Raw genomic sequence first — 68,059 nt, forward strand, 5'->3', positions numbered from 1 at the left:
TCCCTGAATATGAAAAATAAGCACTCCAAATCTTAGTCCCCTGTTTGGTTCTTCCTCAGCTAAACCAGCAGGAGAGACCATAAGCCATTTTCCAGAAGGTCACTTATGGGGCTTTGATTTTGAGCTAAGGTTGCCACTAAGTAATTTAACTGCCAATTACAGTGCGAAAAATAGCTGTAACTGCTGACTTTTTGTAACGTATTGTAAAAAAGCTAAGTACGGAATATGTATGGCATCCTGACAGCATTGACACAGGACAAAGGACGTGTGCTGTATACACAGCCACAGGCAATTCTATCCCTTTTGTGTGCCACACACTATTGTACCTGCAACCCTTTATGTGCTCCTTGAACGTTTGCAGATCAGTAAATACACAACAGCACAACTTCCCCATTCCTTTTTACCTTTATGGCAACTCTTTTTCAATATTGTGTTTTCCTCTCCCTACAGGCTGTAAATGCACAATATTTTCAAATATTAAAGATCGGGGCACCTGGGAAGTTCATTTGGTTAAGTATCCAACCTGGGCTCAGGTCATGATTGTGGGGAATACACTTAGGAATCCCCTGAGCCTGCACTGATGGGTTAACAAGGCATAAAGAATTACAAAGCCAAAGGATGCTCACACCCAAGTTTGGGTAAACAAGATTAAGTAAATAGGTATAGAGGGGGCAGGGCAAAGGCTCCAGTATAGAACAAAGGTATAGGAGGTAAACAAGATCAGGTATTCAGGGTGAAAACACCCCCCCCCCCCCCCATTTAGTACTATAGCAGAAAGCTTCTTTCACAGGAAGGAAGTAGCAAATTAGGTGAACAGGTAAATAGGGCTATAGACCACTGCAGGGCAAAGTTGTCCAGAGCGGAGCTAATTAATAAAAGAAAGGTGCCTTGTTAACCCGGAGGTTACACATTCTATCTGTCTTATCCCCTAGGCTACCTAAGATAGACACAGCGTCTCATGTCTGCGGTTAACAACCATCTGCCCGTTGCGAGGATTTTGTTTTATATTGACCCAAACCCCTAACACCGTATATCTTCAAACCCCCCTTTCCCTCATGCCCATATGTAAATGTTCACAGATTTATTGTCTCTTTGCGCACGTCCATCACCATATTTGTAAGCCTTCTGATCCTAATAAAAATGAAGCAAGGACCCTTAATCAGGGCTCTTGTCTTCTCCTGGACATTAGCCATCTCTCACATTTTAATCCTGCATCCCGCTTTCTTGCTGGCCAAGAAAGAACTCTAGACCCAGAGTCTAAGACACATGATCTCACGGTTCATGAGTTCAAGTCGTATGTCAGGCTGGGTGCTGACAGTCTGGAGCCTGCTTGGGATTCTCCATCCATCCTTTATCTCCCCCCCCCCCCCCCACTCGTGCTTTCTCTCTCACAATAAATAAATAAACTTAAAAAAAAAATCACATTTTGGAACCAAACCATGAATGTAGCCAAGGTTTCAGCAAGCTACAGTCTCAGCTTCATTCTCTGACCTCTCAACTCAGTGTCTCCTGCTCAAACTTCACTGAGATCTTAACTTTCTCCCCCACTTGTCACAGATACATTTCTCTAGAATGATTTTTGCCACTCTCCTTGAAAAATTACAAAATCATTTTTAATAGCATTCAGTAATATCCATTTCACAAGTGTTTTTCCAGAGATAATATCAACCCCCTGTGCATTCACTACTGCTGCAATTACAGATGAAATGATACTCACTTCCCAGCAAATAGATGAGATTGTGGATACTCAAATCTTCATCTCAGGGATAAGATGCCCCTTTGCACACACGATCAATTTGTCAAGAAGGCACACACTGTTCAGGCAGAAGTTGGCACGTGCTAAGTCTTTCTCTTTTCAGATAGGTTTCAGATCTTAAAAGAAATGTAACGTATCTCAGAAATACAATAATAAATATCTGAATGAAAGTACTGGAATACCATCACTGACTATACAGGCAGGACAAATGCCTTCTGTGGGAATTAGAGGCACATCGTCCTCCTTTCTTTAATTTTTTTTTTAATGCTTATTTATTTTTGACAGAGAGAGACAGAGCATGAGTGGGGGGAGGGGAGAGAGAGAGGGAGACAGAATCTGAAGCAGGCTCCAGGTTCTGAGCTGTCAGCACAGAACCCCACGTGGGGCTCAAACCCACAAACAGTGAGATCATGACCTGAGCCAAGGTCGGACGCTCAACCGACTGAGCCACCCAGGCGCCCCCATCGTCACTCTAACTACCTCAGTGCCTCCTGACATCCCTCCTCCAACTTCCCCATCACAGTCCTGTCTGAAAGCTTTCTTATCGAAACTATTAAAGGAACTCCAAAGAGTCAGTGTACACGTCCCTTGCAAGCAACAAGATAACTGAGAGCTACGAGGGGACGCCGAGGAACTTTACGGCATGCTGTGTCCCTTCCTATGTGCAGCCTTTTGGGAATGTGCTATGATTCACGGAGTCTGAAACAACAGGCCCCTGGACATTTCTGAGTCGCCCTACGCTGCACTCCGAGGACAGCTGGGTATCGCCCTTTAAGAAGCAGCAAGCCCCATCCCCTGAAGAACACGGAACTCCATTTCCCAGAGCTCCTCATACTCTTTCAGGGCCTTTAATCTGTCAGGAACGACCTACGTCCTGAATCCGCGCAATAACGGCGTTGAAACTACACTACCCGGAAGCCTGTGCGGCGTAGCCAAGGGCCGTTTTCGAGAGTGCGCGTCTCGTGGGGGCGGGACTTCCGGGGGCGCCTTTGTGGTGTCTGAGTTCTCTGTCGTTCCCGGGACTGTTCCGTGGCTTAGTGCGTCCGGAATCCTCAGTCCCGACCGACGTGAATGGAAAGCGCGAAAAGAGGGCCTGTTCCCGCCGCAGTGGCGGCTGCGAGGCGCCCTCGCCCCCGCCCGGTCGTCCGCCGCGTCCCGCCCCGCTCTTCCCACTGGTCGGAGGCCGAGGCCGCGCCGGTGAAGCCGGCGCAGGTGGGTGCTGCGACCCCCGCGCCCTCGGCCGCCCGCCCCGCCCCTCCTCTCCCCGCCCGCTCGGCTCCCAGCAGTCAGGCCCCCGGGGCGGGAGCAGAGCGCGTCCTGGTTCGGGGTCCCGGTCCCCCCCCTGCGATGGGGCGTAGGAGGGCCCGCCGGGGGCCCAGGGGCCGGGGCGGAGTGTCGCCTGCAGGCGCGGCATGCGCGGCTGGGATCTTCCGGGGTCAGGGGTCCAGGGCGGGGGTGGGAGGTGCGCGCCCAGAGATAGGTTAGGATAGGGGAGAGCGGGACGGGGAGGCTGCTGAGGAACCACCCCGGGCAGTCATGGTGGAGGTTGGGCCAGGGCGGTGGCCGTGGAGGGAGATGCGAGGAGATTCTGCAGAGTCGGGCAACAGAGCCGACGGGGTTTCCTGCTGCGTCGCCTGTAGCTGTGAGCACAAGTGGGGAGTGAAGGACCAGGTCAGGGCTTCCTTGCCTGAACGTCTGAGAGAACGGAGGTGGGGAAGCGAGCCCAGCGGGCAGGTTTCGGGGAGATGATGAGTTCGGTTTGGACATGTTGATGCTGAGATATCTGAGGGTGGAGACATGACGTGGGTCTGTAGAAGTGAGGGTCTGGAGGACGGGGAAGGGAGCTGGGCTGGAGCTGTCCGAGGTGTGGAGGGTGTGCACTGCTCCAGAGCCTGGCCTGAGGACCCGACCAAGGAGGGGGTCTTAAGGTCGTTATTACTGGTGGGCTCTGCAGTGAGCGTCAGGAGGGCTGAGACGTGGAGTGCCCCGGGGGATTCAGCATCCCTGATGCTCCCTCCCTAAAGGAGCGTACCTGATGTAGAAGGTATTCTGACCTGGGTCTAGAAAAGAATGCCTGGATGTGGTAAGTTTGTTGGCCTGGGTGGAGACGGAGGTAGAGACTCTCAGTCCTGCAGGTCAGATGATCTTGGGAGACAGTCCCTGTGGGACAAAGAAATAGCCAGACTTGTGGAGCAGTTGGGTCCCAGATGAGGACACTGCTCTCTCACCACCTCCACCCTTGGGGGCAAGAGGAAGGCAGGAGTGCTCCAGTCAAGGGGTCCTGCCAGCGCCCTGCAGGGGGCCACGCAGCAGGTAGGCTTGTTTGCTGAAAGGAAGAGTAGCTGAGCTGCCCGCTCAGACTCTCCCTACAACTCATTAAATTCGGAACGTATGAAACATTTATTGAGACATCAGCTAACCAACATTTATGTAAATATGTATACATGGAAACTAGAAACGAATGCATTCGATAAATGAAGAGCAACAACACTTTATGAAAATTGCAAAGTTAATTTATCTGTGGTATTTGCTAACAACAGAACGATGTATAACACATCTTTTGAAAATCGCAAGCAGAGATAACACTAATCCAAATTTTATGAACCCTGTCCTTTATTTGCAATGGAAACATACAGGCTTGTTAACTCTGTGGGTAGTTAGTGTGCATCAGTTCTGTTTAATACTGTTATCAGCTCTGTGAGGTGGGGGCCAGGAATTGAGGCTCGGGACGTTCATTCCTCCTACAGAACCACATCGCTGGTAAGAGCGGCACTGACGTCAGAGGGGCTGAGAGCTTAGGTTATCAGGCTGGGAGCACTTTGCTCCAGGGCAGGGCAGGGGTAGTGGGGGTCCAGTTCAGTCTGTTGGTTGCCTACCATGGTTGCCCCTTTCTCATGGCCTCCCTCTTCCCACAGGTTCCCATGGCATTTGCAGAAATGCTTATGGATCCTGTACAGGTGCATGGAGGATGTGACAGTTGGAGGACACCCCAGTTGTCCCCCTGATGGTTTTGCCACTCCCATATAAAGAATGATGGTGTCCTGAGATTGCTCACCTTTTCTCCCTCCCTTGGGTCTAAAGTCCCTGTGGTCTCATCAAAGCCCAGGGTCTTGAACTCATCCCTGGATTCTATGGAGCATTGCCCATGTGTGACAACCAATGGGGTAAGATGTGGAAGGGTGTCCTGGGCACAGGATCCAGAACGTTCAAGTGATGGGGGTGAGAGTGAGTTGGAATGATCAGGGAACTGCGAGGCTCTTACCTACAGTGGGAATATGGGGTTGGGGGGCATATAGTTACCAGGTCCACAGTTATAGCCTGAGGTGGTGAGCCTTTAATCTGAAGGAAGTAGGAGAAGGTTCTGAGCTGAGGAGCCAGGTGACCTGATCTTCACAGGCTGTGTGCAGCTGCAGTGTGCATGAGCCCCTTGACGAAGGTGGGGATAGTGGGGGGCCTCCTGGGACTGCGCAGGTGACCTCTGCTGATGGCTGCACAGGGCTGGTGGCTGTGGAGGTGGAGGACCAGCTGCCTTCCGGATGTGTTCCAGATGGAGTAGCCCATGTTCAGTGATGTGGCGAGCAAGGGTGTGGGGGGACGAGATGGAAGGGGGCGTCAGGGGCAACCCCAAGGATTTTGGCTTTCTCTGGAAGAATGGATGTCCTGTCAGTTGAGACGGGGAAGTCAGTAGTCAGTTGGAATAGGAAGTCAGGTTTTGCCACTGATGTCACATGGTCCAGAGACTCCCGACTAGAGGCACCCACTTAGCAGTCGGACGCACAGGTCTGGAGTTCAGGGGAGGCTTCTAGGTTGCAGACAGCCAGAGACAGTGGCCGGCATGTGCACTGCCGTATAGCCGGGCATTAGTTTCCAGAGGGGCCATCATTAGGGTGTGGAAGCAGGAAGGGGAAGAAGGAGATTTGAATCTCTTCTGGGAGCCTGGTTGGTGGTGGTGGACGTCACAAAGGCAGATGAAAAAGCAGAGTAGCTGTGGGGGGCGTGCCCGTGTGGGATACAGGTGAGGAGTCTGAAGGCTTCCGAGGGGTCAGGGGTGTGCAGTAGGTGTTGAAGCATCTCCACGAAGGAGGTCAGGTGTTAGTTAGATCAGGCCAGGGCGCATGATCTTTCCATGGAGTCCTCAGTGTTTGGTGGTGACTTTGGGTCAGGCCTGTGTTGCTTCGTTGAGGCTGATAGACCTGGTAGGTTAGTTGAGGTTAAAATGAAGCAGCCAGGAGCATTGCTGGGCCTTGGGTGCGGAGTTCAGTGTCGCTGGACTTCACATGCAGGTCAGGTAAAGGCAGGCTGTGACTGCTTGTAGGACAGCAGGGTAGTGATGATGCAGCAGAGGGCTGGGAGTCTGTGAGGTGCTCACGTTAGGTTTGGGAGGGGGAGTACACACGGGTGGCACGTGGGGAGAACCACAAAAGGACCCTGGCACCGGGGAACTTGGGTTTCTGGGGCAGGACGGGGCAAAATAGGATGCTGATTCCACTTGCACACTCCTGTCTGGATTCTATGTGCAACAGCGGTGTGTTGGGAAGGCACAGAAATTACCCGCAGAGTGGGCTGCGGTCTCAGTAACCAAGTTGCAGAAGTGGAGGGACCAGATATGGAGAGAGGTTCAGACCAAGAATGATGGGCAGGTGAGGAGGAGGAGGAGGGGCGCTTATGTGGGAGAGGTAAGTTCAAGTTGTGTTGGCCGGGATGTAGGATCTGGGGGACCTCAGCATAATTTACTGCTCAAAGAGACAGAGAGCCCCCACTGCGGGCCCAGAGCCTGGGCGGGGCTTTCCTGCACCCTCCTCGCTTGTGTTTTTCTGGACACAGCAATCAGTGGCAGTGAGGACAAGGGAAGTGCCAGTGCCACCAGACCCTGTATCTCCTCCACACTGGGAAGTCGGGGTGGAGGGCAAGGGCAAGGAGGGGATGGAAGGAGGTGGCAGTATGAACATTCCGGAAAGAGAAGCTGCACATCGATTGAAGAAGCCTCCCTGTTTTGGCAGGGGGTTGTGGTTTTTACAGACGTGGCCGTGTGCTTCTCCCAGGAGGAGTGGGGGCTCCTTGATGAGGCTCAGAGACGCCTGTACCACAGTGTGATGCTGGAGACCTTTGCACTTTTGTCATCACTAGGTAAGGCCCTCGCACCCACTCCAGCGTCCAGGGCTTAGCTCCGGCTTTCCCCTTCCCTCGGGGTCAGGAGCTCTGGCTTTCCCACAATCACAGGTTTAAGGGGGCCAGGTCCGGGCTGCGTGCACCTCTGCTCCAAGCTTGTCTGAGAAATCCCAGTGGCCTTGCTTGTCCCTGGTCAGGTTATTCTGTTCAGAAGCACGGAGCCTCTGTGCTCAAGGCCTTCCCCTCCTTGCTGACGTTTCTTAGGGGCACCCCTGTGTTGGAACTTCCAGCCACCAACGTGCTCTCTACTCGTAGAGACCACTGGTTCTGTGAGACCCTCCTCTGAGTTTTTTTGGTTTTAGAATGTGGGATGTCATGTGTTGGATCACTGACTCTGGGGGCCGTGCAGTCTACTCTGTCTTCCTGTGTTTCATCTAGGGTGGCCCGTTCCAGGTCCCATGTAAGTGCTCATCTTGAAGAGGTGGAGGGGCCTTGGTGCCTGACAGCCTGGACCTTACTCCATCACCAGCTACAGGAAATGGCCCTGGGGCTGCAGAGTTGGGAATGGGTGTGTTGTCACAGCTGGCTTTACCATCGTGTGATGCCAGGGAGCGTGGTCATACCTTATTTCTACCTGTTCTTTCCTGTCATCATTTCTAACCTTGCACTTCCCAGCTCCCCCACTTTTGTGGCTTCCCTCCATTATCCTTTCACTTCTGCTCACTTTGCAGTACACTTGACATATGACCTACCCTTGAGGTATTGTGATGGCTGCACCTATCTTTAAATAGTCTCTAAACACCAGCTGCCGTGTTGCAAGCACACATTTCTAGGTGTGAACTCAGTCTTCTACCCAGTGCTCACCAGTCACTGGCAGCCGTGGCCTTGTTGAAAGTCATTTGCAGAGGAGAGAGTTGGGGAACCCCCCTGTCCTCCCTGAACTCACCCCGCCCTGGTATCCTTCCCCAGAGGCAGGGCTGTCCCATCATGGGCGCTGGCCAGGGTGAGCTCTGCACAGAAGGCCTTCCTTTCACCGTCTCAAGTTCCCCTGGCCCGTGAGCAGTCCCCTGGCCTCATCCGTGGGCGTGTCCGACACACATTCCCGAGGAGGCTGCCTCGTCCCAACAAGGTCAGCGTGCGCTTGACCAGCATTTCTCTGTTTACAGGTTGCTGGCATGGAGCCCGGGACAAGGAGGCCCCTTCAGGGCACAGTGTTTCTGTAGGAGCATCACAGGTCAGGACTCCAAAGCCAGGCCCGTCCTTCCAGGAGGCCCAGCCCTGTGAGACGTGTAGCTCACTCTTGAAAGACCTTTTGCACTTGGCTGAACAGGACGGTATACACCCCGAGCAAGGCCTGTACGCCTGTGGGGGAGAGTGTTGCCAGCACCAAAAGCCTCAGATTAGAGCGGAACTTTCCAGGAGTGATGAGGGGAGGTCTTCATTTGTGAAGAACTGCAGAGGTCACATGGCAGAGACGACCTTTATGTGCAGTGAAGATGGGAAGGACTTCCCAGCCAGCTCAGGCCTTCTCCAACAGCAGGTTCCTCAGCTTGTAGGACGGTCACACTGGGGCACACCTGGTGGAGAGGACTTTCAAAATGAACAGAATTATTATAAATGTACTCAGTGTGGGAAAATCTTCAGTCATAAACATATACTTGTTGACCATGAGAAAATCCACACTGGAGAAAAGCGTCATGAGTACAGAGAGTGTGGGAAGGCCTTCCTTAGAAAGTCCCACCTCCATCAGCACCAGAAAGGCCACAATGAAGGTCAGTTTTATGAGAACGCAAAATGTGGAGGATGTCTTACACGGATACCTGGCCTTGGTGACCACCAGGGTATTCACACCAGGCCGAGGCCTTTTGAGTGCAGCCAGTGTGGGAAGGCTTTCCTTAGACTGTCCCAACTTGTTGGTCACCAGAAAATCCACACAGGAGAAAGGCCTTATGGTTGCAGTGAATGTGGAAAATTTTTTAGGAATCGCTCTACGCTCATTAGACATCAGAGAGTTCACACTGGAGAGAGGCCATATGAGTGCCTTGAATGTGGGAAAGCCTTTACCCGCAAACATAAACTTGTTGAGCATCAGAAAATCCACAGCGGTGAAAAGCCTTATGAATGCAGAGAATGTGGGAAAGCCTTCAGCCGCAAAGACAAAGTTGTTGAACACCAGAAAATCCACACCGGAGAGCGGCCTTATAAGTGCAGTGAATGTGGGAAAGCTTTCAGCCGCAAACATAAACTTGTTGAGCACCAGAAAATCCACACTGGAATAAGGGCTTATGAGTGCAGAGAATGTGGCAAATTCTTTATGGACAGCTCCTCGCTCATTATTCATCAGAGAGTCCACACTGGAGAGAGGCCTTATGAGTGTGGCAAATGTGGGAAGTTCTTTAGGTACCGCTTCACACTCATTAGACACCAGAGAACTCACACTAGAGAAAGGCCTGATGAGTGCAGCAACATAGGAAATCCTTTAGTTGCAACTCCAAACTCATTAGACATCAGACAAATCACAGCAGAGAAAGGCCTTATTAGTGCAGCTAATGTGGGAAATTTTTGTGTTACAACTCCAGTCTCATTACACAACAGAGAGTTCACACTGATGTGAGTCCTTATGAGAACTGCGAATGTGGGGACATCTCTACCTACATCTCTGGCCTTGTTAAACATTGGCAGATTTCCAACAATGGAGAAATGCCTTATGAGTGCAATGAATGTGGGAGAATCTGTTAATTTGATTTATGTCATTATAAACTAATTTGCATTTCTTTAATTTTTATGTTCTTGGAATCCTGCAGTATACTGTTATGTGACTGCTTTTCCTTACATTTTTACATAAAAGGAATCCCAAAGTATATCCTTGTGTGGCTGTTTAGAGATTTATCCCTATTGCATTCATTCCTCTTTATTGCTGAGTCATATTCCATTGGGCATATGTGCCACAGTGTGTTTATCTATTAATGGACATGTAGGTTGCTTCCAGTGTTTCCAATTACCAAAAGAACTGTGAACATTCATATATAAGTAAATACCTGAGAGTGGAGTGTTGATCATTGATGAATGTTTAACTTTTTACGAATTGGCCAAACTGATTTCCAAGATGAGAGAGATTGCAAGCGGGGGAGGGGCAGAGAGAGAGAGGGAGAGAGAATCCCAAGCAGGCTCCACACTGTCAGTGCAGAGCCAGACATGGGACCCAATCTCACAAAATGTGAGATCATGACCTGAGTCAAACGAAATCAAGAGTTGGACACTTAACAGACTAAGTCACCCAGGTGCCCCTATAGTTATTTCGAGTTGAAATCCTCATTAACTTCTATGACTCTACTGTTGTCCTTTTTATTTTTGAATAAAATTTATATGCATACCTTATAACTTTTAATCAATTCTAAAAAATACTTTTAAGTGGTTTATATCGTAAATTTTATAATGGATTTACTTTTTTGGTTCCTAAAATCCTTCCTCTATGATCCACTGGGGGAATATCTGTCCAGTCATATGCTGAGGATAAGATTGAGTTCAGGCCTTAATTTTTGCCCCTTGAGTACGGTTGAAGCTGGCAAGAATAAATCCCTCACAAACCAACACTTTTGGTAACAACACTCACTTCCATCTTCTACTTCCAGGCAGAACTTTCTCTGTTCAATTAAAAATTTTTTAATGTTTATTTTTGAGAGACAGAGTATGAGCAGCAGAGGGTCAGAGAGAGAAGGAAACACAGAATCTGAAGCAGGCTCCAGGCTCTGAACTGTCAGCACAAAGCCCAATGCGGGGTTCAAACTCAAGAACCATGAGATCATAACCTGAGTCGAAGTTGGACACTTAACTGACTGAGCCACCCAGGTGCCCCTCTCTGTTCAATTAAAACATTTTTTTAAAATTCCAGTGTAGTTAACATACAGTGTTAGTTTCAGGGGTACAATATAGCAATTCAACAACTCAGGCAGAAGTTTCTCTTAACTTTAAATATTTGGAGACTAATGAATATAAATGCAGAACTCAACAAAATGCTAGCAAACCAAATTCAGCAGCACCTTAAAAGAATTATACATTATGATTAAATTGGATTTATCCCTGGGGTACAAGGATGCCTCAACTTATATAAAGCAGTAAATGTAATACTCCACATTAACAAAGGATAAAAATCATAGGCTCATCTCAATGCAGAAAGAGCTTTTGACAAACTTCATCCTTTCATGATAAAAATTTGTGACAAATTAAGTAGATAAGAAATTTACCTTAATATTAAAAAAAAGACATATACTAAAAACACATAGGTAACATCATACTCCATGTTGAAAAGCCAAAAGCTTTTCCTTTAAGATTACAAACAAGACACTCTCTACTTGTATTTAGCATTGTACTGTAAGTCCTAACCAGAGCAATTAGGCAAGAAAAATAATTGAAAGGCATCCAAAATGGAAAGGAAGGAATAATGTCTCTGTTTGCAGATGAAATGTGATCTTAAATGTAGAAAATTTGAAAGGCTGTACCAAAACAAACTGTAAAATCTAATAAATGAATTCAGTAAAGTTTAGGAATACAAAATCAACATACAAAATCTGCATTTTTAACTCTAACAATAAATTATCTAGAAAAGTTATTAAAACAATCCCCTTCACAATAGCAACACAAAGAATAAAATATTTCAGAATAAATTTAACAAGAGAGGTGAAAGATCTGAACACTGAAAACTATAAAATATTGATGAAAGAAGCCACAGGCACAAATATATGGAAAGATATCCCATGTTTGTTGATTGGAAGAATCAATTTGTTAAAATGTCCATTCTACCCAGAGTAATCTACAGATTGAATGCAATCCCTATCAAAATTCCAATGACACTCTTCACGGAAATTTTTTTAAAAATCCTAAAATTTTTATGGAACCACAAAAGACACTTACCTCAATTTGAGAAAGGAGAACAAAGCTGCAGGCTATAAACTTCCTGCCTTCTACTACACTACAAAGTTACACTAATCAAACCAATAAAGCACTGGCATAAAAACAGACGCATAGAGCAGTGAAACAGGAGAGAGTCCAGAAGTAAACCCACACAAATGAAGTCAACTAATTTTTGACAGGCACCAAGAATATCCAGTGGGGGAAAGGATAGACTCTTTATTAAATGATGTTGGAAAAATTGGATATCCACATGAAAAAATTAAATTGGACCCATGTCTTATACCATATCCAGAATCAATTCGAAATAAAGACTTAAACAGAAGATCTGAAACAGTAAGCTATAAGAAAACAAAGAGAAAGCTCCATGACATTGGTATTAGAAATATATATATATATATATATATATATATATATATATATATATATATCAAAAACACAGGAAACAAAAGCAAAAATAAGTGGGACTACATTAAACTAAAAAGTTTCTGCACAACAAAGGAAACAAAAAGGCAACCTATGGACTGAGAGAAAATGTTTGCCATACACACACACACATACACACACACACACACACACACGAATTAATATCCAAAATATATAAAGAACCATAAGACTGGTGTCCTTTATTTGTGGGGGGTTGATTTTCAACAAGTGCTGTCATTTTGTGTTTTCATTGCTAAGTAGAGTAGGAGAGACATAGCTCTAAATGCCACTTCTTGTATTAACAAAAAAAAAAAAACCCAAATATAGGATTTATGATCTCTTTACAAGATAAATACAGGACCCAGAACAAAGTCATTTAATACAGGACATGCACAGTATACACAGAGCAACCCTATTCCCCACGTCCTATGTATCTGCTCTTGTGTCTAAAACCCAAATGGTGATTATTGAATATTTGTTAGAGCAGCACATGACAATACAGCTTCCCTATTCATTTATATATTTCCAGAAACCGTAATTATTTCTACTACCAAATATTTCTACTAGCTGTTCATGTTTTCAAATTTCAAAAAGAGCCGCATTTTGGAGATCAAACCCTGAGTGTGGTCCAGGTTTCAGCACAGTTGTAGGTTCAGCTTCATTCTCTGACTTCTCCAACTTCACTGCCTCTGGCTCAATCTTCACTGAGATCCTAACATTTTTTCACCTGTCACAGATCATTTTCTCTATAACTATTTATATTAGATTTCTTTGAAAAGTAATCATTATTAATAGCTTTCAGTAACTACTATATCACAGGTGTTTTGCAGAGATCATCTCAACTCCCATTGCTGGTACTGGGGCAGCAATTCCATCGGAAATGATAAATCTCTTACCAACAGGGATAAAGGATCATGGATTCCTAAACCTTTACAACGGTAATAAGTTGCTCCCTTTGCCATATGGTTGGACTATTAGAATAGAACACCCTGTCCTGGCAAGAAATGTAGTATGATAAGTCGCTTTTCTCTTCAGATAAGTTTTGGACTTTATTATTATTTTTTAATGTTTATTCTTGGGACAGAGACAGAGCATGAGCAGGGGAAGGGCAGAGAGAGACAGACAGACAGACAGACAGACAGAATCTGAAGCAGGCTCCAGGGTCGGAGGCTGCCGCGGGGCTGGAACTCAAAGAATGCGAGATCATGACCTGAACCGAAGTCAGACACAACCGGACTGAGCCACCCAGGCGCCCCTAGCTTTAGACTTTAAAAGGAGAGAAACATATTCCACATACGGAGTAATAAGTATTATATGAATAATAATGTTTCTTACTATCTTGGAACACAATCACTGATATACAGGTAGGAAAGATGTTTTCAGTGGAAAGAAGGTACAGCGTCACCCTTTCTAACCAGTGCCTCTCCTGATATCTCTCTTCTCACTTTCCTGTCATGACCATGTCTGGGGTCTTTTCTTATTGTCCCTGACCAAACCTACTGAAGGCCATAAACATGACTGCAAAGTTTCAGTCTACGTGTATTGACAAGAGAACTGACCAGGATGAGCGGACGCCAAGTGACACGATGGTATACGGTGTCCACTGTATGTATACACCCTTTGGAAATTTGCTCCGATTCACACAATTGGAAAGAATGGGTTTGTAAACATATCTGTGACGTCCTAGACTGCATCCCAAGGACATCCGGTAGAGCTCCTTACAGCCCCATTGCCGCCGTTCCCAGTTTACAGCCCCGGAGCTCCATTTCCCGGCGCCGCTCACGTTCTGGCTCTTCATCCCCAAAGTCTGGGAGGACCTTCATTCTGAGGCCGTGCGCTCCACAGGCTCCCAAACTACACTACCCAGAAGGCGCCGCGCGGTGGCGACCAAGTGAGCCAATGAATGCGGACACGCTTGTGCGCGTGCGCACTGCCTGGGGCGGGACTTCCGGCGGCGTCCTCGTGGTGCTGGGTATCCGGATGAGGAGGGTGAGTGTTAGGGTTCCGAAGGGCTCTGGGGAGGGAGGGAGGGGCTGACACTGGATGAGACGAAGGAGTTGGGCCTCCATGCGTTCTTCACGAGGGTGCGGATTTGCCCTAGGAGAAATTCTGGACTGTGTCTGTAGTAGGTGGGGTGGTTCAGAAGTTGTGTGTGTAGACACAAAAGTGTGAGCTTGTGTAGACTCTGCCCTGCAAGTCACCATACCCTCCGGGTCACTTCCTGTGGAATGAAAGCTAGGTTAGCGGAGCTGGGGCCTGGGGCGGGCCCTGCCCCTGCCGGGCCGCCCTCGCCTGTCCAGGCGAGAGGAATGGTCCACTGCTACAGTAGAGGACCCCCCGTCAAGTTCATCCCTGAGAGGATTAGGGAGCAGGCAGGTGGCTTACGTGCCTGCTTAGCTCCTCCAGACAACTCATTCAAGTAAGTAGGTATGAAATAGCTATTGATTTAGACACCAGGTAACCAGTATGCCCCTGTAAGATGTCCATAGAGGGCCGCTTAGAAACGTATTCATATCCATATTTGGATGTGCAAACCGTTTATGATTGGCTGAAATGTTCGTTTATGTGTATTTGCTTACAGTGGAAAACTATATGTGGTGTCCTTTTGAAACCTTTAAAAGTAGGAACATTTACAGTTTCAAGCCCGGGGCACCTGGGTGGCTCAATCCATTAAGCGTCTGACTCTTGATATCTGCTCAGGTCACGAGCTCCTGGTTCATGAGTTTGAGCCCCGTGTCAGGCTCTGCGCTAACACTGAGGAGCCTGCTTGGGATTCATTCTCTCTCTCTCTCTCTCTCTCTCTCTCTCTCTCTCTCAAAAAATAAATAAACATTTAAAATACATTTAAAGTTAAAAAAAATTTTTTTTTAATGTTTATTTTTAAGAGAGAGAGAGTGTGAGTAGGGGAGGGGCAGAGAGAGCAGGAGATACAGAATCTGAAGCAGGCTTCAGGCTCTGATCTGTCAGCATGGAGCCCGACGTGGGACTGGAACCCACAAACCGTGAGATCATGACCTGAGCTGAAGTCCAATGCTTAACCGACTGAGCCACCCAGGTGTCCCTAAAAAATATTTTTAAACACGTTTCAAACCCTGCTTCCTCATTTGTATTAGACATGTGTCCGAAACTTTATCATGTGGCCCATACAGTTCATACATAGCATGTATTACTTATATTTGATACCAACATCAGCCCTTTTCTTATCCACGTCTTACAGATAAAGCGTTGAGATTTAAGGAGGTTCAGTTCTTCCTCAGATTCACAGAGCAGGTAAGAGACAGCTTTTAGCTACCGGGAGCTGCACTTAGACCCTCTGGCTCAGGTCAGCTTGCTCCAGCGCAGGGCAGAGGCTGCAGTGTAACCCAGGCTGTAGAATCCTGTCCTGTTTACCTCTTACTCTTGGCCTCCCTCTCCTAGGGCCCCGTGGCATCGGCAGGAATGCTTCTGGCACCTGCAGAGGTATGTGAGGGGTGTCCCAGCCTTCATGGTCCCTAGTTGGCACCATGATGTATGATTGGTGTGTCCTTTAGAAATTTGCTGTGATTCACACATTTTGAAAGAATGGGTTTGTAAACATTTCTTTAATTTTTTTTTAATGTTTATTTATTTTGAAGAGAGACACACACACACACAGAGCATGAGCAGGGGTGGGGCAAAGAGAGAGGGAGACACAGAATCTGAAGCAGGCTCCAGGCTCTGAGCTGTCAGCACAGGAGCTCGAACTCACCACAAGATCATGACCTGAGCTGAAGTCGGACTCTTAACTGACTGAGTCCCCCAGGCGCCCCTGTGAACGTTTCTGTGACATCCTAGACTGCTCCTCAAGGAAGTCTGGTAGGGCTCCTTTTGGACCCATCACAGCCCCTCCTAGTTTGGAGCCCAGGAACCCCACTTCCCAGCGCCACTCCCGTTCTCCTGAGACTCTGCCCCTACTGTTCTGCTTCCCTGGGTCTGGAAAGCCTGTGGTTTCACCAGACTCAGGGTCTAAATTCGGTGCTGGAGTATATGGATCACTTCCTGTCTGAGAACAGACGGGGTAGGATTCGGAGGGGTGTCCTGGCACAGAATCCAGAATGTTGAAACGATCGGGGTGAAGGTCTCCGCATAGCTGGGCTCCGAGTGGAGAGAATGGACAGCATTTGCGGCACAGAAGGATGAGAGGCCGAGGGTCTGTGAGGTCCTCATGTAGACTTTGGAGGGTGAGGGTGAAGCAAGGAGCAGGGCCAGGTGCTTTCTGGTCCTAGGAGACTGGTGATCTGGGGAAGAAAACTGCCGAGTGCGTTTGTCGTGCACTGTCTGGATGTCACGTGCCCAGTGGCCTCTTAACCATAGCATGGAAATGCATGGAGCGCGAGCCACAGCGGGTGGGAATAGGTACATCAGGGGAGGGATGGGAGACGTGCGGGAGGTACAGTCCATACAGTGACGAGCAGCCTAGGAGGAGTGTGAGTGGTTGGCTCTAGGTCCCGTGCTGGTCATTTATGGCAGACAGATGACTCGGACTTTGGCTGTCTGCGAGGCCAGATCTGCGAGACCCCCAAGGGGTGGGGCTCCCCCGTGCTTGGCCCAGAGCTTAGCACTTGCTTTCCTGTTCCCTTTCCACCTGTTTACTTTGTGCTAGACACAGTGAGAGGGAGTGAGCGGGCCCAGTGCCAGCTGGCCCGGCACCTCTTCCGCTTTGGGACAGTGCGGGGAGGGTGCGGTGGGGGGAGGACTGAAGACCCTAGACGCAGAGGTTGCATGGACTGAACTGGCGCGATTGCCAAGGGCTGTGTGGTCTCTGCCGGATGTTTCTCCCAGGGGGAGTGGGGCCTCCTCGATGAGACTCTGATGCCTGTACTGCCGTGTGATGCTGGAGAGCTCTGCACTTCGTGCATGACTAGGTAAGGCCCTCAGATGTGCTCCTGAGCTGGGCGTTGCTCTGTCCCCCTCTCCCTCCAGGGCTCATCGGGGCTTATCTTGTCAAGGCTGTGGGTACTGTTTCCTTTCCTGGCACGTTTGTTGTGGGTGCAGGGCTGGGCTGTGAGCCCTGTACCACCTTTCCCCACGTGCCCCGTTCTCCGCTGCCCTGAAGCCTCAAAAAGTATGGCTTAGGAGTCAGAAATCATAAAGTCTGTCAGGGACACTGCCGTGGCCTCTCCTGTCCCTTGTCTCGTTACTCTCTCGAGATGAGTGCAACTTCTGTGCCCGAGGTCATCCCCTCTCTTTATGATTCTGGGGGCCTCCACGTGCCAGTAATCTCAGCCACAAATACGGTCATTACTTGTGCAGACCCCTGGCTTGATTCTGCAGGACCCTCTTCTGAAGCTCTTGTAATTCTGGAATGTAGGAAGGCATGGGTTGGGTTGTTGTGGGCATGCGTCGTCTTTCCCCGAGCTCTGATCTCTGCCGGGTCGCACGTAGCTGGTCACCTTCAGTAAGAGGGATGGCCCTGTGTGCCTGAGGGCTGGATGGGACATGCTCAGCCAGACGTGGGCCTAGTACATCAGAGCTGTGAGGGTGTATGTTGAAGCTGGATTCAAATCACATTGGGAAACTGGTGTCCCCCACTTTTGATCCAGGGTCAGTGTCCACACCTCATGTACACCCTTTCTTCCGCATTGTTATTTCTACTCTGACTTCCAGCTCTCGGTGTCCCCCGTGTGCTCCTTTCTGTGTCCTCCACCTGTCACGCATTCCCTTCTGTTGCCTCCTTGAAGGGCTCTCCAAGACTTCAACTATGCTTAAGATGGCCTGCAAGTCTGCACATACCCTTAAATGGTCCTTGAACATTTCTGGGTGTGGACACAGTCTTCTACCCAGGGCTCACCAGTCACCGGCAGCCATGGCCTTGTTGAAAGTCATTTGCAGAGGGAGAGTTAGGGAGTCCGCCTCTCCTCCCTGCACTCACCTCTCCCTGGTGTCCTTGCCCAGAGTCAGGGCTGTCCTGTCATGGACGCTGGCCAGGGTGAGCTCTGCACAGAAGGCCTCACTGTCTCGAGTCCCCCTGGCCCATGAGCAGTACTCTGGCCTCATCCGTGGGCGTGTCCAACACACATTCCCGATGAGGCTGCCTCGTCCCAACAAGGTCAGCGTGCGCTTGACCAGCATTTCTCTGTTTACAGGTTGCTGGCATGGAGCCCGGGACGAGGAGGCCCCTTCAGGGCACAGTGTTTCTGTAGGAGCATCACAGGTCAGGACTCCAAAGCCAGGCCCGTCCGTCCAGGAGGCCCAGCCCTGTGAGACGTGTAGCTCACTCTTTAAAGACCTTTTGCGCTTGGCTGAACAGGACGGTATACACCCCGAGCAAGGCCTGTACGCCTGTGGGGGAGAGTGTTGCCAGCACCAAAAGCATCAGATTAGAGCGGAACTTTCCAGGAGTGATGAGGGGAGGCCTTCATTTGTGAAGAACTGTAGAGGTTACGTGACAGAATCTGTATCTGCATTGAAAATGTGAAGGGATTTATAGGCAGCCCAGGTGGGCTCCAAGAGCAGGCCCTTCATAGTGAGTGGGAACAGCACAGGGACTCGGTGGGTGCAGAGAACTTTAGAAGTGAACAAAATTGGGGCACCTGGCTGGCTCAGTCAGTAAGGCATGCAACTCTTTTTTTTTATTTTTTTTTTTTTAAGTTTATTTTGAGAGAGAGCGTGTGCTCAGGAGCATGTGTGCGATTGAGCCTGGGAAGGGCAGAGAGAGAGAGGGAGCGAGGGAGGGAGGGAGGGAGAATCCCAAGCAGGCTCCACACTGTTAGCACAGGGCCTGACACGGGGCTTGATCCCATGAACTATGAGGGAAATCAATAGTCAAATACCGACTGAGCCACCCAGGCGCCCCAGAGCATGTAACTCTTTTTTTTTTTTTTTTTTTTAAGTTTATGTATTTATTTTGAGAGAGAGAGAGAGCATGGGAGGGGCAGAGAGAGAGGGAGAGAGAAAACCCAAAGCAGGCTCTGAGCTGTCAGTGCAGAGTCTGAAGTGAAGTGCAGAGCTGAAATCAAGACTCAGACGCTTAAGTGACTGAGCCACCCAGGTGCCCTGAGCATACAAGTATAAAAAAAAAAAAATTTTTTTTTAAATGTTTATTTATTCTTGAGAGAGAGAGAGAGGGAGACACAGAATCCGAAGCAGGATCCAGGCTCCGAGCTGTCAGCACAGAGCCCAACGGTGGGCTTGAACCCATGAACCATGAGATCGTGACCTGAGCTGAAATCAGACACTTAACTGATTGAACCACCCAGGCGCCCCACCCAAGCGTGCAGCTCTTGATCTCAGGGTTGGGACTTCAATCCCCACCTTAGGCATGGAGCTTATTTAAAAAAAAAAAAAAGTGGACAAAATTGTTAGAAATGTGAATGTGGGAAAAGCTTCAGCTACAAATGTATATTTGTTGATTGTGAGAAAACCCACACTGGGGAATGGCTGTATGAGTGCAGTGACTATAGGAACGCCTTCTTCCTCAAACATAAATTTGTTTGAGGGAATCAAACTGGATAAAGGCCTTAGGTGGAAAATTCCAGGGGTGTATGCCAATCTCATTAAACAGGAGAGTTTCCCTGGAAAAAGGCCTTCTGAGTGCCCCAAATGTGGGAATGCTTTTAAGTATAGCTCTAACCTCAGTTGCGTGAGTTCACACAGGAGAACGGCCTTAGGCGTGTTGGAGATTCCTTAGGTGTTCACATTCACTAGACCCTGGGGAATTCACACTGAACAAAGAAAGTCCTTTGGAGTTTAGCCATCCTGGGAAGTTCTTGAGATGCAGCTCCACGCTCCTGGGCATCGAAGAGTTCACACTGGAAAAGGACTTAGCGCAGTGATTGTTACGTATAATATTATGAGCGTGAGTGTACCAAGGTCCCTTTGAGACCGTTTGAGACCCTTCTGTTCTTTATAGGTAAATACTCAGAAGTGAAAGTGCTGGTTTAGTGTAAATATTTGCAGAACTGTTTACATATTTCTGTACCCATTTCATATGCCCACCAAGAGTGCGCAGGATTCCAGTTTCTCCAAGTCCTCGGATTTATTACTTTTATTATTGTTATTAGTATTATTATTATGACTTTGATATCCACTATGGTAACTCTGTTTTTAGTTTTTCTGAGGAACATCCATCATGTGCTCCACAGCAGCTGGACCACTTTGCAGTCCCACCGACAGTGTACAAGGGTTCCGCTTTCCCACGTCATTGGCAAGACTGTGTTTTGCTTTGTTGCTGATAGTTGTCCTGTCACATGTGAGGCGATAGCTCATTGCGGTTTTGATTTGCATTTACTCGATGATCAGTGGTGACGAGCATTTTCTCATATACCTGTTGACCATTTGTATGTCTTTGGAGAAATGTGTGTTCAAATCCTTTGCCCATTGAAAAAATCCAGTTATTAGAGGCGCCTGGGTGGCTCAGTCGGTTAAGCCTCCGACTTAGGCTCAGGTCATGATCTTCTTCATGGGTTCGAGCCCTGCGTGGAGCTCTGTGCTGACAGTTCAGAGCCTGGAGCCTGCTTCGGATTCTGTGTCTCCCTCTCTCTCTGCCCCTCCCCTGCTTGCACTCTGTCTGTCTCTCTCAAAAATAAATGAATATTAAAAAAAAAATTTTTTTTAATCCAGTTGTTAGCTTTTTATCATTGAGTTGTAGGAGTTTTACAGATTTTGGAGACTAACCCTGCAGCAGATGGATATATAGGTTGCAAATATTTGTTCCCATCCTGGGTTGTCTGTTCCCTCTGTAACCACTGATCTGATCTTTTTTATTATCCACAGTTTTGTCTTTTCTGGAATGTCCTACAGTTGGAATCATCTGCTCCACGTAGCCTTTCCAGTTGGCTTCTTTCATTTAGTATTATGCATTTAAGTTTCCTCTGTGTATTTTCTTTTTTTTTTTTTTTTTTTTTTTTTTTAATTTTTTTTTTTCAACGTTTATTTATCTTTGGGACAGAGAGAGACAGAGCATGAATGGGGGAGGGGCAGAGAGAGAGGGAGACACAGAATCGGAAACAGGCTCCAGGCTCTGAGCCATCAGCCCAGAGCCCGACGTGGGGCTCGAACTCACGGACCGCAAGATCGTGACCTGGCTGAAGTCGGACGCTTAACCGACTGCGCCACCCAGGCGCCCCATGTATTTTCAAATTGATAGCATATTTTCTTTAATCACTGAGTAATCTTGCTTGTATGAATGTACCAAAATTTGTTTATTCATTTTCCTTTGTAAAGACATCTTGATTACAGGTTTGGGCATTTATGCATAAACATGCTGTACATCCAAGTGGCGTTATTGTGTGAACGTATTTTCTCAGCTCGTTTGTGTATATGCCAAGAAGCATGATTCCCGCATTCCATGGTCACAGTATATTAGGTTTATGAGAAACTGCCAAGCTGCACTCCGGAAGTGCTGTGCTATTACTATTTTCCACAAGCAAGAATAAGAGTTTTTGTTTCCAGGCATTGATGATGTCATTATTTTCGATTTTAGCCATTCAAGTAGATACATAATGGAATGTAATTTTTAAAATTTTGTTGTTTTTTATCTCATTTTTCTTTTTTTTTAATGTGTTTCTTTTATTTTAAGATAGAGATAGAGCATAAGTGGGGATGAGGCAGAGAGAGAGGGATACACAGACTCAGAAGCAGGCACCAGGCTCTGAGCTGTCAGCACAGAGCCCGATGCGGGGCTGATACTCATGAACTGTGAGATCACGACCTGAGCCGAAGTTGGACACTCAACTGACTGAGCCACCCAGGCGCCCCATCTCATTTTTCTAATGACAAATGTTGAGCTTTTTTTCATATTTCCCTAACTTTGTCTTTTATGGAGAAGACTTTTTTTTTTTTTTTTTTTTGAGAGGGAGGGAGAGAGAGGGAGCGCACTAGCAGGGTAGGGTGGAGGGAGAGAGAATCTTAAACCGGCTCCACACACAGTACGGAGCCTGAAGCCAGGCTCCATTGAGGTCCATCTGATGACCCTGGGATCGCCACCTCAGCCGAAATCAAGAGTTGGATGTTCAACCAATTGAGCCACCCAGGCGCCCCATGAAGACATTTTTTTTAATCAACTGCAGCTTATCCCATTTTTCTTAATAAATTGTGATTTTGATGTCGTATCTCAAAATTTACCACCAAGCATAAGGTCACGTGTTTTCTCCTATGGTATCTTCTAGTGGTCAGAAAGTTTTGTATTTTAAACTTAGATCTATAACCCATTTTGAGTGAAATTTTGTGAAAAGTGAAAGTTCTGTATATGGATTCATTGTTTTTACTTGTGGCTTTTCACTTCTAGCACCACACTTTGAAAAGATTATCCTTTCTCCATGGAGTTGTCCTTGCTTCTTTGTCAGAGATAGGTGGATGGTATTTGTGTTGACCTATTTCTGGGCTCTGAGTTTCAATTTTTGCATCTGTTGAGATGATCATGTATGTGGTGTTTTTTTTTTGTGTGTGTGTGTGTGTCTCTTATTCTCTTCATATGGTGTATTCCATTAATTTTAATTTTCAGATGTTAAATCAACCCATCTTGCATTCCCCAGACAAATCCCACTTGCTCATGATGTAATATTCTCAAGATATGCAGCAAAATCAGATTTTCTGATAATTTTCATACATTTTTTTAATGTTTATTTATTTTGAGAGAGAAAGAGAATGTATGAGCAGGGAAGGATTAGAGAGAGAGGGAGAGAATCCCAAGCAGTCTCCAAGCCCAGCATGGAGCCTAGTGCAGGGCCTAATCTCATGACTGTGAGAGCATGACCTGAGCCGAAATGAAGAGTCAGATGCTTAACCTACTGAGCCACCCAGATGCCCTTTTCTGATAATTTTCATGTATCTGATATCTTTATAGATAAGGGTTAATTGGTCTGTAGTTTTCTTGTGTTGTCTCTATCTCACTTTGAGATCAAAAGAATCTTAACCTCATAGAATGAGTTGGGAAATGTTTCTTCTTTATTTTCTGGAAGGATTTGTGAAGACTAGTGGCATTTCTTGTTTTAAATGGTAGAATTCCCTACTGAAGGCATCTGGGCTTGGGATTTCCTTGTGGGAAGATTTTCAGTTACTATTACCCGTAGTTCTCTTTAGATTTTCCTCTTATGTCATATTTAATCATCTTTTAAGGAATTTGTACATTTCCTGTAAATTGTTTAAATTTGATGGGTAAAGTTGCCCATGATATTTCCTTATGATGTTCTTAATCTCTGCAGGGTCAGTAACCATATTTCCCCTTCATACCTGGTTTCCTTAGTTGCTCTTATGTTCTTGACCTACCTAAAGTTATCAATTTCAATAATTTTTTGAAAGAACCAGCTTTTTATTTTCATCAATTTTTATAGTGTTTTTTTCTTTTTTTTTTTTTAATTAAAAAAGCTTTTTTTTAAGTGTTTATTTTTGAGAGAGAGAGACAGAGTGGGAGTAGGAGACGGGTAGAGAGAGAGGGAGACACAGAATCCGAAGCAGGCTCCAGGCTCTGAGCCGTCAGCACAGAGCCCAACCCGGGGCTCCAACTCACAAACCATGAGATCATGACCTGAGCCGAAGTCGGACGCTTAACTGACTGAGCCACCCAGGTGCCCCTCTAGTGTTTTTCTTTTTTCTATTCCAGTGAGTTTTGTTCTAATCTTTATAAATAATATCTGTGTGTTTACCATCTCCTGCTTTTGGGAGAAAGTTAGAGGCACACAGAAGAGGGGGAATGCTCTGTAATGGAAAAAAGGTAAGGTTTCAGGAGTGCCCTGGTTGTAGGATGCTGGTGTGAGGGTGCAGTGGCAGGGTGGGGGTGGGTAAGTAGAAGTGGGGATCCTGTGTGATTTGTTAAGTGTACATATTTGACTTTCTCTGGTTGCTCTTAAGTGGGAAGTTTGAGCAAAAATTACAGAAGGTGCTAGTAACTAATCAAGTTCCTAACTACTGACTTTTTTAGTAACGTATTATAAAAACCTGAATACAGATATTTAGGGTGTCCTGACAAAATCAGTATAGGAATCAAGACCAAATCATTAAACACAGGACATGTCTTTGAATTGCGCCAGGGTCTTTATTTATAAAGGTGACTGAGTGCAACGTGGAGAGGTCGATGCCATTGGAAGGCAAGTTGTGCTACTCAACAGTCTCCTGTGTTGTGACTGGTAGATTAACATTTATTAAGTACCGCACAGGGTGCTGAATGGTGGGGTCATTACAAGGGCCTTTAGGAAGTCCTGTCAGGAACTTACATTTGCTTGTGACTCTTCAGGCTGTAATCTAGGGCATGTACTTCCATGAGGAAGTGGATGTCAGTGTAAAGTCCCCTGCAGGCCGCTTGGCCGAACAAAATGGATGCTGAGACAATGACACCAGGAAGTAGCTTAGCTACACTCTACATACCCAGAAATAAGAGGCCTGGCACACCTCGGAGGTCTGCACAAAACCATGTCACCTGCAGGAAGGATAGGGCGGGAGGGAGCACTGAGATTATGCCTTTATGACTGATGTCAGGTGGGGACATGCTTTGTGGGGCAGGAAGCAGAAACACACATTAGGGCTGGTTCTTGAGCTGTTTGTAATAGGAGCTCTGCAAGCCTGTAAAACTGACTAGGAAGAGAGGAGTACACACCTTTGTTAGTTTGGCCTTCAGATGAACGCTAAAGGGACAAATGGAGAAAAACAGAACAGTTGGGATACAGAGAGCGGCTGGCAGCTCTCTCCCCGATGTGTCCCGTGCACCTACTGGAGAGCCTGAAACCCAGTGGGTGCATACTGTGCATCTCAGATACGTAAATACACCCCCCACAGCACAGTTTCCCTGTTCATTTTCACCATCTAGGTCAGCCTTTCAAAATAGTGTGTCTCTCTCTCTCTCCAAGCAGTTAATAGTTAATAGCCTCGTTTTCAAGTATAAAAAAGACAAAAACCTGAGTGTGGCCAGATTCAAGCAGAGCCATAAGCGTAGCTTCATTCTCTGGCTTTTCAGATTTCACGTTCTGGCAAACTTCCTTAAGATCTCAATTTTCCTTTTTTTTTTTTTTTTTTTTTTAATGTGAACAAGTTATGTCTCCTCAGCTGTATTTCTGCTACTCTCTTTGAATAACTGATCATTATTAATACCTTTCAGTAATTTCCGTTTCACAAGTGTTTTTCACAGATGATTTCGACGTCCTGTAAGGACACCAGTGGTAGAATTTCAGGTGAAATGAGAATCACTTCTCAGCAAGGACAGGAGAGTGGATCCATCACCTTTGTAGGACAGGCTGCTCCTTTCTTACGGGTGCCTCGACTTACGGAAGGGGCCACACTGTCCTAGCAGAAGATGGCGTGTATTAAGTTACTATTCTTTCCAGATTTCAGATTCTTAATTTGAAATTGAAAAATGTCTCAGAAGCAGTAGTATTTGAAGAACTGTGTTACTCACTGGGTTCAAACACAATCAGTGACTGACTGCACAGGCAGGAAAGAGGTTTTTTCAGGAAACCGAGGCAGAGCTTGGCCCTTTCTCCCCACCTGGGCGCTGCCCCATCATGCTGCCCCCACCTTCCCCTCCATGGCTCTGTCCGAAGCCTTTTCTTTCTTGTCCTGGGACAAATACAAGGCTCATTAAAACAGACTCCAGAGATTCAGCCTGTATTTGAAAAGCGACGAGGTAGTTGGCAGCGCTGAGTGGACCCGTTGTCCTGATGTGGTGTGTCCCTTTGCATTGTAGCTTTTGGGAACCTCCCTTGCATCGTAGCATATGAAGTATCAGGTCCCTAACCTTTCTGTGACTGCTGGACTGTGCGCCGAGAAATCTGGGTCCGTCCCCTTTAAAAGCAGGCGAAGACACCTTCCCCCCCGCCCCTCCTTCGGAGCAGCGGAACTCCATTTCCCAGCGCCCCCCACTAGCCTCCGGCACTTCGTCCGCTAGCAGGGAGGAGGGCGTTAGTCTGCGCGGTGGGAGTTGGTGGTGGCGGCGGATAACCACATTACCCATAAGTCTGCGGTGCGCGTCGGCGGCGGCTGAGCCAATGAAGACACGAGAGGGTGACGTTGGCATGCGTGCGCACTGGGTGGGGGGCGAGACTTCCGGCGCCCACTCTCCGTGTCGTTTTAGTTGGTCTCGGTTTCACGGGTTCAGGGCTTCTCAGGCGGTTGGTTGGCGCAGAGGTGACGGAGTGGGAGAGCGCGGAGAGAGTCGCTGTCCTCATCGCTGAGGCGGCTGCGAGGCGCCCTCGCCCCCGCCCGGTCGCCCGCCGCGTCCCGCCCCGCTCTTCCCACTGGTCGGAGGCCGAGGCCGCGCCGGTGAAGCCGGCGCAGGTGGGTGCTGCGACCCCCGCGCCCTCGGCCGCCCGCCCCGCCCCTCCTCTCCCCGCCCGCTCGGCTCCCCGCAGTCAGGCCCCCGGGGCGGGAGCAGAGGGCGTCCTGGTTCGGGGTCCCGGTCCCGCCCCTGCGGTGGGGCGTAGGAGGGCCCGCAGGGGCTCCTGAGTCGGGGCCGGGGGCCCAGGGGTCGGGGCCGAGTGTCGCCTGCAGGGGCGGCGTGCGCGGCTGGGATCTTCCGGGGTCAGGGGTCCAGGGCGGGGGTGGGAGGTGCGCGCCCAGAGATAGCTTAGGATAGGGGCGAGCGGGACGGGGAGGCTGCTGAGGAACCACCCCGGGCAGTCATGGTGGAGGTTGGGCCAGGGCGGTGGCCGTGGAGGGAGATGCGAGGAGATTCTGCAGAGTCGGGCAACAGAGCCGACGGGGTTTCCTGCTGCGTCGCCTGTAGCTGTGAGCACAAGTGGGGAGTGAAGGACCAGGTCAGGGCTTCCTTGCCTGAACGTCTGAGAGAACGGAGGTGGGGAAGCGAGCCCAGCGGGCAGGTTTCGGGGAGATGATGAGTTCGGTTTGGACATGTTGATGCTGAGATATCTGAGGGTGGAGACATGACGTGGGTCTGTAGAAGTGAGAGTCTGGAGGACGGGGAAGGGAGCTGGGCTGGAGCTGTCCGAGGTGTGGAGGGTGTGCACTGCTCCAGAGCCTGGCCTGAGGACCCGACCAAGGAGGGAGTCTTAAAATGATTTCAGATGATGAGGGAGTTGAGGGCTGAGAGTTGGCGGGTAGGGCATGGGAAGCAGGCGTTGGCATCCCTGATGCTTCCTCCGGAAAAGAGATTTGCTGTAGGAGAGATCCTTCTGCATCTCTAGGAAGGGAGGCCTTGGTGGGGTGAGGAACTGCCCTTCGGTGGGGCAGTGTGTGTACTCTACACCTGTGGGCTCAGCCGACCCTCAGGACCACTCTCTGTGGAGCAAGGGAAATGTCCTCCAGGCTGATGGAGTGGCGAGGTCCCACACAGGGCATGCTTGTCACCCCTACCCCTCAGGGCCAGTGGGATGAGCCGCTGTCCGGTCCAGGGCCTCCAACAAGCCCCCTTCTGAGGATTAAGTAGCAGCAGTTCTTGTCGCTGTGTGGACCAGCAGCTTGTCTGCGTACCCAGCCTTTTCCTACAGCTGGCCAACGTAAGAATGTATAAAAAATTTGTTGTTGTGGGGCGGCTGGGTGGCGCAGTCGGTTAAGCGTCCGACTTCAGCCAGGTCACGATCTCGCGGTCCGTGAGTTCGAGCCCCGCATCCGGCTCTGGGCTGATGGCTCGGAGCCTGGAGCCTGTTTCCGATTCTGTGTCTCCCTCTCTCTCTGCCCCTCCCCCGTTCATGCTCTGTCTCTCTCTGTCCCAAAAATAAATAAAAAACGTTGAAAAAAAATTAAAAAAAAAATTTTGGTGACTTAAGCACTAATTAATATTCTTCTAAATATGTATGGGGCACTTGGGTGGCTCAGTCGGTTAAGCATCCAACTTCGGCTCACATCATGATCTCGCGGTTTGTAAGTTCCAGCACCCTGTCGGGCCAGCTCGGACCCTGCAGCCTGCTTTGGATTGTGTCTCACTCTCTCTCCTCCCCTCCCCTGCTCACTCTCTCTGTCTCTAAATAAAACATTAAAAAAATTCTTCTAAATATGTATACATGGGTAGATAATTAGAAATGAACCTATTTAACAAGTTAAACTTATGCAAACACTTTGTAATTTATTTGAGATTAATTTTAATCTGTTTACAATATAAAGTTTGATGTACATTTCCTGAAATCATAAAAAGCAGTAAACATAAAGACCTTAAATTTCAAAATCCTAGCACTTCATTTGCCCTGAAAATCCACAAAACTGGATTCTATGGACAGTAAGATCTGTTACATAGTATGTACTCCTGACGTTTCGGTACCAATATGAACCCAATGAGGTTGAAAGCATTCTTATCCCCATAAGCCCTTTTCCCCCTTAGGCTCAGGGATGCTCAGGGTTTCCCATGGATGCTCAGTTACCCCATCCATAAGAGGCAACCTGTTTTTTGAGGAGCTGAACTTAGACCATGAGGCTGAGATCACTTTGCTCCAGGGCAGGGCACAGCTGGTGGTCCAGCTCAGTTCATAAGATCCTTCCACGGTTACCCATTTTTCATGGTCTCCTGTCTCCTTCCCATAGGGTCCCGTGGCGGTGGCAGAAATGCTTATGGACCCCGTGCAGGTGAGTGGAGGGTGTCGCACCTTTCAGCCATCCCGATTGTCACCCAGATAGTTTTGGCATGCTGTGTATATGCCCCCAGGGAGTGGCAGTGGCCTGTCACAGGAGCCTTCTGTCCTCGCTCTCTTGAGCCTGAGGACCATGTGCTTCCCTCAGGCCCGGGATCCTACATTTGGTATTAGATTGTATGTGGAGGGGTTCCCGTTTCTAACAAGTGATGTGGTAAGACGTGGCAGGGAATCCTGGCCGCAGGATTCAGAATGTTCACATGCCTGTAGGTGCGACTTAGCTGGGATGTTGGGGAAACTACAGGTCTCTCATACCTGGTAAGAATGGGACGCCAGGTTGGGGGTAGGTAGGGGTGCACGGGTACCAGACCTTCAGTGACAGCAGGGGTTTGGGGTCTCCAGTCTGAGGTTGGTGGGAAGCAGGGAAGGTTTGAAACAGAAGAGGAAGGTGGTGTGACCCCAGTTTTAACAGGCTCCCTTTGCGGAGTGGAAAACACAGGGGGGAGGGGGTGTGGGTGAAGGTAGGGAGGCCCCGGGCGACAGTGTGGGTGAGTGCTGTGGCTACACGGGAGCGGTGGCTGTGGAAGTGGAGGAGTCGCTGGTTTCTGGGCGTATTTTGAATCAGGGCTGCTCATATTTTGTGATGGAGAGACTCGGGGAGATGAGGAGGTGGGATAGAGGGAAGGGTTGGGGTGCCCGGGTTTTTGGCCTTGTTTGCAAGGATGGGTGCTTCAACTAAAATGGAGGAAGTCAGCTGTATGAGGACTTTCCACGTGGAATGTGAAGACTTCATTTTTCTCTAGTCTCAGATATTCCAGGGGCCCCAAGGGGAGGGGTCACGTGGGCACTTTGACACGGAGGTCTGGAGCTCCGGGGATAGATTCAGGTTGGAGGCAGCCGCAGTGTGGGGGCTGGGTGTGGGCTCGGAGGAGCTGTGGACCAGCTCCGGGAGGTAGCATTGCTAGGTCGTGGGGGCGATGCCATTAGGGGGGCAGGGATGGGACAAAGGGTGTGGCCTGAGTACGGGGTTCCTTGATTGGGCACCTGGGTGGGGTTCCAGGCCCCCTAAAGCTGAGGAATCGGAGTGTCTGTGTGGGAGTGTGGGTGAGAGACAGAGACAGAACAGAGAGGGAGAGATGGTGGGGTAGGAGCGAGAAAGTCTTCTGAGACCGGCGTGCACATGAGCTAGATGTTAAGGGGGCGGTGGATCAGCTTGAAGAGCTGCCAGACCTAACGTGGATGGGTGTGTGGGTGCGACATGAGTGTCCCTGGCCTTCAAAGGAGACAGGGAGGTTCTGATTACTTATGGGACAGTTGGTTATGGGGCAGTGGGTGGAATAGAGAAGGTGCAGGGGCTGAAGGTATGTGAGGTCCTCACGTGGGCAGGGTGGCTGAGGATGAAGCAAGAAGCAGGGCCTGGCAGGGGGACCTTTAAAGCAAGGCTGGAGGCTGGCCTGGCGCTGGGGGACCTGGGGACTCCCTGTGTTCAGGGGCAGAACCGGGCCTGAATTGGATCCTGGATGCATCTCCATGCACTGCCTGGGTTCCATGTGCAGAATGGCCTCCGGGGAAGTGAAGGAAATGCCAGCGTGGGCCCGGGATGTCTGGGGGGGTGTCTGTGGAGGGGTCAGCGTCGGGAGGGAGAGGAGTCCCAGGAGCGATGTGCAGGTAAAGAGGAGTGTGGATAGCTCCAGGTGCTTAAGGGAAAGGGACGAGTCCGAGTTCACTGGAGAGTCAGACCCAGGGAACCCCAGGGAAACTGGCCAGCGGGAGATGGGGAGAGGCCCACATCGCTGAGCCCACAGGCTCCGTGGGGTCTTCCTCCCTTCATGCTGTGCTCTGAACACGGCGATCAGTGGTAACGAGAGCAGGCGCTCTCGACGTTGGGTCTTCGACGTTGGGAAGTCGGGGAGGAGGGTGAGCAGGGATGGATGTGTGTGGGGGAGGACCGAAGGTCCAGGGGAGAGAAGTGTATCAGGAATGGCACTCACGGGATTTCAGTTCACGGAAGCGGGCGAGCGATGATGTGGAGACCGATGACGCTGAAAGGTTTTTTATTCTATTTGTCGAGGAGGTGGGAGCACACCGTAACACAGGGCCACACGGGAGCATCAGATTTGGTTAGGAGGCATAACCACCAGCAAAGGGAATCATTTTAGCAGAGTTTATTTGACTTTGTGGGAGAAATGCAGGAAGGGTAGGGCGAAAAGCTTAGGGATGGCTATTCTGTATAATTTTAGTGTATCTGGGGTAGAAGAGATGGCCCTGGTTGTCTGGTACCTGGCCCTGGTTGATTGAGGGCGGGGGGCAGGGGTGGTGTTGACTTGTGTGAGTCAGTGAAGGAGGTGGCTCAGAGTGTGGGCTCTGGGTATCAGAGGAGATCCAAACGGATTTGACCGTCAGTTTAGCCCTGTAACTAGTGGATGGCCAATAGATAAATACAGAATTCTCAGGACAAGGACACAGTCAACATAAGAAGCTGTTCATGAGCCAAACCGATCCAATTCTGGCAGAGCCGCGTGGTCTTTGAGGACGTGGCCATACACTTCTCCCAGGAAGAGTGGGGCCTCCTTGATGGAGCTCAGAGACTCCTGTACCGTGCTGTGATGATGGAGAACTTGGCGCTTCTGTCCTCCCTAGGTAAGGCCCTCACACTGAGCCCCGCGTCTTGGGCTGGGCTCTGTTCTGCCCCTTTTCCCCAGGGGTAGCTCTGTGCTTCCCGCAAGACCAAGGGTCCTTCTTCCTCTCCTGGTCTCCTGGCAGGACTGGGCTGTGCGCCCTGCACCCGCTCCTCCCCAGCAGGTCCCAGGGCTCAGAAGTCAGAGATGTTCACGTTTGTCTGAGAGATCCCTCAGGCCTGGCTTGTCCCTGATGTGGTCACTTAGTCTAGATGCTTGGAACCGCAGTGCCCCAGGCTTTCCCCCTTCCTCCTGCTGACATTTCTTGGGTCCTCCTGCCTGTGCCAGGAATGGCAGGCACCAACCTAGTTACTAATTTGAGGGCACGCTGGGTTGTTTCTACAGTGTCTCCTGTGAAGTTCTTGGAATTTTAAGATGTCAGATGTCCTGTGTTGAGTTGCTCTGGTCATGTGCTGGCCATTCCTTTTCCTTTCTTTCACTGAGGCCTGGCCTGTTTCAGGTGCCACATCAGTGCTCACCTTGAGCCATGGGGAGGACCCTGGGTACCTAATAGGCCGGCATTACTACATCAGTGGCAAGAGGCACTCAAAAGCACGTGGCCCTGGTGCCATGGGGCCGGGGAAAGATGTGTGTCAGAGCTGGGAATCTGTCCTTTGTCCACCATCGTTTGGTGTCAGGACAGGCCAGACTTCATTTCTTTTCTTTTCTTTTCTTTTTTTAACATTTATTTATTTTTGAGAGAGAGAGAAACAGAGTGCGAGCAGGGCAGGGAGAGGGGGAGGCACAGAATCCGAAGCAGGGTCCAGGCTCTGAGCTGTCAGCATAGAGCCCAACACTGGCTCAAACCCATGAAGTGCAAAATCATGAACTGAACTGAAGTTGAACACTTAGCCAACTGAGCCAACCAGGCGCCCCACCAGACCTCATTTCTACCTTTTCTTTCCCATTTTCACTTCTACTCTGAATTCTGATCCCCTTTCTGCCACAATCCAACACCTGTTAGCCTTCACCTCTAATTCTGTCTCATCACTGCCTTCACAGGCTCTCCAACATCCGACTGTACGTAGGATATTGTGAGGTCTGTGTGTATCCTTAAATAGTTTCGAATTACAGTGTCTCTGTTGTGGTTAGGTAGGTATTTCTAGTCTGTCTACCGTTTCCTACACAGTGCTCACCAGTCACCAGCAGACATAGCCCTTTGCCCAGGAGTGACCTGAATCCCTGCCTCCCCTCCCTACACACCACCTGCTGTGTTTTAAGTGTTTGTGCTCTCACCCCCCACCACTGATTCCTGTGTTGCAAACCTCGTGCCCAGCGTGGTGGTGTTAGGAGATGGCGCCCCGGTCGTGAGGGCAGAGCTCTCATGGGTGGAGTTAGTGCCCTTGTAGAAGAGACCCCACCGACCCCTTAGCCCCTTGAGCTATGTGAGGACACAGTGAGAGGTTGGCAGCCTGGAAGAGGACCCTCACCCCACCATGCCGGCACCCTGATCCAGCCTCCAGGACTGCGAGAAATAAATCGCTATTGTTTATAATAAGCCACCCAGTGTGTGGTGTTTTGTCATAGTAGCCCGCATGGACTTAGACAGCCCCCCACCCCCCTTGTGTCCTTCCCCAGAGTCAGGGCTGTCCCATCGTGGGCACTGGCCAGGCTGAGCTCTGCACAGCGGGCCTTCGTCTCACCGTCTCGAGGCCCCTTGGCCCCTGAGCAGTCCCATGGCTTCATTCGTGGGTGTGTCCGACACGAATTCCCGATGAGGCTGTCTTGTCCCAAAGTCGGCCTGCGATTGACCAGCATTTCTCTGCTTACAGGTTGTTGGCATGGAGCACAGGACGAGGAGGCATCACAGGTCAGGACTCCAAAGCCAGACTCTTCCGTCCAGGAGGCCCAGTGTGAGAAAGACATGTTGCCCTCGGCTGAGCAGGATGGAATGTACTCTGATCGGGAACTATATATTTGTGGGGCAAACCAAAAGGAATGGATTGAAGACCAGTTTTCTAGAAGGGAGGAGGGGAGGCCTTCCTCTGCAACGAACGACAGTGTTCACGTGGCAGAGAGTAGTTGCACGTGCTGCAAAGACGGAAAGGACTTTCCGGCCGGCACAGGCCTGCCCCAGCACCTGACCCCTCGCCGTGCATTGAAACCACACAGGGACCCCGAGTGCGGGGAGGCCTTTGAAAGCGGACAGAGTGATTACAAGTGTATTCAGTGCGGGAAGGCCTTCAGGCAAAAACAGGTACTTGGTGAGCACCAGAAAATCCACACTGGAGTAAGACCTTACGAGTGCAGCAAATGTGGGATGGCCTTCATTAGAAAGTTCCACCTTGTTCAGCACCAGAAAATCCACACTGGAGAAAGGCCTTTTAAGTGCAGTGAATGTGGGAAATTCTTTCGGTATAACTCCACACTCGTTAGTCACCAGAGAGTTCACACTGGATTAAGCCCTTATGAATGTAGCAAATGTGGGGAATTCTTTAAGTACAATGCCAACTTCATGAAACATCAGAAACTTCACAATGGAGAAAGGCCTTATGAATGTAGAGAATGTGGAAAATTCTTTAGGTACAACTATAGACTCATACGACACGAGAGGGTTCATACTGGAGAAAGGCCTTATGAATGCAGCGAATGTGGGAAATTTTTCAGGTACAGCTCCACGTTCATTAGGCATCAGAGAGTTCACACTGCAGAAAAGCCTTATGAGTGCAATGAATGTGGCAAGTTCTTTAGGTACAATTCCACACTCATTAAACATCAGAGGGTTCACACTGGAGAAAGGCCTTATGAGTGCAGGGAATGTGGGAAATTCTTTAGGTACACCTCTACGCTCATTAGACATCAAAGAGTTCACACTGGAGAAAGGCCTTATGAGTGCAGCTTGTGTGGGGAATTCTTTAGGTACAAGTCCAAACTCATGAAACATTGGCAAAATCACACTGGAGAAAGGCCTTATGAGTGCAGCGAATGTGGGAAATCCTTTAAGTACCACTGCAGACTCATTAGACATAAGAGAGTTCACACTGGAGAAAGGCCTTATGAGTGCAGCGTGTGTGGGAAGTTCTTTCGGTACAACTCCAACCTTATTAAACACTGGAGAAATCACACTGGAGAGAGGCCTTATGAGTGCAGCGAATGCGGGAAAGCCTTTAGCCACAAGCATATACTTGTTGAGCATCAGAAAATCCACACTGGAGAAAGGCCGTATGAGTGTGGCAAATGTCAGAAGGCCTTCATTAGAAAGTCCCACCTCGTTCATCACCAGAAAATCCACAATGAAGACAGATCTATGAGCACCATAAATGTGGAGAAGGCTTTAGATACAACTCCAACCCATTAGTGGAGAATTACACTCGTAAAGCAACTTGTAAATGCAGAGAATATGGTGAATCTTTTAGGTACCACTTTAAGCTCATTACCCTGGAGAAGCACCTTAGAAGTACAGTAAAACCTTGGTTTGAGAGTATAATTCCTTCCAGAAACATGCTTGCAATCCGGAGCACCCATATATCAAAGCGAATTTCAAGAACCACTGGCCCAGTTGTGATCATGGGATGTTCGGCGTCACTTACTACTTGTATTGCAAGACGTAGCTCATTTATCAAGTTAAAATTCATGAGAAATATTTGCTAGTCTTGAGCAATAGTTGCAGAACAAGTTACTCACAATCCAAGGTTTTGCTGGGTAGTGAACGTGGGAAATTGTTTTGGTGCAGTTCGCCATTCATTAGACATCAAGAAGTCACTGGAGGAACACCTTGGAGTGTAGTCAGTGTGGTCTTTAGGTGCAACTCCAGCCCCATTCCACTTCAGAGAATTCACAATGGAAGAACATCTTATCTGTGCAACAAATACGGGCGTTTGTTCATCTAAAAGTCCAACCTCTTTTGACCCCAAAAAGTTCACACCAGAGAACATTGCAAAGGGGGAAAGACTTCAGCCAAATACCGGCTCTCATTTATCCCTGGGAACCACTGTAATATAGTTCTTTATTTTACATGTGTGTTGTACACACCTAGCACAGCTTACCCTCTCTCTGTGCACTTAGTAGTGTTAAAAATTTCACACATTTGTGCAACCTATTTCCAGAATTCCTTTCATCTGGCAAAATTGAAACTAGACCCACGAGACAAGCTTCTACCCGCCACCCACCACACCTGGCAGCTATGTTTTTATACTGTGTCTCTATGGATTTGACTGCTCTGGAGACCTCATGTAAGTGGAATCATACGGTATTTGTCTTTTCGTGACTGGCTTATTTTGCTTAGCATAGTTTCCTCATTTGTCAGCATTTCCTTCTGTTTTGAGAAAGAATCAGAGTTAATAAGATATTGGGAAGTGTGTCAATGGAGTCAGTACAGCTTTGCCAGATGTGATATTTCGGGAGGAAGAGGAGATCCAGATTTTATATGGTATCTTTATTTCTTAACAGCTTTATGGAGGTATTGACATACGTTAAACTGCATTTATTGAAGGTGTAGGATATATTTTCATATATGTATGCACAATGGGAGCATTGCCAGAGCCATGATAATGAATAATCCATAACCCCTATGTATAGTTTCCATCGGCCCCTTGTACTCTCTCTCTCCCAGTCCTATGCAACTTGCTATCCCCAGGTGGGCACTGTCATTTGCATTTTCTAGAATTTTATATAAATAGAATCCTACGCTTACTCTTGTATAGCTGTGTTTACTAAGCGCATACATGTATTTTTAGTATTGTCCATGTTGTGTGTGCAGAAGCATGGCACTGGATAACCGGCAAGGCTCTGTGTTATGTATTAGAGCTGCACTGTTCGTAAACAACAAAGGTGCTAATAATCACTGAGTATAAGAGTTGTTTAGAATGGAAAATGAAGTTTAGATAAAATAAATTTAAATTCAGTTTCATATGAATTCATTATCAATAAAAAATCTTGAACCATCTGAAACACCTTTCTTGGAAAATTCTTGTTTGGCTTCTTTTTTTCTAGTAGTGTCTTTAAGCTATATCTTTGTATCATCAAAGTTTCTAAAGCATTTACAAAATTTTTTGTGTAAAGTACACATAAAATTTACTATCTTGCCATTTTTAAGTGTTCAGTTCTGTGGTGTATTGGGCTCTCCAGAGAAGCATCAGGGTGTGTGTGTAGAGAGAGGTGTGGAGGGCTGGGGGTGGATATGTGTTTTAAAGAATTAGCTAAAGCATTTGTGATGGCCCGGCAAGTGGAAAATCTACCGAGCAGGCCAACAGTCTGGGGACCACGGAAGAGTTGCAGTTCAGGTCCAAAGGCAGTCTGCTGGTAGGATTTCTTGCTTGAGGTCATCTTTTCATCATGTAATCTTCAAACCAGGTGGCTCATTGAGAAACTTGAACTTTAGAAAGGGTAACAAACATTATAGAATAGGAAACTGAAAGAAAACAGTTTGGGAGTGATACGTGGGAGGGAAATGATTCAAGACTCCACTCTGTATCTTTCAAACCTCACCATGTACAAAAGAATGCAAAAATTAAGGTAATTATGTACAAATTTATGTTTACATTGAAAATTTTGTTTCATAAAGCTCACGACTATGGAACAACGGAAAAAGTGTGACAGGTACATAATGATGATGCCAGAAGGAAAGAAAGACCAAAAGGAATGGAAGTAATGCTTGAAACAATAGCGACTGAGAATTTCCCCCAAATTTACCCAAATTTAGACATCCAGTTACAGATCTAGGAAGCTAAGAGAACACCAAGCAGGAAAGATGCTAAAAGAAAAAAACTACACCCAGAAATAGTATTTTCAAATAACAGATAATAGAGATAGGAAAAAAAAAAAACCTCTGAAACAAGTCAGAGAAAGGAAACACTTTATTTCTAGAGGAGCAAAGATAACGACATCCAATTTCTCAGAAACCGTGTAAGAGTGGGGTGCAGTATTTAAAGTGTTGAGAGAGGAAAAAAACCACAAATCTAGAACTTTGTACCCCGTGAAGTCATCCTTCAAAAGTGGAGAAGTAAAGAATTTCTCAAGCGAAAATGGAGAGTTTGTTGCTAGTAGACCTGCCTTGAAAGAAATGTTAAAAGTTCTTTAGAGAGAAGGAAAATGGTATATAGCTCAGGATCTCAGATCTACAACGAAAGGAAGAGCATCAGAAAAGGAAGAAGTGAAGGTAAAATAAGAATTGTCTTGGGGCACCTGGGTGGCTCAGTTGGTTGGGTGTCACTTCAACTCGGGTCATGATCTCACAGTCCGTGAGTTCGAGCCCCACATCGGGCTCTGTGCTGACAGCCCATAGCCTGGAGCCTGGAGCCTGCTTCAGATTCTGTGTGTGTGTGTCTCTCTCTCTGCCCCTCCCCTGCTCATGCTCTGTTTCTGTCTCAAAAATAAATAACATTTTGGGGCGCCTGGGTGGCGCAGTCGGTTAAGCGTCCGACTTCAGCCAGGTCACGATCTCACGGTCCGTGAGTTCGAGCCCCGCGTCCGGCTCTGGGCTGATGGCTCGGAGCCTGGAGCCTGTTTCCGATTCTGTGTCTCCCTCTCTCTCTGCCCCTCCCCCGTTCATGCTCTGTCTCTCTCTGTCCCATAAATAAGAAAAAAAAAAATAAATAAATATGTGGGTTGGCTTCATGAACTCTTCCACTTTCAGAGCTGCTTGGGGTGGCACTGCCACTGTCTATCCGAGAAGCCATCCTCTTTTACCAGGTGTCAGGGAGCCCAGCAGATTGCTGTGCTCTCTTCATCTGGAGTAGTCACCAGGGTTGGGGAGGCCTCATTCCTTACACCTTACCTCCTATCAGTTTGGGGGGGACATCACCCATCTTTGGACAAGGGTACTTGAGCTGGCTTCACCTCCCAGCTCACAGAGGTTTCCCAACGTTTCCCTTCTTTGGGGGCATTGTCTCTGACTGTCTCATGAGACTTGTAATGGATTTTTCTAGCCACTAGGTTACCCAACACAGGAACTCCCTGGTCACCCCACTGGCTTTTGTGATAATAAAAGTCTTACTCTTTTTTTTTTTTTTTAATGTTTATTTACTCTTGATGAGAGAGAAAGAGCATGAGGGAGGGAGGGGCAGAGAGAGAGGGAGACACAGAATCCAAAGCAGGCTCCAGGCTCTGAGCTACACCACAAGATCATGACCTGAGCCAAAGTCAGACACTTAACCAACTGAGCCAACCAGGTGCCCCTAAAAGTATTCTTTAAACTATATTTACTGTATTCGCTGTGGATGAGAACAGAATTGGACTCGGATGGAATGAAAGAATGAACGGGTTTTGGGGGGGCCTCTCTTTTGTGTGTTTCAGAGGGAATAGGAGGATAAAGAAGAACTCTCAGTCCAGATTTGGTTCAATTTGCATTGCTACATGATGCATCCCGGGAAAGTTTATAGGACTTCTGTACTCGGGGTGCAAAGAATATCTGTAGTTATCCAGTCTGCTAGTCTATTCGAGGGTGGGGTAGGGCAGTCACCCTGGCAATCCTTGCATTCAGCAGCAGCATGAGTTGGGTCATTTGTACTCAGAGGCTGTCCCATATTCCAGGCATTGCTGAGGAATATAGCTCCTCAGTCTCCCCTGACTTACAGGCACTTACGGGGTATTTGTTATGATGTACAGATACCTCAAGTGCAAAGCTATGTCTTCACAGCTTCATTGAAGCTGGTATTTCTCAGTGATTTTTAAATATGATAAAAAGAAGTCCCGATTTAGTCATAACCTCTGATTTCCTTTGTAAGCCTGTGGTCACCTTAATTCCCTCACTTCTCAGACTTCAGTGAGATCTAACCTCGTGCAGATGGCCAAGAGCTATTTTGGCCACGGGTGAATAGCTACATCATCATTGATTTCAGTAGTTTCATTTCTTCTGGGATAGTCTCAAGTGCCCATGCATTGTCACTGCAGTCGCACGTGGAATTATATTTACTTCCCAGCAAGGAAAAAAGATCACAAAATCCAATCCTGCCGCTTCTCTGTCTCCGTCTCCGTGTTCAGAAGCCCGCTGTCCCAATGTGGTAAGTCGCTCCCACTTTTGAGATAGGGTGTTAAATTCTAAAAAAGAATGGAATGCATGGAGTTAAGAGTTGGACATCACTAGCCCTTTTTTTCTAACAGTGAAACTCCTACAATTGATTCTAAAGTTTCAGTCTAACATGAAAAGCAGTAAGATGGTATTTTAGATCCCAGCTCTGGGTGGAGGTACTTTATGTCTGAGTGACAATTGGGTTTGCACTTTGGGGAACATCTGAAATAATTTCTGTGATCAGACATTCCATGAAAATCTGGGTGTGACCCCCTCCAAGAAGCCGGAGCCCCCCTCAGAACGTTCAGACCCCCCTTCCCAGCACCCCTCATGGTGCGGCGGGACAGCTGCCGGAGGTCAGGATGGAGACCCGTGCGGAGGTTGGCGTCTCCATCAGGACTACGTTACCCAGAAGGCAGTGTGCCACACTGGGCCAGTGAGGGCTCAAGGAGCGAGGCACTTCCGCCCAGCGGACGGCATGTAGGCGGGCCTTCCGGCGTCGGCCTCCAGCGACATGTTGTAAATTTGGTTCTGTCCAGCGCTCGGAAGCTCAGGTTGCTGGGACTGCCTAAGGTAACGGAGCGGGGACGCGCAGGGCCGGCTGCTCGGAGACTCAGCGTGGCTGTCGTGCGGGCTGAGCACTGCGGTGCCACGGTCGCCGTGGCGGTTCCCATCCAGGTAAATGCTGCGTTTCTCTGGGCCCTCACCCCCTCAGCTCTTCTTATTCATTGAAATTTCGTATTTTTGTTCTTACGAGGGTCCTGTTTACCTTGGTCTTCCGAATTCTGGAATGTCGCCTGCCCGAGGAGGGTGGCACAGAATGCGTCTGCAGCTGAATAGCCGGCTGTAAGATTAGTGCTAACCTCCTGCACACGGCCAGGAGCTTATTGCTTGTACTCATTGCTGTTAACCTCTTGCCTTTGGGTTTCTTCCCGAGTAGCACGAGCGTCGCGGTGCAGCTGCGCTCGGCCAAAGCCTGATCCGTTCCAGGGAGAGGGAAGCCGGCAAGGGCTGTTCTAAACATTAGCCCGCTGGGGCAAATGGAGTGGCTGCTCGTGGGCCGGGCTGGGGCTGAGGGTGGTAGCTCTGGTCGCGGCCACCGTCTTCCTGCGAATTGGAGGACAAGGTGAGCGAGGGTGTGAGCGCGCCCCCTGCTGGCTGACCGTTCCGTTCTCGCGTTCCCACTGGCCGGGGAAGAGCTGGGGTCTAGACAGCACCCCGGCACCCAGCTCCGCGGTTCTTCCGCGGCCACCATGGCCCTCTCCAAGGTTAAGCTGTTGTCCGATAGCTTCAGCACCTCTGTGGGAAGTCCTGAGCATCGTAGTTTAGATGAAAGATTGATGGGTTATTGCAGTCACAGCACCGTACAGCTGTTCGTTTTTCTGCGTAGTATTCTGGGATATGAGTATACAAACAAAATGTTTTTATATGTTTCTGCCCGTGGTTTTCTGCATTTATAAACACTGGTACTGTAGCCACATGTTTTGGGCTATACAAGCATACAGTTGTCTAGCATTCTGTATTAAAGATAGCCCACTTTCCACAAGTAGTGGTAGGTTTAAATTTATGATTCCAGGGGCACCTGGGTGGCTCAGTTGGTTGTGCATCTGACTTCGGGGCAGGTCATGATCTCGCGGTTTGTGAGTTTGAGCCCCACATCGGGCTCTGTGCTGGTAGCTGGGAGCCTGCTTCAGATTCTGTGTCTCCCTCTCTCTAAAACGGATGTAAAAAAAAATTTTTTTTAATTTATGATGCCAGATTGGTTTTCAAAATGTTACCAATCTACATACATATAATAGTTTACAATATTTAGCTAATTTCTATAGTGTTACTAGCAGTGGGCAACGTCAGGCTTGTGATGTCAGCCTTACTGAGTGGGTTTTTTTTTTTTTTTTTAACATTTATTTTTGAGACAGAGACAGAGCACGATGGGGGAGGGGCAGAGAGAGAGGGAGACACAGAATCTGAGGCAGGTTCTGAGCTGTCAGCCACAGTCTGACCAGGCACCCCACGCCTTACTGAATTTTGCTTTATTTTTGTTCATTACTGTTAACTTTACATTTGCATTTTTAAAAAGTGCTTACTGGAATTCTCATTTACATACACAAGGTTTTTTAATTCACTAAGTATTAAAATTTTAAATAATTTAATGATTACAGAGGGTTCACAAATTTGTGTAATTTTTGCTCAACTGTGTAACTGGTCATTTCAGTTTTTATGACAAAATGTAACAGGAGCCCCCAGGAGCCCTTTGTTTCAATGTAGTGGGATTCTTTACTGTGATACTTTGGTCTGAGAAACCTGTTCTTCTGTTAACTTGTAAGAGACATAATTTTTTGTCTTCCAAATTAAGCCTATGCAGGTGAAATTACGTCATTTTTTAAAAAGATTATTAGGCTCCATACCCAACTTGGGGCTGGAACTCAAAGAGTCACGCTTTACCAACTGAGCCAGCCAGGTGTCCCTGTGTGCATCGTTTAAAGTAGAGGTGTAAATTTTTATGTTGCCACACAACAATTTATAAGCTGCTACTATTTTAATGCTCTGTAGCAGCGCTAAAGCATCCAGATCCATGCACACATGCATGACCCACTTCATGATCTCTGTAGTTTTTCCAACCTAAATCCTATGACAATCGTTTTCTTACTAGAACAGCTTTATAATGTGCTAATCTCTTTTGGAACAATTACTCTTGTATGTTAAAGTGATGTTTAATGTTTATTCTTATTTACAACAATCTTGTCACTTAAAAAAATTTTTTTTTGAGAGAGTGAGAGCTCAGGAGGGCAGAGAGGGCCACAAAGGATCCGAAGGAGGCTGTCGGCACAGAGCCTGACAGTAGGGCTCTAGCTCACGCACTGCAAGATCATGATCTGAGCCAAAGTTGGATGCTTAACCAGCTGAGTCACCCAGGCGCCCCAGCCTTGTCACTTTTTGGAAATAGCTTCTCACGTTCTAAAATACTTGGGATTTTTATGTTTGCAGCTATGACTTGGTCTGCTCCCAGGAAAACTCAAGGATTTTAGCAAGACTGTCTAGTCCTTTTGTATTTGGAGTAACACCAAGCATGCATTTATTTATAACATGCGTAATATCAAGGTTTTGGCTTTGCTCTGAATCTTTTAGTACTATTGGGTTTGCAGTTGTAATGAAATCTAGGGAGTTGTCTTTTCCTTAGATGCACGTTGTCCAGATTTATTCTTCCCTCATCATTGATCTCACCCTTTATGGGGCATCTGGGTGGCTCCGTCAGTTATGCGTCCAACTTGGGCTCAGATCATGATCTCGCGGTTCATGAGTTCAACCCCCGTGTCAGGCTCTGTGCTGACAACTCAGAACCTGGAGCCTCCTTCGGATTCTGTGTCTCTTTCCCTGTCTGCTCCTCCCCTATCCATGCTCTGCTCTGTCTCCTTCAAAAATAAACGTTAGGGGAAAAAATTTAGAGTTACTCTTTAAGTATATAGTCATTTCTTTTGTTTGTAGTTTTTGAGATTCTGTCTCATGATGTAGTTTTCTTAAATTGTGATTTATATTTGTTAAAATTAATATAAAATTATTGTACTTAAACTAACATGTTCACTTTCTGATCTTATTTTGTGCCCCATTACTAATTTTACATAACATTACATAAAACTTTTAGAGGATACATGCCCACAAGGTTTGTGGTTTTTTGATTGGTTATCCTCCTGTATCATCTTCTGGTAGTATAGCAAGAGAAAATGATAGGATGTTTCAAGTAAGATACTTTGCTAAAGTGGGCAGGAATTAGTCATTGTAAGGATAAAAAGTAATGTTTCAGCGCCAGCAGTTCTATAGAATGGGGATGGAACAAAAACTAGGCCTTAGCTTCTTTCCTTTCTCTTAAGTTGAAACGGTCAGAAATGCAGTTATCCCAACCTGCTGGAGGCCGAACACCCTTCCTGGGTTCCCAGCACCAATTCCTTTATCAGAGCTTCATTTTGGACACACACTCACGTAAGCGGTGGTTTGATATGTTACCTTACCCAGTGGAGAGAATATATCTGCACCATTTCTTTCTGAACATTTATGGAAAAACTGGAAAAGGAAGTGTAAAGAGTCACGTTCATGACCAGCTATTAGGGCTAAACTAAACTACAAGATACAGGAAGAGAAGAGTGTATTTTGGGCACAGGAAGAAGCAGAATATGAAGGAATAAAATGGAAGGGTCGGAAACACACTGAGACATGGACATAATTTATCCCTTATTCTTCCTGCTCGCTGGCCTGAGGGCAGCTACTCCAACACAACACGACCCCATCAGCCTTTTCACTCCTTTCTTCCCTCCCCTGGAAAGTCAAGATGCACGTGCTTTGGGCACAACTGAACACTCTCTGCCTTCTTTCATAAAGGCTGGATTTTCCCCCTTTGGCTTTCCTCTGTACCTAAAAATACTGTGTTTCACTTTTCTTTCTGTCTATACCCACGATGGCACTAAAACTAACATGGCCCCGCTCTTCCTGCAGGTTCTGCTTTCAGCAGAAGCACTTATGGACCCTGCACTGGTGAGTGTCAGGTGTCCTGGAACTCCTGCTGCCACCCTCCCTGCCCTTGGTGTCTAGACCCTCTAGCTAAGCCCTCGGTCCAGGTCAGAGGTTATATGCAGGGGGATCTCCACTTGTGGCAAGTCATGGGGTGAGTGTGAAAGGGTGTCTTAGGTTTAGGAATCGGTGCCGTGGCTTTGGAGGAGAGACAGAGATGAGAGTGGTTAGGGGAATGTTTTAGGCCCGCTAGGACTGTTATGTCTGGTGAGAACAGAGGACAAGGAGGCTAGAGTCAGGCCTGGGGTATACCCTGAGCTGGGGTTCTGTTCTGAGAGTGAGGGTGATGGCCACACAGTTCTGGAGTAGAGGAGAAAACCAGCTGGCTCAGGTCTTCAGAAGCTGCCCCTGGCTAGAGTGCACTCCACAGTGGGGGAAAGGGAGACAAGGAGATCATGAACACAGCTCATGTAGTCAGAGCTCTAGATCGGCCGGTACTGGCTGTAGCTGGGCCAAATAGCTGGTAGATGCGGAGGTAGGAGAAGGATTTGGCTTCACGTAGGGCTGACCAGGGGCACCTGGGTGGCTCGAGTTGGTTAAGCATCCGACTTTGGCTCTGTCGTGATCTCACAGGTTGCGGGTTTAAGCCTTGTGTCACACCCTGTGCTAACAGCTCAGAGCCTGGAGTCTGCTTTGGGTTCTGTGTCTCCCTCTCTCTCTGCCCCTCCCTCACTTGCATGCACTGTCCCTCTCTCTCTCTCAAAAATAAACATTAAAAAAAGTTTTAAGTAGGGCTGATCAGATTTTCTTTTTAAAAATATATTTATTTATTTTAAGAGAGAGAGAACCCAAGCTGGCCCTACACACCCACTGGGGAGTCCAACGCAAGGCTTGAACCCACAAACTGCAATGCAAGATCATGACCTGAGCAGATTTTCTCATGTGGAGGGTTCACAGATGACTCCATGGTTTTTTGTAGGAGTAGCTTTTGTAAGAATATGAGGAATTCTCTTTTGGCCATGTTGATTCTCAAATGTTTCAGAGACTTCCAAGTATAGGTGACCACTGGAGAGCTGGTCCCCCACTTCTCAGGACATCCCCACCAAGGCTGAACTCTGGATCTGATATGGTGGGGGCACGTTCCCAGTCATAGTGGCATTGCCCTTGGGGAACAAGGGAGGAGAGCTGTGGACAGTGCATAGACAAGACAGCATAACAGTTGTTACCAGGAATTTAGAAGGAGGTATGGAGAGGGGAAAGTCCAACAGGTGGCCAGATTTTCATGGGAGTGGATATGAGATCAGAGCAATAATGGGGGTGAGTCGGTAGAGTAGACTGGTACTTGTTCACCTGTGTATGCACCCCTCCAACCAGGCTCTTGTGGTGGTTCTCTCAGAAGGTCATCAGATGAACTTACAGGACCTCCCAGGACCTAAATGACTGGCGAAGAGACACAACATAACTATAGAAGCAGAATGTTACCAAGGGTATTTAGATCTACATGTGATCTAAACCAGCACCAAGGTCAAGTGGGGAAGGCCCTTCCCTTGGAGGTTAGGATCTATGATCACACTTGCCCAGCACTTCTTCAGCATGACACACAGACACAAGTCAATGGTGGGGACCAGCTGTGTGAGTAGGAGCTTGAGAGAGAATGCTAGGCCCCAGCTGCTTACATCTGGGAGGCAGGATGCTGGGGACTCAGATGTCTTGCAGGAAAGGGATGGGAGTCCTGCATCTCAGTGTGGGGGAGGGGGAGTGGGGGGTCAGGAGCAGGGAGTGAGTCTGGAGGTTGGGGTTCGGGGCAGTTACCGGGTCCTGCTGGGAGAGGCTGCTTATGGACACAACTGTCCCCATCATCACAGGGCTCCATGACCTTTGAGGACGTGGCCGTGTACTTTTCCCAGGAGGAGTGGAGGCTTCTTGACGAGGCTCAGCGACACCTGTACCGGGACGTGATGCTGGAGGTCTTTGCACTTGTTGTGTCATTGGGTAAGGCCCTCCCCCCAACCCCCACATCCTGGGCTGGCCCCCGGCTTTCCTCTTCATTCTGGGCACAGAGGCTGGGGCGTGGAGATACCTCACAAGCAGCCCCAACACCAGCTGTTCCGAGGGGCCTTCGGTCAAGGTTTCTGGGACATTTTTGTTTCCTGAGGTGGTTTGGGGGCTGGTTGCCTTGGGCCTGCACTGACCACTTAGCTGTCCCAAGTTTGCCTTAAGGACTTGCATCTTCTAGGTCCCCTGTTATCCAGCTGGAGCTGGGAGAACACGGGGTACAGGACCAAGTGGGTACGCCTCCCAGTGGGGGACACTTGCACGTGGAAGTTGGCGACAGGGAGAGGATGTGAAATGGCTGGGGATCCTGACAGGAACATGTCCCAGGCTCACAACACTGCTCTGATGCCAAGGTCAGAGGCTCTCCTATCTTCCCTGCCCTTCCTTGACACTCTGCCCCCTTCCCTCACCTGTCTTCTACCCTTCATTGGGATCTCCCCCAGATCACTGCTCCTTCTGCTGTGCTCACCACCCCTGGCCTATGCTTGACCCACCACGCGGTCTGTCTGTGCCCATATCCTTAAAATAATACTTGAACGCCAGTCGCCAAGGCCCTGGTGAAAACACACTCCCCCCCCAGAAGTGAGTTGTGGACCCAGCCTCTCCTCCCTGCACCACACACCATCCTCGTCCTCATGTCTTCACCTGCTGAGTCTCCTCTGCTGTGTGAAGCACAGAACTGCCTCCTCCTGCTGCCGGAGCTACTCAGCATTTCTTCTCTGCTTTCAGGCTGCTGGCACAGAGCAGGGGCTGAGGAGGCACCTTCAGAGCAGAGTGTCCCCATAGGAGTGTCACAGGTCAGCATCACGAAGGCAGATCTGTCCCCCCACGAGGTGCGCAGCCCAGACTCCGGAGGGGATTTGCATCCAGCCAAGAGCCCGGGAGCAAGCCCTGGGCAGAAAGTGTGTGGGACAGGGGGGAAGCCTCAGGAGCCCCAGAAGCAGCACAGTAGAGAAAGACGCCCACGAAGGAACACGAAGAGCCATGCCACCCACCCCCCACCACAGAAGCCCGTCCCTGCTGGCCCAGGCCTTCTCCCCCAGCTCACTCACAGTCGGGGGACGCCTAGTGAGGACACCAGCTGTACAGAGCCCTTTCACCACAGACAGAGGCACTACAAGTGCGGTGACTGTGGGAAAGCCTTCTGCCGGAAATACAGACTCACCCAGCATCAGAGAGTCCACACGGGAGAAAGGCCATATGAGTGCAGCGAGTGTGGGAAAACCTTCAGCTACAAACACATACTCGTCCAGCACCGGAGAGTCCACACTGGAGAGAGGCCTTACGAGTGCGGCGCGTGTGGGAAAGCCTTCAGTAACAAACCCACACTCGTTCGGCACCAGCGAATTCACACTGGAGAGAGGCCTTATGAATGCAGTGAGTGCGGGAAATTCTTTAGCCAAAGCTCCAGCCTTAGTGAACATCAGAGGATTCACACTGGGGCACGGCCTTATAAATGTGGTGAGTGTGGAAAATTCTTCACCTCCAACTCCAACCTGATTAAACACCAGAGAGTCCACACCGGAACAAGGCCTTATGAGTGCAGCCAATGTGGGAAATTCTTTAACCAAAGCCCCAGCCTCATTAAACACCAGAGAATTCACACTGGTGAAAAACCTTATGAATGTAGCGAATGTGGGAAACTCTTTAGCCAAAGCTCCACCCTCATTAAGCACCAGAGAGTTCACACCGGGGCAAAGCCTTACAAGTGCAATGAATGTGGGAAACTTTTTAGCCAGAGCTTTGGCCTCACTCAACACCACAGAGTCCACACAGGAGAAAAGCCCTACGAGTGCCATGCCTGTGGGGAATCCTTTAGCCACAGCACACAACTTACTCAGCACCGGAAAGTTCACACCACAGAGAGCTCTCCCCAGTGCAGGAGCTGTGGAGAAGTCTTCCACCACCGGTCAGCTCTCATCGACCACCAGAAACTCCACAGCCCCGCTCGACCTCATGAGTGCACTGAATGTGGGAAAGCCTTCAGCCGCAGGTCTAACCTCCTGCGACACCAGAAAGTTCACAGGGGAGGAGGGCCTTAGAATGAGCGGGGGGCTGCACCATGTCAAGAGCCCATCCTCACCACAGTCTGAGCCCATGGGGCATAGGGGGCTAGGCTGTACTTTCTAACCTGTCCAGAACCCTCATGTTGGTCAGTGCAGGTTTCTCCCACATGTGTCCCAAACACTGTATGCCTCAGTGTGGATGGTTTCATGACACAGGGTAGCTCTCTAGAGTTTTGGGCACAAGGCCTCCTATGATAGAATGAAGGGCAGTCCCAATTTTTGGGGACTAATCTTGTGTCCCAGATGTACAGGTTTGTGGTTGAGTCTGGAGGTTTCCCTGAGAGGAACCGTGTGGGTTTTTCTTTTTTTTTTTTTAATGTTTATTTTTGAGAGAGCCAGGGCATGAGCGGGGGAGGGACAGAGAGAGGGAGACACAGGATCTGAGCTGTCAGCACAGAGCCCCATGTGGGCCTCAAACCCATGGACCATGGGTTCATGAGCTGAAGTCAGACGCTTACCCAACTGAGCCCCCCGGCGCCCCAAGGATCAGCTTCTCTTTCTCACATAGGATGTCACAGTGCCCCAGCGCTGTTGAGAAGTAGTGCTCTAGGTCCCAATACAGAGCCTTGTGCCATCACATCTACTGGGCTGGTATCATGGATTCCAGGCACCAGGTAGGAGCCAGCTGTGCGGTACAGACACATTTAGCGAAATGGTGGGGGACTTGCAAAGTGGAGGGGCTGTGATGCCTACGCCAATGCCCTGGGGGCTACGGCCAATTTCAGGTAAGGGCCTTGTGGACGACATTCTGAGGCCCTATAGAGCTGACAGCGCTCCTGTGGCCGGGGTTCTGTTGCACTACAGTTAAGGTGTTGGGGGCGGGGGGTTGAAAACCAAACTCCTGGAAATGCAGACACGAAGGAAGCAGGCACGTGGTCTTTCTCACCCACGGAGTGTAGCTTGTAAACTCCGGTGTGGTTGCTGGCCAGCGGGACACGGAGCTGTGTCCTGTGGGGTGGCCAGATTTCAATTTTCTAAGGTTTTCCCACGAAAGCATTTCCACTCAGCATGCGATAGACTTCAAGTGTACTTGAAAACCAAAAACTGCTGCTGGTAGACTTCACTGGATGTGCGCTCATGAAACCATCGTACTCCACCACAGGTCCTTTGTCTTGTAACCTCTGCCTGGATTCCCACGCAGACCATCACTTTCTTTCGTACCTTCGCTAGTTTGTGTTCTCTAGAATTTTACATGTTGGAATCTTACTGTGGCTCCTTTTTACGGGTACATAATAGTACATATTACTTCGACCATCACCAGTGAATAGTTGGAATTTTTTTTTTTTTTTTTTGTAAACAAGTGGAAGACACCATTATTCACTCATCTAACACAAAGGACAACGAGGGTTCGGGGGTTGTTGCCAGCCTGGCCGTCACAAGGCACAGTTGTGCCAAATGTACATCTCCATCCCCCTAGCAGTGTGAGGCCTGAGTCCCAGCGAACTGAAACAGGCCAAGCTCTCCCCAGGGGGACATGGTTGCTCTGAGTTCTGCCGGTGTCCTCTCCAGTAGAAGCCTGGTCAGATTTGTTCCGTCTTTTCCACGAGTGGTTTTCAAAGGTGTGTGAGTGCAATCTCCCCCTGCTCGAATCGTGCATTTCCCCTGAGAACTGTGTGCCACCCGTATGTGTATATTTGCCAAGTCTACTTGCTGTGGGTGCTGATGAAAAGTAAAGCATTGGGACCTCGCGCTACTGCAATAAAAATGTTCAATGAAAACGTTTAAAATGTTCTTACACGTGTTTCCTCCCTCGTCTGTGCTGTTGACTGTGTGTTGGCCACATACACCCTGCAGTTGAGAGTGTGGTTCTCTGTTGAAAAGAGCATTAGTCCAGCCATCGTAACCTTTCCCCGTCACTAGCTGCAAACGTGAAGGTTGCCAACCAGATGTGCTGCCTTTGAGGAGAGGCGGTAAAGGTCTGTTTTCCCAGCAATACTTACTCTACAGGAATAGGAAAGGACAGGTTTTAAATATTATTACTACCCTGCAGTAAAAGAGTAAATCACTTTAAACTTCAAAATCAGTTTAGTTCTCCCCCTTCCACAGCACTGCCTGATGAACAATGCCTTTGTCTACTTGGGGCCCGGGGCCCCCTATCAGATTGTGCTAAATAATGTGACTTCCGGTGGTGGAACAGCTGGAGACTAATGTCAGCCCCACAAGGGCTCCTTGCCCCCGGATACCGATAAACAACAACAAAAACCCAGAGAATTAAGCACTTTGCCACATATACTTCCTATTCTAAGCAAGATTTTGTACTTAAAACTCAATTATATAAAGTTTATTTAAATATATAATTGCATATAATGATGTTACCCCTAATCAATGTTCCGTCCTTGTTTTCTTCTTGGGTCTTTTCTATCCACCCCACCTCCACCCACAGCCAACTTACACAAATGGATCCTGAGGGACATCCTATCAATGTCACTGAATTCTTAAAATTGGAATGTTTTTCAAAATGCATTTCATGGGGCCCACATAGGTGGCTCAGGCTCTTGATTTCAGCTCAGGTCACACAGTCTGAGGGTTTGTGAGTTCAAGCCCCCCCAGTCAACCCTGGTCTGACAGCACAGAGCCTTCTTGGGATTTTTTCTCTCTGCCCCCTCCCCGCAGTTCCTGCTCTCCCTCAAAATAAATAAGCAAACCTAAAGAAAACAAAAACATGCATTTTATTATTCCATCACCAAAACAAGTATAAATTGTATTACTTCTCTATCTAGAAGCTGCTGAAAACAGTTACTGCAGATTTTTGGTGCTTAAGACCACCATTACCTGGTCTTAATGATTCCAAAGGTCAGAACAGTCTGTTCACATAAGGGCAAATCTACACATCCCTCCCTCCCTATGGGGGCACAGGCCTGGACACAGGTTTTGGGGTTGAATGCTCATCCTCCTCTACCTTTCCCCCAAGACCTGCCTCCTTTCCTGCTCCTTGACCGAAGATCACTTCTGCACTTACCTTCAAAGGCAGCAAGGCATCCGTGGAGCATCTTTGTCTCGGGTCATCAAATAGAACTTCCTTATATGGCAGTAATCTCCCCCTCCTCTTCCTACAACTTGTAGAAGGACACCTCCCTCTGCTTCACTGGCATAAAGAGAAAAAAGCTCATCTCATCCAAAAAAAAAAAAAAAAAATTCCACATTTGCCAAATCGTGCATCAAAGGGAACACTTACATGTGGTCAAGGAATAAGGACACATCTTCCATCCAGGGGCCTTTAGAACAGCTGCCACCACACCTCACGGTGTTTTTAGGCCTAACAAGGTCCTTAAAACGTTCACATTCCAATCTACGTATATAACAAATGAAATATATACGTGACATATAAAAAATAAAATATAATATAAAAAATAAAACATATGTAATATATATATAAAGCTTGGTTATTCTAATTTGAAGTTCCTGCCAAATTATCTACGATGTCCCCCATTCTTTTTTTTTTTCAACGTTTATTTATTTTTGGGATAGAGACAGAGCATGAACGGGGGAGGGGCAGAGAGAGAGGGAGACACAGAATCGGAAACAGGCTTCAGGCCCTGAGCCATCAGCCCAGAGCCTGATGCGGGGCTCGAACTCCTGGACCACAAGATCATGACCTGGCTGAAGTCGTACGCTTAACCGACTGCGCCACCCAGGCGCCCCTACGATGTCCCCCATTCTAAAACTCGCTCATTGCAACTCTGCCGATAGTGTTAGGGGTGCTAACACTTGTGGGTTCTACCACCTCAGAAACTCCCCCACACACCGAGGTAGTCGGAGGAAACCACTTTATTCTAGAACTACAGCCGACAATAGAGACGGCCTATTGGCTCTATGATAGACAATATGATCGACTACACACGCATTCTCAAGATCAGCAAAACCTGGGTTCTTCGCAGCGAGACCCCTTCTCCTTGCCCCTCAATCCACCCTTGGCTTCACAGCGTTTACCCTCTGATCGCACCTGGTAATCTGGGTCCCCTCTGGGGTTGGCCCTTCACCACTTCTATCAGAAGGAATGGAACCCTTCCTTGGTCTGCAACTGGGCAAATTACAGCTTACAGCCAGACGCCAAATTAAACCGCTCAGAGACGAGGGGTTCCCGCTGCCTTCTCTGAGGCTTAGTTTTCATGGAAATGGCACCAGGCTTTGAACAGCTTTCTTGGCGTTGTTTTTCATTTCTTAGCGGTCGCTCAGCTTGCCACTCCCACCGCCTTCTCGTCTCCGGACTCCCAGAGCAAAAACAAGGCCAACATCGTTGGTTTCCCAGCAGATGGGTTCCTCGAGTGGTAGCGGGAAGCTGGGCGCGCGGGAGGAGGCACCATGTCTGCGCTTGCCCGGGGATGACCACCACCCTGTGTGGCACGACCATCCACCAATAGGAGTGCGGGGTGCACAAAGTGGCAGAACAGCGGGTCCCAGGGAGCCCCTGGCGAGCACCCTGAGGCACCTGCCTGGAGGATTGATCACCAATCACCTGGAGGATTACGCAGTCCAGAGCCGGAAGTTCGTCTGAGGTGTCAAGGAGGATTGGGGCGCGCCTGGGTGGCTCAGTCGCTTAAGCGTCCAAACTTCAGCTCCGGTTACGATCTCAGGATTTGTGAGCTGCCAAGAGGCACCCACAGGGAGGTCGGGGTGCTGGAGACGGGCCCCTAGGTCTCAGAAAAGAGCCCGCATGCGTGCCCGCGCCCATCGCCGGACCGCTGTCGGACCCGCCCCTGCCTCGGAGGCTATCGCACGGCTCACGACGCGGGAAGCGGTGCTCGGCCCCACGGAGAGACCAGGGGGCTCCACGCCGAGGGGAGGCGCTGGGACGCCTGGCAAGGGCTACTCCGCTCGAGAAATGAGCGGCGGCAGGGGCGTAGGGGGAGAGCCTTGATCGCAGAAGTTCGTTCCCCCAATCCTGGCCCACCGGGGTTGCAGAGATACCCGGACACGCGGGCAGGGGCTTGGAGATGAAGGGAAGCACAAGGCTCCTTGAGCAGCTACTGGTCGGCCTGGGAGTCTGCGCTGCCCCGGGACGCACCGCCGCGATGCATCACAGGTTCGAACCCCCACCGTCACTGTCGGGCGCGCCTCCCTCCCCCACTCGGCTCCCCAACTCCACCCCCGCTCCCCGGGCGCACTGGGGTGGACGGACGCTCAAGGGGCCAAGGCGAACCCGCACTTGGGGGCTGGCCTCGAGTGGTCCGGGGGCGCACAGCGCGGAGGGACGGCCTCTCCACTGCGGGGAGAACCGCTTACGAAGCCCCGGAGAAGGAAGGAGTGTCCGCTGGGCCAGCGGCCCCGGCCCAAACGGAGCCGTGGAGCAGGGCGAGGCCAGGCGGGTTCCGCATCCCTGTGTGCGCACCGCGCACCCGCCTGCAGGGAAGGAGCTAGTGGAGTGGGAGGAGCAGCTCCCCGCACCGGAACATCCGTCTTGCGTCTGGTTGGAGCCCAGCCCAGCGCGGGAGAGCGGGGTCGCCACGGAGTTCGGCTCAAGGAGCTCCAAGGGGAGCCTGCACGGACAACACCTCCGGGCCTGCTTTGGACCTCCAGCCTCGGCCGCTGCCTGGTCCCTGCGGCGGGGGTCACACGGGCCAGAGGACGCCCTTAGGCGCCTGAGGATTGAAGCAGCATCGAGGTCGGGGCTCGCGCATGCGCGGTTACTGCCACAGAGACCCAGGGTTCCAAGCGAAGGAAATTGCGTTAGCATCCACAAAGCAACCTTCTGAGCTAAATCCGCACTCCCACTTCAAAGCACGGGGGTTGGAAACCATACCAGCCCTTTCCTGGCATCAAAAATAAAATAACTAAAATCAAAAAAACACTAGCCTTTGAGTGAAAAAATTACGGGACCGGGTAAGGACTGTACGGATCACGGGAGCCTCCTGGGTTCAACTACTGGCTCCCCAACACGATCCCATCGCTGCAACCCCGGAGCTCCTGGGGCCACCTGGCCGACTCAACGTCGGTCGTGTCTGCGAGGCGCTCGGAACGCGCGGGGGCCGCCGCGGGCCGGCTACGTCCTCCCGTCTGTCCGCACGCGCAGCTGCCCGTCCGGGACAGAAGACTGGGGTTGGAAGAAACTTCCGTGGAGGCCGCCGGGCCCCGTGGGGAACCGCGGCCAAACCCTGAGCACCTTATCCCCGCCACCCTGCACGTTCCATGACGCTCCTTGTCTCCGGAGCAGGATTCCGAAAAATCGAGCGCAAGAAACCACGCAGGCACAAGTGCCGCCGGGGTCCGCCCTCCCCAGCCCCCGGGGCGCGGCCGGTGCATCCACGGCTATCGGTTGGGACTTGGGAGAACTTCGGCGGGGGCGCCTCCGACCACCGGACCCCACGAGGAGCCGGCCGGCCCCGGGCACCTTACCCCGGCCTCCCCGCACGTCCCGGGCCGGCCTGCCCCTCCGGAGCGGGCCGCTTCTAGGCGCGGGGCACCCTCTCCCCTTCCCCCGCGGCGCCACACTGGGTTCCCGCAGGCAGAGTTCCCCCTTCCCCGGGAGGGCCTACGAGCCACTCCCTAGTAGAACGGCGCATTCAATCTCCAACGAACTGATGCGCGGCGATGCGCCGGCGACCCCGGATGATCCCGCCAGCGCCCCCGGCCTCCTGGAACCCTTCCTAGGGTACCGCCGCCAAATCCCACCCCTTGTCGATTTCGCCGGAGCTCTGGAGGGTGGCTCCGTCTAAGAGGAGCCACCAGATGGCGCCCGACAACCGGCGCGAACGTCCCCAGACGCATCTGGATCCCGGCCATCGAGGGCGCGCTGCCTACCGCCTCGACGTCCAGGCTTCGCCCTCCCCACCTCGACTCGCAGACTGTACAATGTGAGATTTTGCCTCCTGCCAATTAGGGGGCATTCCCGCCTACCTCCTTCCCGGCCACCGCGTCTTGGCCTAGTCCCAGCTCCTCTCTTTCTGCTTCCCGATCCTGCGTGTGACCGGTTTCGTGCGCCCTGGATGGCGTGGATGTGCGCCTCCTTTCCAGGGGGTCTGCGAGTAGTAAGAGGTTAAGGCATTAGCCTTTCTTGTCACTCCGTTACCTCCGTAAATTAAAATCCCGCGGGCACGTTTTTACACACTGGTAAAGCTGGCAAGAAGCTTACTTAGCTTTTCAGAAGACTTACCATTAAAAGTTCGCCAAGGGAAATGCTGTTGCATCCACACGACTCTTGACACAGAATGCTATGGGCACCAATGACAGTCACAACAAAGTTTATTGCAATGAGAGGCAAGGCCGACCGATGGGGACCGACACTCTTGATAAGAGTGCGGCCTCGAACAGCTGGGGTACAGGGTTTTTATGGCCAATCACATCGTTTTATCATCACCTGGGAACAGAACAGAGAAACAGTTCCCAGATGAGTTAGAAACAGTTGCCAGATGAGGTGATTATTTTAGACTTTCTGCCGCTTAGTTGCAACCAGTGGATCTCCTTGACCTTGCCTCTGATGCTCTTTTCTTTGAGCTTCTGTTTCCTTCGTTGGTGAAGACTGATTTACAAGAGTATGAAGCATAATTTACAAAAGTAAAGCAAGGCTGTTATCTCTTGACCTTCAGTGTCAGAACAAAGCTGTTATTTTTCAAGCTACCTGTTAGCCCTACACTACAATTTAACCCTTACAATGCTCTAAGGGAAGACTAGGGAAGTCTCTTCCCTTTTTTTGTACCAAGGAGAATTGGTTTTTTTTTTTTTCTAAATTTTAATATTTATTTATTTACTTTTGAGAGAGGGAGGGAGAGGTGCACAAGCAGGGGAGGCACAGAGAGAGGGGGAGACAGCATCAGAAGCAGGCTCCAGACTCTGACCTGTCAGCACAGAACCTGATGAGGGGCTCGAACCCGTGCACTATGATACCATGACCTGAGCGGAAGTCCCACACTCAACCTACTGAGCCACCCAGGCGCCCAGGGTTTCTTCTTAATTTGCTTTTACTCCTACACACCTTCCTCTGTATTTCTTGTAAAGTAGGTATTTGTGAGATGGGTATTTCAGGTCTACGCCAGGTGGACAGCTGTGCAATGTGACACTCCTGGAGATACATGGAGTGTGACACATGTGAGATTAGGACACCCCTCAGCAGAACCCGGAAGCCCCTACATACATCCCAGGGACCCTGTATGACCAGCGAGGCGTGCTGGTGCCCTTCAACAAGCCACACACGCATTATACCGTGCCCTGGCAGAAAACAGGTGCAATAGACAAGGGACACACAGCCGGCTTGTGGAGCTTGCACCAGGGGCTTGTGCCCCAGAGGGCGGTGCCAACGCACCCTCGCAGATATGAGGACACGAATGCACAAATACTCTGGGGAGACTTATGAGACAGCCATGGCACAGGGACACCCAAAAGCCTGGTATGCAGATACACACGCACAATCACACAATCCCCATGGGCTGAGGGTGACAAGGTGATTTCCACCTGGCTTGGAGAGAGTCCCCCGTCCCCCCCATCCTGGTCCCATCCCCGCAGGTTTGATGATGCTTTGCTGCTGGTCAGAACTGGGAGCTGGAGGCACACCTTGACACAACGTGGAGACTCACCCAGGTTTGAATCCTGAATGTAAACACGGAAAGATACATGATGGGAGCAAATCAGCCCAAGCGCAGGTGGCAGAAAACCTAACTTGGAAATGCTGCCAAGAAGGCCCAGGAGTCAGTGTGAAGCTGGCAGGGGGCAGGGGTAGAGCGAGGGGCGGGGGGTGGTTACAGACTGCTGGAGGGGTCAGCGTGCCTGAGTTGGCTTCAGGGATAGTGGACCTAGAGTGGTTTGGGGAGGGGGCCATTTTGGTGGGTGCTTAGCTATGGTTTGGGTGATTTGCATTTCCCCCAAAGTCTTGGGGAGAACCCTGTAGTTCCAGCCGTGCAGGCAAGTCTGGATTCTTTCCTCCTCCTGGTGTTTCTCAGGTGCTTTACTCCTGAGTACACGGGGGCTTCTAAGTCAACCTCAGCAGTTTTCCAGCTGCCAAATCACAGCTACAACCACCACAATGAAACACATAGCTGAGCAAGGTTCCCAATAAACTCAAAAAACAGACATGGAGAAGAAATCTCATTGCTTAATTTCATAAATTTTTTTGTGAAGTGTTGTAAAGCTCCTGGAACTCTCACAGGCAAACCACTATGCGTGGCCACAGCTAAGCGTGGGCTTCCCAGGTACCACCATACACTTATTCTCAAGATGCTATCATTGGGGTGCTTCGAAAGTCCTCCTGGGGAGCCTGGGGGGGGGGCTCAGTTAAGCATCCGACTCTTGACTTCGGCTCAACTCATGATCTGGTGGTTTGTGGGTTCAGGCCCGAGTCTAGCTCTGTGCTGACAGCTCAGAGCCTGGAGCCTGCTTTAGATTCTGTCTCCCTCTCTCTCTGCCCCTCCCCCATTCATGCTCTCCCTCAAAAATAAAGTAAAACATTAGAAAATATTTTTTAAAAAGGAAAAATCTTTAAAAAAAAAAAAAAAAAGACCCCCGTCCTTTCTCCCCATCAAGCACTGTGTTCTGGAGAGCGGGAGGATGTGGACAGAGCTCTGGGTCCTACATTGCCTGGGGAAGGGGTCATCGTTAAGTGTGGTAAATATACATGAAGACACAGGGGCACGATGAAACAATTCTGCTGCAAAGTAGTGTTCCCTGGTGTCTGAGAGCTTTGATCCTGGAGGGAGAGAGGGGAATTTGGACACTTTTAAGCACTGCTGATAATTGGGGGTGGGTGGGTGCCATGAACTCTTAGTTGTGCTTCAAAAAAAAATAAAGATTGCTACAAATTCAAGTACCCCAGGTGCATTCAGCCCTCAGTCAGCCTTTCCAGTATCTTCCTAATTCTCAGTGATGAGGGTCTGAGAAACCACAGGGGCTCTTCCCAACTGTCCCTCTCAATCAGCTTGGAGAAACCCCTCTCCAGGTTGGAAATGAAGCTCTGCCAATGACATGAGCTAGATTTGCAGCGTTTGGACCCACTGTTACAAAGCAGTCCTTGCGTCAGAATACTAGAGCGGCTCAAGCAGTAGGCGTCTCTACTAAACTCCAATTGGTCCCTGGGTCTGAACCTATTCCCTTTTGTCTAGGCCCTTTGAGATACTCACTCTTTTTCTCCTTACTCTGCCCCTATTCATTTATTGGGTTGAGATTTCTTAGAGAAGAATCATGCCAGACTTTCTCCCAAAAAGGGGTGAATCATTCTAGAATTTTACAGCAATAATCACAAGAGCCAACCAGGGGAATTAAGAGACCATGTGACATCTTTTATTCGTTGTCTCTGACAGCACTATAGCAGACTATGGAGAGCTAATCGTTTTGTTCCTATTGTATCAGCTACCATCCTCTTTACGGGCAAGATCCTCAACTGATATTGGCAAAATCCACTAAGCTTGAGCCCACGCAACTTCGTGATCTCAGCAGGCGGAAGATCTCTTCCTCCCCTGGCAACAACCCAGCCAATGAGAGATGGCAACAGCTCAGCCAGTGAGAAGCCACTATACTTACAACTTGCAGTTTACTCCAATGGTCTTTCAGTGTATAAAAGCTCTTCCCAACTTCCCCTTTCCTCAATAAAAAAAAGCATTTCTCATCTCTGTTCTCTAGACTTGCCCATGGTTTTGCTGAAACTTGCTCGTCCTGGATTGCAATTCTGAGCTATTCCTAAATAAACCCATTTTCTGCTGGTAAAATAACTAGAAGTTTTATTTTTAAGGTTAACATAGGAGTAAGACAGGTGGCATCACTTAAGATTCTATAGGTACTAAAATAATGAGAATAGTTTGAAAGGTTTGACTACTTGAATAAACTGAATTCCTTGAATGACACAAATCACTAATGCTCACTCTAGGGGCAAAAAGGTAACGTCTATAGATCTATATCCACTATGAAAATTAAATTTGTAGTTGTAAATCTTCCCATAAACTCCAGGCCCAGTTAATTCTCTGGTGAATTCTACAAAAGAAAGAAACAATACCAATTCTTCAAAAACTGTTCCAGAAAATTAAAAATCAGGGAATACTTAACCAACTTAATGTGTAAAGGCAGCATTATGGTGATACCAACTAAACCCAGGCATTAGGGAAAATTAGAGACTAACATCCCTCATGAGCATAGATGCAAAAATCCTTATGAAGAGAAACACAACAAATAAATGCAACGATACATAAAAAGAATACATTGTGACCAAATGGGGCTCACTGCAGAAATGTAAAGTGGGTTCAGCTTTTGAAAATTAGTCAATGTAATTAATCATTAAAAGACTAAAAATGTAAAGAAAAAAAAAACTATGATTGTGGTAACCAACATACAAGAGACTCTGAAATCCCTACCTCCTTGTATTCTGTCAAGGGGCCCCCTTCTACTTATACCAGGATTAGTCTGTGTTACCTATAGAATAAGTCATTTCCTGAAAAAGAAAAAAATTACTTCTAGAAAAAGACTAATGAACGACAAAAATAATTATGCAGAGTTAAATAAAGCCATATACACAAGAGCACATATTAAAGTGTTACCTGTAGATGTATATTTTTCCATATAAAATCCTAGGAAATAAAATCTGCATTGACAGAAAGCAAGATGGGTGGTTGCCTAGGAATGGGTAAGGAGGAGAGGGATTGGAGGGCAAATCAGAAAACTTTGCTTTCACAGGTGCAAACATGTTATCAAAACTAACCGAATTGTAGGGGCGCCTGGGTGGCGCAGTCGGTTAAGCGTCCGACTTCAGCCAGGTCACGATCTCGCGGTCCGTGAGTTTGAGCCCCCCGTCAGGCTCTGGGCTGATGGCTCGGAGCCTGGAGCCTGTTTCCGATTCTCTGTCTCCCTCTCTCTCTGCCCCTCCCCCGTTCATGCTCTGTCTCTCTCTGTCCCAAAAATAAACGTTGAAAAAAAAAATTAAAAAAAAAAAAAAAACTAACCGAATTGTATACTATAAATAAGTACAGTTTATTGCAGAAAATGTAGGTTGCTGACAGTGACAGTAGCCGTAAGAGACACAAATACGGGAATCCTGAGAATTTCCATAAGCCCTCATACCGAAGCCACAGTGATGGAAACATGTGGATATACCTTTACAAGAGTCACATTCCCTACAGTTTGCTCCCAATTCCCTATTAATCAGTGTCCCCGTACCAATCAGGATTCCTACCTAGTCTTTTTAGGGGACAGGGACATCTTCCTACGAATAGTAGATTTCAGGGCCATTCGCAGGTCTCAAGGGGCCAAGTTCTCCTCAAGAAAATATGGGAACATGAAACATCCCTCTGGAACAAGGGAATCAATTCAAACTGCTCCCAGAACACCAGAGACTGTCACAACAACTGCCCACTACTCGGGGTGACCTTGACCACACAAATAATCTTGGAATACAGGCCAAAATATTAGACCCACCAAGATCAGTATTCTTTCATAGACAGCCTTGAGCAGTGATGCAAGTTAGACTAAAACTAAAACGAGAGCTGTTCTTTGCCATTCTGCTACCACCACTGAGACACAACATTTGGAGTTCTCACAAAACCTGTTCCTCCCTTCATGCCGGCAGAGCCCAATCCTGTTCTCAGCACAACCCACAGAGTGAACAGAGTCCCCAAGACTAAAGGTAGTTGGAAAACTAAGGTATTGCTTGCAAAAACAGAACAGTGTGAGGCAGGCAATTCCCAAAGTAGGTGACTTGGAGACTGGATAAATTCATCGTTAAGTGCAAAATGGGACTCGGGGCGCCTGGGTGGTGCAGTCGGTTGAGCGTCCGACTTCAGCCAGGTCACGATCTTGCGGTCCGTGGGTTCGAGCCCCGCGTCAGGCTCTGGGCTGATGGCTCAGAGCCTGGAGCCTGTTTCCGATTCTCTGTCTCCCTCTCTCTGACCCTCCCCCGTTCATGCTCTGTCTCTCCCTGTCCCAAAAATAAATAAACGTTGAAAAAAAAAATTAAAAAAAAAAAATGGGACTAACAAAGTCCATGAAAAATGGAAACCTTCTCTGCAAACAGCCAGCAGAACAAAGCCTGCAAGCTTATGACCAAAACTGAGTCATATCCTTGCTTAAACCAGCTGATGGAGGCAAAGGCAGGAAGGAGTGAGGATTTTTAATGGGCTCTACTACTGATGATTCCCTCTAGGAAAGGGAGGAGCAGCAGAGATCTGCCTATTAGAGCACGTCGGGGTGACTTGTGCAATGTGGGACTCTGCCCTTCCATACATGGCTGGTTTTTCTTCACAGACACTGGTGGCCACAGAATTCTGGCAAAGGTCCTGGGCATGTTATAAAGTACAACACTGCACCAGAAAGCTTCTGACTCAACCTCCCCAGGGTGGATGTTTAAACGTATGAGGTTCAACTTCCAGCTGATGGCTACTCACAGAAGGCTAAACTCAGAGCTTCTCTTTAGTGTCAGTTGCTATGTTGCACAAGGAAACGGTATACTCCCTACTATACTAAGGCCTTTCTCCAGTGTGAACTTTCCAATGTCGGATGAGGGAAGCTCTTTGCCTGAAGGCCTTCCCGCACTCACTGCACTTATATGGCCTTTCTCCAGTGTGAATTCTATGATGCTGAACAAGTACATGTTTGTGGCTAAAGGCTTTTCCACAGTCGCTGCACACATAGGGCTTTTCACCATTGTGAACTCTCTGGTGCGCAATAAGGTCAGAGCTCTGGCTAAAGAACTTCCCACAGGCAATGCACTCATAGGGCCTTGCCCCAGTATGGACGCTCCAGTGTTTAATGAGTCTGTATTTGTGACCAAAGTATTTCCCACATTCGCTGCACTCGTAAGGCCTTTCTCCAGTGTGAATGCTCTCATGCTGAACAAGTGTGGATTTGTGGCTGTAGGCTTTCCCACACTCGCTGCACTTGTAAGGCCTTGCTCCAGTGTGGACTCTCTGGTGTACAATAAGGTTGGAGCTATGATTGAAAACTTTCCCACATATGCCACACTCATATGGCATTTCTCCAGTGTGGATTCTCTGGTGCTGAGCAAGTATGGGTTTGCGGCTGAAGGTTTTCCCACATTCGCTGCACTCATAAGGCCTTTCTCCAGTGTGGACTCTCTGATGCTGGACAAGTGAGTCTTTGCGGCTGAAGACCTTCCCACATTCGCTGCACTCGTAATGCCTTTGTCCACTGTGAAAGGCCTCCACACATTTGGCGTTACTGTTTGGCTTCCAATTGCTATGAGGGGCACGGTGCTGGAAAATGCTTGAGCTAGTTGGGAAGTCCTTATAACCCTTCCCGGTCATAAAAGGCATCTCCAATGGTTCGACAGGGCAGCTGTTCACAAGCAAGGTGCCGCCCTCGTTCCCTCTGAAGGGTTCCCCTCCACTGTGCTGCTTCTGGTGCTGAAGGTTTGTACTGAACCAGAACTGTTTCCCACATGCCCCACATGTGTATGATTTCTGCCCAGGGTGTGTTCCCTGGGGCTCAGCCAAGTGCAAAATGTCTTTCAAGAGTGGGCCACATGTCTCACAGGGGTGGGCCTTCTGGGTAGAAGGGCCTGCCTTGGAAGTCCTGACCTGTGACACACCCACAGAAATGTTCTGCTCAAAAGCTGTCTCCTCGTCCTCCGTTCCATGCCAAGAACCTGAAAGCAGACAAATGCTGGTGAAGTGCAAACGGACACTGATGGGAAGGGCAGCCTCATTACAAATGTGTGTCTAACGGAAATAAGATCAAGGTCATAGGACTGCTGTCAGAACAAGAGGCCCAAGCTCCAGACGAATAAAGAGCTGCTAACCAGTAGTTAGCATCTAAAGATCATAGGATGGAAGAGGCCTTGGCTGGGACAGAACACAAATGTAGGGTACAAGCCAGGAAGAGCATTTCAGGGTTTCAGTGAGGCTTTGGCTGCTGGGGACAGTGAGAGTTGTGTAGAAGGTATGTCTACTGAATAGCTACCACTGAACACCTGATATTTAAGGACTGTTTGGCGTATGTGCATATCTCATAACCACTAAGTATAGGCCAACGTTGGGGAGCAGTGCAGAGGAACAGGTGAGATATGGAGACAGAGGTGGTGAACAGACAGAGGTCAAAGTTCAGAGCATAAGACAAGTGTGCACGTGGGAAACCAAAGACAGAAAGAAACAAACGTGGGAAGAGAGGGTAGGGAGTGACCAGAACCCAGCCCTGACACCACATCCTTCCCCGCTCCCACTCCCCAGGGCCACACCCACCCTGAGCCTCTCTGGTCCTGGCTGGAGTAACGTCTGCCCAGTCAGATACCCAGGGCTTGCCGCCCAGCTCCAGTGAGGCAACCCCGAGGGACATGGAAGATTCATATCCTAAGAAGAAGATGAGACAGGTAAATGGCCAGCACTGGTCTGGGTAACCCACCACTCAGAGAAGAAAACTAAATATTATAAAAATAACCTCAAAGTAGGGTCTTACTAAGAATAGCTCAATGGGCTCGGCTAGTAGTGACCACACTGGTCCCTGCAGTTCCTGGCCCAGGCAGACTACTGGAAACATCAGCTAGAGGAAGCAGGTAGAAACTAGAACACAGGGGTGCTTGGATCTGGAGAGGGGTACTCAGTCAGAGAGAGGACAATCTCTGATACAGGAAGAGCTAGACGCCCTTGGGGAACAGGGGAGCGGCAGAGCCCAGTCCAGAACACTAGGGTGGGTGTAGGGGACCTTACCCAGCGAGGCCGTAAGTGCCAAGTTCTCCAGCATCACATCGCGGTACAGGAGCCTCTGAGCCTCATCAAGGAGCCCCCACTCCTCCCGGGAGAAGTACACGGCCACGTCCTCAAAGTTCACCTGCCCCTGCCACAATGGCGAAAGCCAAGTCCATGAGCAGCCTCTCTCCCGAGGACACGCACCTAGGCCCCCACAGATCTCCCCGCCAAGTTCCTTCCTACCTAATTCCTCAACTCAGAGGAAGTAACGGGGACTGGGTGCCAAAGGTGCCTGCTCTCTCCTAAAGTCCCTTTGATTACTGTGTCCACCCAGGGCAGCAACAGGCAGGTGGTCAGAGAGGCACCACTGAAGCTCTGGGCCTGGTCTGTGGAGCTGCAGTCCCCTCCCCCACCTCCCGCCAGCTAGTTCTCCGGTGGCTGCTACCATCATGCTACCGGACAACCAAAGCTGGACTCACCTTTGTCCTCTAAGTCCCCAGTACCAGGGCCCAGGAGCCAGCGGTTCACACTCCTTTCCATATGCACACTATTCATAGGGTCTCTCACAACTCTGGCCCCCCACCCAGACACTGGCCTCCACCATTACTTTCCTGGCTCGCTAACCACACTGTTGTGCAAATTCCTCCTCTCAAGCCCACCTACACACCCGCTTCTATTCCTTAGATGTCTCCAGCCTCACGCCCTCCACCGAAGTCCAGTCCTGTCTTCAGCAGCTCACCTGACACCTCCACTCAGTGTTCTCTGGCACACGTTAAGACTCGTCGCCAGGCCACAAATAAAATCCTGAAATCTGATCTGAGTTACGTCTATCACTGACATGCCCATCTTGGCTGATGGAACATCTACCCTTCCAGGTGATAAGACCTAAAGCCTCAGGGTTCTCTCTCTCACTTCAAAAAATCTGATCCAATACTTCTCCCGTCTACACAGCTCCCCTGTGGCCCATCCATTACTACCACTCACCTAGAATGCTGAAGCGCCCTCCTCCCTGGTCTCCTCGTGGCTACCACAGCTCCCTGAACCCTCACCACACACAGTCTGTTCTCCACCTGGCATCCAGAGGGGGCCTGCTAAAACCTGGATCAGATCACCTCCCTCCTCTGCCCCTACCCCACGGCTACACAACCCTCAGAATGGAGGCCCAGCCTGTCAGCGGGCCATCTCAGACCGGACTCCTGCCCACCTGCTCCTGATTCCTACCGCACGTGGTGGAGACCTGCGGTTTCTTGAAACCTTTAATCTCAGTCTCTCCTCCCTGTTGGTTTCCGGTACCTGGAACAATGTTTTAACAGTCACTCAATATAGGAACCCTCCCATATAACCCGTGGCCTGGACCTATAACTCTGGGCTGAGGATTTCTCCAGGGTCCTCAGACTCATGCGCTGGGGCAGTGTAAGCAAAGTGTCGTAGGACACCACAATCCTGGAGATCATGTGGATGGGGTGGGATCCAGAGCACAGACACCCTTCCCTCACCTGCACAGGGTCCATAATTACTTCTGAGTTCGTGGGAACCTGTGGAAAGAGGAGGCTGTGAGAGACAAGAAACCACGAAGGAGCCCCAAAAGCTCACGGCTCCCCCCTACTCCTGCCCCAACACAAAAACCTGGGGCTGACTGTCCACCCTCTGTGCCTCAGTCTTTAGGGCCACCTAACAGCTGTGTAAACTCGGACTAGGTCTGTCTGTCTGTGCCTCACTGTCCTCATCATCTCCTGACCTCCACCCCAAGTTTGTTCCATAATCAGTCTATGAAATACTTTGAAAACCTTCAGATCGCGTCCCTCCCGTTAGAACCTTCCATGGCTCCCGGGGCGCTCAGAATGAAGGCACAGCCCCTCTGAATGTCGCTGCAAGTGTAACTCCTCACACTCCCTGACCCTTTCACAAACCAACGGCCCCAGGTATCCCGCAGCCTCCGGCTGTCGCTCCTCCGAGCCTTCGCACATGCTGGGCCCTCCCTGCATCGTCCTTCCACACCCCAAACACCGGCTGTCAGAAACGGGACCCAACCGCCCCTGCTGTCTGGACACAGGGGCCTAACCTGCAGGGACCTGAAGCAGCCCTCATTCGAGCTCGGGTTCAGAAAGGGAAGTCGGGGAGGGCCCGAGAGCGCAGCACCCACCTGCCCCTCGTCCGTCAGTGGGGCCGCCTCCACCCGAACCGGCGGACCCGAGAAGGCGCAGGGAGAGGAGAGGGTCATTAACGATCGGCGGGTGCGAGGACGCGACCCTCAGGCCCGCCTCAGCTCAGGGGAGACAACGCCTCCTCCAGTGTTTTCCCTCTCGGGTCACCTCTCTGCGAGATGGACCAACCTGGTGGGTTAATCCAAAAGCAAACAAAATGTCCGCTCTGGAAGGGAACGGAAGTCCCACCCTGACGTCTCCCGCACCAACGGAAACGCCACTTTCCCAGGCATTCATTGGCCCGGCACCACGGAGGCTCCTGGGTAACGTAGTTTCAGTTTCGGCAGCAGCTACACTGGAAAGGAGCATCCGCGCCGCCTCCAAAGCAGAAGCCTCCATAGAGCTGGTGGCGCCTAGAAATTGCGTCATGTTGAGGACTGGGCAGAGCTTCGCTTTCCCTTAAAGGAGCCGTTACCATATTTCCCATCAGTGTAGTCTGCCACACGTTTGGAGATATTCTCTTTAGGCATAGAATGCTCACCCAAAACTCAGATGGACACCTTGTATGCTAATGTCACTCATATTTTTAGAGCTGGAAGCTAACACTTGTAGCCTGCAGTTCTAGAGTTAGTTTTGTGAGACCCAGCATTTTGGGTCAGAAACAAGAGAAGGAAAGACTCGAGACAGGGCCAGGATGTGCAACAGGCAGAGGGATATTGGGCGCCGCTGAAGCACTCGGGGAATATTTGTGTCTCTGGTTGCCTCAGAAATCATTCCTCCTGCCTGTATAGTCAGTGATTGTGTCGAACACAGGTCTAATACTTTTTTTTTTTTTTTTACAAGATATTTCTTACTCTGTATACAGAGATGTATTCAATTCCATTTTGGTATCTTACAAATGTCTGAGAGAAAGGCGATTTAGCAAATGTCATTGGCAGTTAGGAGGGCAAGAAGAACAGCTTCTGTGCGTAGGAATTAGCCACAGAACTAAATTTGTATAGGGACACCTGGGTGGCTCAGTCGGTTAAGCGTCCGTCAGACTTCAGCTCAGGTCATGATCTCACGGTTTGTGAGTTCGAGCCCTGCTTCAGGCTCTGTGCTGACAGTTCGGAGCCTGGAGCCTGCTTCGGATTCTGTGTCTCCCCCTCTCTGTGCCCCCCCCCCCCCCCCGCTCACATTCTGTGTCTCTCTGTATCTCAATAATAAATAAATGTTAAATTTGGATACACAGTAAAAAATGTCGTTTAAGTGAGTGTGACATAAGAATATTTGAGGCCCAAAGTGATTCATGTAATGGAAAACAAACCCACAGGCAATAAATTTCTAAACAAAATATTCAAGTCCGAAAAAGCTTGATCTCAGATGAAACGTCTGCAATGAGAGAAGGAACAAGGATCGAGAGAGATGTGCATCTTTTGATTAAAACAAACGTTCAGGGGCGCCTGGGTGGCTCAGTTGGTGAAGCGGTCGACTTGGGCTCAGGTCATGACCTCGCGGTCCATGAGTTCGAGCGCCGCGTCGGGCTCTGTGCTGATGGCTCGGAGCCTGGAGCCTGTTTCGGATTCTGTGTCTCCCTCTCTCTGACCCTCCCCTGTTCATGCTCTGTCTCTCCCTGTCTCAAAAATAAAAATAAAACGTTAAAAAAATTAAAAAAAATAAAACAAATGTTCATTATCTATGCAAAATGTGAACCTATCCCCCTGTGGGGTTAAAATGATGGAATTCCCATGCATTCCTCCAGATACTCACTGAGAGAAGGCTATTTGCTTAATGTTCTAAATCCCTTATATTTCTAAATGGGAAGAAAATGCATTTGTAATTCTGTTAACTTTAAAAATAGAAGCTGCCAGTTATTTTACCAGCAAAAGATGGGCTGATTTGGGAAAAGAGAATTCCAATCCAGGACAAATAAGCTGCAGTAAAACTGTAGGTGAGTCTGGGGAACAAAGGAGAGACACAATTTCACAGGGCGAAAAGAGGAAAGTTGGGAAGGCTGTTATGAACTACAAGTCCATTGGGGTAAACTGGGATTAATAGTGTGGCACCTTTATTGGCTGAGCTGTTGCCTGAGGGGATGAGAAAAGTATCTCTACCTTTAGTTGGAGTAGTAGAGTATCAACATGCAAGGTCTAGTCCAGGTAAGGTCAAGTCCATCTCTTCCTTTTGGGTCTGCAATTGACTACAAGTGAGAGAGAGAGTGAGAGCTCCCCCTGTGGAAACCTCTTGACTCCTTTTAGTGAGGTTTCCCATTAACTATTTTTCACAACTCAAATGTATTAATGTATCAAATAGATATTTGTGATTTTTAGCTTAAATATGATAAATAGGATCAGAGCATATATTTTTTTAGGCTAGAAGAGGAAAAATTTGGAATATAACTTGTTGACCAAGAAAGAAGTCACTGACAATGAAAAACAACAGAGTCTTATTTGGCAATTAGAATTGCAATTCAGGAGAC

General features: G+C 49.0%; 5 protein-coding genes and 3 long non-coding RNA genes across 21 annotated transcripts; 5 read left to right on the top strand and 3 right to left on the bottom strand.

Annotated features, from left to right (window-relative positions):
* Positions 1-2,728: 2,728 nt before the first annotated feature.
* Positions 2,729-9,726, top strand: LOC112850957 (uncharacterized). Its single transcript, XM_086690838.1, is given in 5 exon segments — positions 2,729-2,968; positions 4,672-4,920; positions 6,757-6,883; positions 8,032-9,336; positions 9,339-9,726. Coding segments are annotated over 4 exon segments (1,533 nt in total). The 5' UTR covers positions 2,729-2,968; positions 4,672-4,887; the 3' UTR covers positions 9,407-9,726.
* Positions 9,727-14,251: 4,525 nt separating this feature from the next.
* On the top strand, positions 14,252-19,580 carry LOC147573890 (uncharacterized). Its single transcript, XR_015245113.1, has 2 exons — positions 14,252-14,618; positions 18,304-19,580. It is a non-coding gene; the product is annotated as an uncharacterized LOC147573890 (long non-coding RNA).
* A 6,703-nt stretch (positions 19,581-26,283) lies between these two features.
* On the top strand, positions 26,284-36,233 carry LOC112850958 (zinc finger protein 548-like). 3 transcript variants are annotated; one of them, XM_086690856.1, is made up of 6 exons: positions 26,284-26,422; positions 27,465-27,600; positions 28,619-28,660; positions 31,179-31,305; positions 33,116-33,547; positions 35,390-36,233. In XM_086690856.1, exons 3-6 carry the CDS (start codon positions 28,640-28,642, stop codon positions 35,548-35,550), a joined length of 741 nt encoding a protein of 246 aa, XP_086546982.1. In that variant the 5' UTR covers positions 26,284-26,422; positions 27,465-27,600; positions 28,619-28,639; the 3' UTR covers positions 35,551-36,233. The 3 variants fall into 3 exon arrangements, with proteins under 3 accessions (XP_086546982.1, XP_086546984.1, XP_086546983.1); XM_086690858.1 differs by having other exon boundaries at positions 33,116-33,540; XM_086690857.1 differs by lacking the exon at positions 27,465-27,600 and having other exon boundaries at positions 26,304-26,422.
* LOC147573891 (uncharacterized) lies at positions 33,554-34,804 on the top strand. The gene has a single exon (XM_086690855.1). It carries the CDS (start codon positions 33,604-33,606, stop codon positions 34,639-34,641), a length of 1,038 nt encoding a protein of 345 aa, XP_086546981.1. The 5' UTR covers positions 33,554-33,603; the 3' UTR covers positions 34,642-34,804.
* Positions 36,234-38,341: 2,108 nt separating the features above from the next.
* On the top strand, positions 38,342-48,432 carry LOC147573892 (uncharacterized). Of its 6 annotated transcripts, none has more exons than XM_086690830.1 (5): positions 38,344-39,283; positions 39,536-39,969; positions 43,777-43,815; positions 45,657-45,783; positions 46,576-48,432. In XM_086690830.1, the coding sequence occupies exons 2-5, from the start codon at positions 39,622-39,624 to the stop codon at positions 47,886-47,888; spliced, it is 1,827 nt and encodes a 608-aa protein (XP_086546956.1). In that variant the 5' UTR covers positions 38,344-39,283; positions 39,536-39,621; the 3' UTR covers positions 47,889-48,432. The 6 variants fall into 6 exon arrangements, with proteins under 6 accessions (XP_086546957.1, XP_086546956.1, XP_086546962.1 ...); XM_086690833.1 differs by lacking the exon at positions 38,344-39,283 and adding an exon at positions 45,188-45,344 and having other exon boundaries at positions 39,876-39,969; XM_086690836.1 differs by lacking the exons at positions 38,344-39,283; positions 43,777-43,815 and adding an exon at positions 45,188-45,344 and having other exon boundaries at positions 39,870-39,969.
* Positions 48,433-49,158: 726 nt separating this feature from the next.
* LOC147573893 (uncharacterized) lies at positions 49,159-53,970 on the bottom strand. The gene is made up of 3 exons (XR_015245110.1): positions 53,700-53,970; positions 50,872-50,992; positions 49,159-49,851 (listed from the first exon to the last, which is right to left on the bottom strand). It is a non-coding gene; the product is annotated as an uncharacterized LOC147573893 (long non-coding RNA).
* Positions 53,971-58,093: 4,123 nt separating this feature from the next.
* LOC147573894 (uncharacterized) lies at positions 58,094-59,753 on the bottom strand. Its single transcript, XR_015245109.1, has 2 exons — positions 59,180-59,753; positions 58,094-58,802 (listed from the first exon to the last, which is right to left on the bottom strand). It is a non-coding gene; the product is annotated as an uncharacterized LOC147573894 (long non-coding RNA).
* Positions 59,754-61,058: 1,305 nt separating this feature from the next.
* Positions 61,059-65,833, bottom strand: ZNF772 (zinc finger protein 772). 7 transcript variants are annotated; one of them, XM_086690839.1, is made up of 5 exons: positions 65,601-65,833; positions 64,954-64,992; positions 63,479-63,599; positions 63,014-63,121; positions 61,059-62,421 (listed from the first exon to the last, which is right to left on the bottom strand). In XM_086690839.1, exons 1-5 carry the CDS (start codon positions 65,676-65,678, stop codon positions 61,277-61,279), a joined length of 1,491 nt encoding a protein of 496 aa, XP_086546965.1. In that variant the 5' UTR covers positions 65,679-65,833; the 3' UTR covers positions 61,059-61,276. The 7 variants fall into 7 exon arrangements, with proteins under 7 accessions (XP_086546965.1, XP_025770283.2, XP_086546967.1 ...); XM_025914498.2 differs by having other exon boundaries at positions 63,479-63,605; XM_086690841.1 differs by having other exon boundaries at positions 63,479-63,605; positions 65,791-65,819.
* Between the last annotated feature and the right edge of the window lie 2,226 nt (positions 65,834-68,059).

Source organism: Puma concolor, chromosome E2, assembly GCF_028749965.1.
Source record: "Puma concolor isolate L17-30 chromosome E2, mPumCon1.1.hap2, whole genome shotgun sequence".
Classification (NCBI taxonomy): Eukaryota; Metazoa; Chordata; class Mammalia; order Carnivora; family Felidae; genus Puma; species Puma concolor.

Coding starts and splice junctions, on each gene's coding strand:
- LOC147573891 (XM_086690855.1), top strand. CDS start 33,604: ATGGCCTTCATTAGAAAGTTCCACCTTGTTCAGCACCAGAAAATCCAC.
- LOC147573892 (XM_086690830.1), top strand. CDS start 39,622: ATGGTGCGGCGGGACAGCTGCCGGAGGTCAGGATGGAGACCCGTGCGG. Junction 43,816..45,656: donor CACTTATGGACCCTGCACTG/GTGAGTGTCAGG, acceptor CCATCATCACAG/GGCTCCATGACCTTTGAGGA. Junction 45,784..46,575: donor TGCACTTGTTGTGTCATTGG/GTAAGGCCCTCC, acceptor CTCTGCTTTCAG/GCTGCTGGCACAGAGCAGGG.
- LOC112850958 (XM_086690856.1), top strand. CDS start 28,640: ATGCTTATGGACCCCGTGCAG. Junction 28,661..31,178: donor TGCTTATGGACCCCGTGCAG/GTGAGTGGAGGG, acceptor CAATTCTGGCAG/AGCCGCGTGGTCTTTGAGGA. Junction 33,548..35,389: donor CAGGCAAAAACAGGTACTTG/GTGAGCACCAGA, acceptor ACCTATTTCCAG/AATTCCTTTCATCTGGCAAA.
- ZNF772 (XM_025914498.2), bottom strand. CDS start 65,678: ATGACCCTCTCCTCTCCCTGCGCCTTCTCGGGTCCGCCGGTTCGGGTG. Junction 63,122..63,478: donor GGCACTTACGGCCTCGCTGG/GTAAGGTCCCCT, acceptor TCTTCTTCTTAG/GATATGAATCTTCCATGTCC. Junction 62,422..63,013: donor CAGGACCAGAGAGGCTCAGG/GTGGGTGTGGCC, acceptor GTCTGCTTTCAG/GTTCTTGGCATGGAACGGAG.